This window comes from Pristiophorus japonicus, chromosome 14, assembly GCF_044704955.1.
Source record: "Pristiophorus japonicus isolate sPriJap1 chromosome 14, sPriJap1.hap1, whole genome shotgun sequence".
NCBI lineage: Eukaryota > Metazoa > Chordata > Chondrichthyes > Pristiophoridae > Pristiophorus > Pristiophorus japonicus.
In genome coordinates, this window is record NC_091990.1 from 126,131,836 (window position 1) to 126,203,924 (window position 72,089).

The window sequence follows — 72,089 nt, forward strand, 5'->3', positions numbered from 1 at the left end:
ATACTCCAAAGCCTTGTCTACCTTTTCAGGTGGATGTAAAAGGTCTCTTGGCAATACAGGTGCAGCGTCCAAAACCCGGAGTTCCGGAATATGGAATGTTCCGGAATTCGGAATGTTCCGGAATTGGAACCTGCCGACCCTGAGGTCCCACTGTTGCTTGACCTCAGGCCTCTCCTCACTGCCCCTCACCTCGCCGCCGCTGCCCTTACCTCGGGGCCTTCTTGCTGGCCCGCCCGAACAGCTCCTCGGCGGGACCCCACCCGACGACCTCATCAACGGGGCCGGTGGCCCAAACAACTCCTCGGCGAGCAGACCCCCTCCGCGCAACCCCCCCCCACTTTGTGACGTTCTGAAATCCAGAAATACCCGAAACTAGGTTCAGGTGTTTCTGGATTCGTGACATCAGAAAGATGTTCCAAAGTCCGTAAAAATGCGAAATCCGAATGGCCTCGGTCCCGAGGGTTCCGGATTCTGGTGCTGCACCTGTATTTGAAAAAGATCTTTGGCTTGTCCCGGCCAATATTTCTCCTTCGACCAAAAACAGATGATCTGGTCATTCATTCATATGCTGTCAGTAGGATCTTATTGTGTGAAAATTGACTGATGAATTTGTTTGCACAACAACCGTGACTGCACTTCAAAAGGTGACCTAACTGAAGTTTTCAATATTGTGAACGGAAAGGTCAATTTGTCAAAGCAAATTGTTACCAGTGAAGGCTTTAAATATCAGGGGACACGAGTTAAAGAAAAAAAACGAAAGACTTGCATTTATATCATCATCATCATAGGCGGTCCCTCGAACGAGGATGACTTGCTTCCACAAGATTTCACAGATGTTTCAATGAAGGACCTGATGTTCCAGATCCTGAACTCCAATTGAGGGGGTGGAAGATGCCTGTGTGTGGATTTTTTTAATGTGTGGTGACTGTTGCACATCAGCCACTACATGGGCTCGACAGAGCTCGGCCTTTATCCAGTGGCAAGGGTTGAACCAGGACAACTGGAGACCTGCTCTGCTGCACGGATCTAGTGCACAACATATATCGCAGTGTGGGCTGGCCCGTACTGCCCCTGGGCCCTCGGCTCTTTTGGGCCCCGTACCCTCATTCGCTGCACCCTCGCTCACGATGTTTCAGGGGCCCGGTACTCCAGCTCTATTTATAGCCCTGACCTGCGGTGGTGTTCTCACACACGATGTGCATTTCTAGCAGATAATACCACAGCAGGAACTGTTGTAATGTAGGAAACGCAGCAGCCAAGCTTAAGGGTAAATAGAAAGAAAGAAGAAAGACTTGCATTTATATAGCGCCTTTCATGTCCACCGGACGTCTCAAAGCACTTTACAGCCAATTAAGTACCTTTGAAGTAGTCACTGTTGTAATGTGGGGAAAGTGGCAGCCAATTTGAGCACAGCAAGCTCCCACAAACAGCAATGTGATAATGACGAGCGGCACCCCCCCGACCTGCGAGAGAACACCATCCGCAGGTTGGGACTATAAGAGTGGGAGCAGCCAACGCAGGGAGCAGCGCGAGCCATTCCAGGAGTGCGACGGCTTTGAGGAGGGTGACTGAATTGACGTTATCAGAATCCAGGTTGACGATTGGAGCATGGGCAGGACCTCCGGCGGGGACGGGGCCCAGGCACAGGAGGAGAGGCGGTGAGCAGCAGAGGAGCAGCGAAGGTTCGGGGCCCAGGAGCGGCGAGAGTTTGGAGCGGTGGGGTCGTGGCCTAGGAGCGGTGGGGTCATGGCCCAAGAGCGGCAGGGTCGTGGCCCAGGAGCAGCGGGTCGTGCCCCAGGAGTGGCGAGGTCGGATTCAAGGAGTGGCGAAGTCGTGGCCCAGGAGTGGCAAGGTCCGAGTCAAGGAGTGATGGGGTCGTGGCCCAGGAGCGGTGGGGTCGTGGCCCTGGAGCGGCAAGGTCGGAGTTGAGGAGCCCAACGGCGAGGCAGAGACTCAGGAGCGGCGCTATGTATAACAGCGGGGTCAGGGCCCAGGGAAGGTGCAGCACGGGCCAGCCCCACAGCAATCTATGGACAGTTGGAGTATGTGTGCGTACTAGGTCCGTGCTGCAGAGCTTGGTCTCCAGTCGACTTGGTTAACCTTTGCCACTGGACCGAGACCTTGCTCCGTCAAGCCCGTGTGGTGCTGGCATGCAACGGCCACTGCACGTTAAAAGAATTCATGCACAGGCATCTTCCAGCCTTCAGGATGTAGTTCGGGAAACACCTGTGAACTCATCCCTTTTTTGGTGTGGAAACGGGTCATCCTCAACACAAGGGACTGCCTAATACTAAAATAACCAGATAATCTGTTTTTGTTATGTTGATTGAGGGATAAATATTGGCCAGGACACTGGGGATAACTCCCCTGCTCTTCTTCAAAATAGTGCCATGGAATCTTTTACGTCCACTTGAGAGAGCAGACGTCACCTCTGACAGTGCAGCACACCCTCAGCATTGCACTGAAGTGTCAGCCTATATTTATGTCTCTGGAGCAGGACTTGAACCCACAACCTTCAAGAATTGTGGAACAAGTTACCGCGAAATATATTTGAAGTCAACAGTATAAATGGGCACATATAACAGATAATTAGATGTGATTCTGGAGAGAGAATGGATTGAGGGACTTGGTGAGAAGGAAGAAGAGGGCTTCATCTGTCAAAAATGGACAGGCTCGTTCACTCTATTGGTCTTAGCCTGGTCCTAAAACAATGTACGTTCTTAACTCCAGCAGCAGGATAAGGATTGGGGAGGGGGACTGCCTGTTTAAATCTTAGATGGGGATAGGGGGTGCCTCTAAGAGAATTCTGCAGCACCGCGTTAAGGCGCATGCTCCGGGATTGGGCCCGAGCCCTCAACGCGCATACTCCGGGTTTGGGCCGGAGACCTTAGCGCGCATGCTCCGGGATTGGACCGGAGATCTCAGCGCGCATGCTCCGGGATTGGACCGGAGACCTCAGCGCGCATGTTCTGGGATTGGACCGGAGACCTCAGCGCGCATGCTCCGGAATTGGGCCGGAGACCTCAGCGCGCATGCTCCGGGATAGGGCCGGAGACCGCAGCACGCATGTTCCGGGATTCTCCATGGCTTCGGATGCTAACGGATCCCGACTCGGCGATGACATTTTTGACTCCATCCTCCTGGCCGATGACAAGTAAACAAATATCTCTGCGGTTTGTTTTCTTTTGGGGGGGAAACTAGTGGCCTGTCCAGCGGCGGTGGGTGTCTGAATGAACTAGTGAGTGAGTCCGGAGTGGGCTCTGCGCGGCGATGGCGGACTGGGCGCTGGGTGAGAGGGCGGCACTGCGCCTGCGCCTCCCCCCCTGACCCCTGGTCCCGGGCAATGTGGCAGCAAATATTGAGGGTTCGATTCCGGGCCGTTGCCACAGATTGCAAACACCTGCTAACTTAAAATAAATGCACTATGCATTGGTGGGTTTCTGCATTGCTGTTTTCGCTAAGCATATACTTAGTATATTCGTATCAACATGTCTCTATACTAGGTATGTACTTTTCTTTTCGTTCATGGGATGTGGGCGTCGCTGGTAATGCCAGCATTTATTGCCCTTTCCCCATTGCCCTTGAGAAGGTGGTTGTGAGCCTAACCCTAGTTGTGTGGTATATTGATATCTATGTCTGTTTTCACTCAGCATATACTTGTGGTACCATTATGTATATTTACACTAGGTATATAAGAAACACTTGCATTTATATAGTGCTTTTCAACACCGTCGGACATTCCAAAGCACTTTACAGCAAATGAAGTACTTTTTGAAATGTAGTCCCTTGTGATATAGGAACTTAGGATATTGCTACTAATATGTTTGTTTACACTAGGTGAATACTTAGCAAAAGCAAAATACTGCAGATGCTGGAATCTGAAATAAAAACAAAATGCTGGAAATCTCAGCAGGTCAGGCAGTATCTGGAGAGAAAAAAAAAGTTACCGTTTCGGGTCAACGACGCTTCGTCAGAACTGTCATATTGGTACCAATATGTATCAGAAAAAATGTACCAATGCCAATGTGCTTACTAGATGTAACAGCTGCCCTTTTACCTCTTCTTCCCACTGTGCAGGGCCCCAAATACTCCTTCCAGGTGAAACAGCGATTTACTTGTACTTCTTTCAATTTAGTAGACAATATACATAGATGACCTGGAAGAGGGGACAGAGTGTAGTGTAACAAAATTTGCAGATGACACAAAGATTAGTGGGAAAGCGGGTTGTGTAGAGGACACAGAGAGGCTGCAAAGAGATTTAGATAGGTTAAGCGAATGGGCTAAGGTTTGGCAGATGGAATACAATGTCAGAAAATGTGAGGTCATCCATCTTGGAAAAAAAACAGTAAAAGGGAATATTATTTGAATGGGGAGAAATTACAACATGCTGTGGTGCAGAGGGACCTGGGGGTCCTTGTGCATGAAACTCTTTTGAGTTTACCTGAAAAAAAAACATAAACATTAAACCGTGCCACCCGCCTGGGTGACACAGCAGACATTTTCAAGGCCCCTTTTTTTTTTTCCTTTTTTTGTGGTTTTTTTTTTTCTTTTTTTTTCGGTTTTTTTTGGGCGCTAAAATCACATTTTTCCAAGTGCCCCCTATAAAAGGGGAGGGGGACACTAAAAGCACCGGCAATTAAAACAAATTAAACTTTAAAACGTAAAATCAAATTAAAATTTGGTTGCCGGGCGTGATGATGCACTCCAGTCCCTCCGGTGCCCACCTCTCGCGGAAGGCCGCGAGCGTACCGGTGGACACCGCGTGCTCCATCTCCAAGGACACCCTGGACCGGATGTAAGAGCGGAAGAGAGGCAGGCAGTCAGGTTGAACGACCCCCTCGACCGCCCGCTGCCTGGACCGGCTGATGGCACCCTTGGCCGTGCCCAGGAGCAGTCCTACGAGGAGGCCTTCGGACCTACCCGCTCCTTGTGCATGAATCCCAAAAAAAAGTTAGTTTGCAGGTGCAGCAGGTAATCAGGAAGGCGAATGGAATGTTGGCCTTCATTGCGAGAGGGATGGAGTACAAAAGCAGGGAGGTCCTTCTGCAACTGTACAGGGTATTGGTGAGGCCGCACCTGGAGTACTGCATGCAGTTTTGGTCACCTTACTTAAGGAAGGATATACTGGCTTTGGAAGGGGCACAGAGACGATTCACGAGGCTGATTCCGGAGATGAGGGGGTTACCTTATGATGATAGATTGAGTAGACTGGGTCTTTACTCATTGGAGTTCAGAAGGATGAGGGGTGATCTTATAGAAACCTTTAAAATAATGAAGGGGATAGATAGGATAGAGGCAGAGAGGTTGTTTCCACTGGTCGGGGAGACTAGAACTAGGGGGCACAGCCTCAAAATACGGGGGAGCCAATTTAAAACCGAGTTGAGAAGGAATTTCTTCTCCCAGAGGGTTGTGAATCTGTGGCATTCTCTACCCAAGGAAGCAGTTGAGGCTAGCTCATTGAATGTATTCAAATCACAGATAGATAGATTTTTAACCAATAAGGGAATTAAGGGTTATGGGGAGTGGGCGGGTAAGTGGACCTGAGTCCACTCCAGATCAGCCGTGATCTTGTTGGGTGGCGGAGCAGGCTCGAGGGGCTAGATGGCCTACTCCTGTTCCTAATTCTTATCTTCTTATGTTCTTATTAATGTTGGGGAAGTCCAGAACCAGGGATCACAGTCTAAGGATAAGGGGTAAGCCATTTAGGAATGAGATGAGGGGAAACTTCTTCACCCAGAGAGTGGTTAACCTGTGGAATTCTCTACCACAGAAAGTTGTTGAGGTCAATTCACTAAATATATTCAAAAAGGAGTTAGATGTAGTCCTTACTACTCGGGGGATCAAGGGGTATGGCGAGAAAGCAGGAATGGGGTACTGAAGTTGCATGTTCAGCCATGAACTCATTGAATGGTGGTGCAGGCTCGAAGGGCCAAATGGCCTACTCCTGCACCTATTTTCTATGTTTCTATGTTTACATTGCTCACAATGTGGTCTCCTCTACATTGGGGAGACCAAACACAGATTGGGTGACTGCTTTGCGGAACACCTCCGTTCAGTCCGTAAGCCTGACCCCAAGCCTCCGGTTGCCTGTCACTTTCATTCTCCACTCCCTCTCCGTCCTTGGCCTCCTATACTATTCCAATGTAGTTCAACGCAAGCTCAAGGAACAGCACCACATCTTTCTTTTAGGCATTTTACATCGAGTTCAACAATTTCAGCCCATCACCTCTGCCCATACCTTGCTCCCTTTCTTCTTTTTAACCTCCCCCCGCCAATCTTATGTATCCAGACTCATCTTTTTCTAACTTCTGCCATTACCATTGCAAGTTGGCTCATCATCCATTTTGTGTCTCAAATCTCTCCTGTCTTGCACCCTATCACACACCTTCCCTTTTCTTTCCTCCCCTCGCCCTTTCAGTGCTCCTTTCGAATCTGTTAATTTTGAACTTTCGCCAGTTCTGATGAAGGGTCATTGACCTGAAACGTTAACTCTGTTTCTCTCCACAGATGCTGCCTGACCTGCTGAGATTTTCTGTTTTTATTTCAGATTCCAGCATCCGCAATATTTTGCTTTTGTGTCAATGTGCTTACTGTTAATTGCGCCACTCCCAAGTGACAGAATTGTAACAACAGGTGCTTCACCCGAGTAATGCATTTAAACTGCAGCTACCAATCTGAGACTGTAGAAGTTTGGAATTTCCTTCTGAGGCTAAGATATCTTATGATCTTAATGTAGTTCTTTGCATATCTATCTGGCTCTTGCTTGATGTAATTCCAACAATACTGTCAAGCCATTCTCGCAGTTGGAGTAAAGGAATGTTGCACAGTTCCTTTGCCTCCATAACCTGGTGGTTTTATTTATGCTTGGAAGCTTTTTTAAATTTGACCATGATTAGGATTATTGCAAGAACTGTTTCAATGGTTCCCTACATACATTGGCCCCAAGTTTCCACACGATAAAAAACGGGCGCCCCTCCGAGCTGGGCGCCCGTTTTTCGCGCCGGAAATGGCGCCGGAAAAAAAACGCGCGATTCTGGAGCGCCCTGCAGCTCCATGTCTGCTTGGCGCGGCGCCCAGGGGGGCGGAGCCTACCACTCGTGCCGATTTTGTAAGTGGGAGGGGGCGGGTACCATTTAAATTAGTTTTTTTCCTGCTGGCAACCCTGCGCGTGCGCGTTGGAGCGTTCGCGCACGCGCAGTGTGAAGGAAACATTGGCACTCGGCCATTTTTGTAGTTCTTTGTAGCTGTTTAATTTTTGAACATTTTTTAATAAAAGCACATTGCCATCAGCACTGAGGCTTCTTGCAGCAGTGAGAAGGCTGCAGGAAGCCTCAGAAAGTTGAGGCAGTCGTTTCCCGACGGCCTCCCCCCACCTCCCCCCCCCGCCGTCGGGAAATGGCTGCTGAACTTGTGAGGCTTCTTGCAGCCTTCTCACTGTCTCCTTTCCCCCCCCCGCCCGCCGTGTGGAACGGCTGCCTCCTTCCCCCCGCGGGAACGAACGGCTGCCTCAACTTGTGAGGCTGACTGCAGCATTCTCCCTGGCTGAAGCACTTTCACACAGGTAGGAAGATGGTTTATTTAATCTTTTCTTTGCTTATAAATGTTTATTCAGGTTGTATTTATTTGTATAATATTTGTATAAGTATAAATAAGGATTTATTATAGAATTTAATGACTTCCCTTCCCCCTCTCCCCCCACCTCGTTCCGGACGCCTAATTTGTAACCTGCGCCTGATTTTTTAATGTGTAGACAAGGTTTTTTCAGTTCTACAAAAATCTTCACTTGCTCCATTCTAAGTTAGTTTGGAATACGTTTTCACTGTGGAAACTTTCAAATCAGGCGTCAGTGGCCGGACATGCCCCCTTTTTGAAGAAAAAATTCTGTTCCAAAGTGAAACTGTTCTAACTGACTAGAACTGCAGAAAAAAAATGTGGAGAATTGCGATTTCTAAGATAGTCCGTTCTCCACCAGTTGCTCCTAAAAATCAGGTGCAAATCATGTGGAAACTTGGGCCCATAGTATTTACAGCACAGAAACAGGGCATTTGGCCCAACAGGTGTGTGCTGGGTTATGCTCCACACGCACCTATTGATTTGGTTAGTCCCATTAGTCTCATCAATGCAAAAATATAAATCAAGAACAAATTTTCTTCAAGCCTCAATCAGACAAACCCAAAATGTGGTTCTCTCAGGTGGGAAAATAGCCACTAGGGACAAGATAGTTACTGATGATTATTTTTGTTGGGGAGGGTGTTGTGGAGACTTGGAGGTTTGTGATGTGGAGTCCTCTTCTGATACCATAACTATTCTCCAGATCCTGATACTGTGGAGTAAGAGCATGGAAATACTGCTTTAAACTTGAGATGATTTTTCATGTCCAGATAAATGTGACTGACTGGTCATCATGACAGTGGGACAGAATTTACTTCTCTAAAGTACACAAAGTTTTGGCAATTCTTTTTGAAGTTCTTCGCATAGAAAGAAGCTATATTAACAACCCATCCAATTTTTTTTCCCCGACGGCAGATTTCGCGGGAAAGGTTATCAGGAAGGGTATACTGAAGGAGGTAATTTGGGAGTAACTGAGGGACGACGCTATGGATTAGCAAATGGTGTCAAGATTGGATCTGAGGTAAATATGGGACTATGTGAACAATTGCAGGTGTAATTATGATTATAGATAACTTTGTTAAAATTAGATATGTACAATTAGACATGATTGACTATGTTCAGGTGGATGTAAAAGATCCCAGGCATTATATCGAAGAAGAGTAGGGAAATTATCTCTCAATCAGCATCATAAAAACATTATCTGGTCATTATCACATTGCTGTTTGTGGGAGCTTGCTGTGTGCAAATTGGCTGCTGCGTTTCCCACATTACAACAGTGACTACACTTCAAAAGTGCTTAATTGACTGTAAAGCGCTTTGGGACATCCTCAAAGGTGCTTGATGAATACAGTTCCTTCATTCTTCCCTCCCTTCCAGAAGAAGCTGACCCATGCTGGGATCAGTGTTCCCTCTAAGCTGCATGCGTGCGCAGCTGCACAGTATTTAACGTCCTGCACAGGGCGCTCACAAGCTTATACATTGGAAATACTGCGCATGTTCAGAAGAACATAAGAACATAAGAATTAGGAACAGAAGTAGACCATCTAGCCCCTCGAGCCTGCTCCGCCATTCAACAAGATCAAGGCTGATCTGGCCGTGGACTCAGCTCCACTTACTGCGCATTGAAAGAATACGCCGCGCAGAACAAAGCGCAGCTTCCAGGGAACATTGGCTGAGATGTTATTCCACGGGCTTTGCGTGGCTGCCAGTACCTCACTCAAATGGACATTCTACACTGGGTGAGCTTGCACACTGAGGGCCCAAGTTTCCAATATCCGCTAGAATGGCGCACCTCCGAGAGGCTCGCCTATTTTGTGGAATGAAAAGCGCGCCAAAAACTTATCTCGCGATTCTCCGAGTGCAGCAGGCCTGTTCAGCAGTCAGCGCGACGGAGCACAACAGCAGAAGGGCGGAGCTACAGCCCTGGGCCAAAATAGGTGCCGGCAGCTGCACCATGCGCAGTAGCTCCTGGCCCCTAGATTCTGTGTGCGCGCGCTGCTGGCTATGTGGGAGGGCCCTGAAGCACGAAGCCCCTAGCCCTGGCCGAATGTGCTCCTACAGAGTGTCGATTTCCAGCCTGAAGCACTAGCCCCTAGCCGTGGCCAGGCTCCTGGTGCTCCCGAACGGGTAGGTGAGGTAGGAACTTTTTATTTTTTATTTATTGATTTATTTATCATTTATTTTATCATTTATTATCAATGATAAAAGTCAAGTGTTTAATGCTTTGGAAAATCCCCTAACTTCCCTCTAACTTCTCTCCTCTCTTTCCCCCCCCCCCCCCCTCAATCTCTGGCTTACCTGCGCCTAATTCTAAAGTGTACGCAAGGTTTTTTCTGAGTGTACAAAAGTCGACACTTAGTCCATTCTAAGTTAGTTTGGAGTAACTTTTCGGTGACTAAACTTGCAAAACAGGCTGGTAATGTCCCTTTTGAAAAAAAAACTGAACTAAAACTAAACTAAACTAACTCACTAGAACTGGAGCAAACTAAATGCCGAGAATTGCAATTTCTAAGATACTTCAAACTAAACGAGTTGCTCCAAAAAAAATAGGATCAACTCCACCTGAAACTTGGGCCCTGAGTGTTAGCAAGTTATTGAGCTGTGAACCACACCCAATCCAGCCCATATCTAATGTTCACACGCAAGCAAAGGTCACCGGATAGCAATCAGGAGTAGACACATGCTGAGATTAGTTAACAAATTAATTCAGTTCAGACCAGATTAAATTTTGAACCTACTGGACTGCTTAGCTCAGCTGCACATAGACCTGGATTTTGTGATCAGTGTCGAAGGACTGGCGCTCACTGTTCGTTACACTCGCAGCTGCCCACAGACTTTTAGTGGACTTTTGAGCAGCAACTTGTAGTAATTAAAGATCCTTTTCAGCGTGGCGCCCTCTGCAAGGGATCTGTAGTGAGAGAGTAGGGAAAGCAACAGCGTGTCTCTTCAGCCAATCAGATTGAAGAATCCTCACTGAGGCATGCCGAGTCTAAACCAGGATGTGCATGTTAGAATGTTTAATTCAATGTAACATCATGTACAGAGTGCAAAATAAAGTGAGGGAAAGAAAGATGGGAGCGAAGAGTTATGGGGAGCAGGCAAGGAAGTGGAGCTGAGCCCAAGATCAGATCAGCCATGATCATATTAAATGGTGGAGCAGGCTCGAGGGACCAAACGGCCTACTCCTGCTCCTATTTCTTATTTTCTTAGTAAGAGAGATAAGAGACAGAAATAGAAAGTTTAAAAAAAAATGTAATAAAAAAAAATCTCCCAACAATGTTGAAAATCTGAAGGAATGAGACTCCACACTTGTCAAAGTAAATTTTCTGTGCCAGCGAGGTAGTTTGGCAGTAATTAAGATTTATCATGGCATTAAAAATTCAGTTACATCTGAATGCACCAGCCCTAACTTTTTCTGGCGTGTTTAGTGGCTAAGAACAGCAACTTCACACCTTCATGTGTTTTAATACCGAGTCTCTTGGTGAGGCACCAGTGTAGCGAAGCTTGTGGAGGAGCAGGGAAAATTGAACTGCAACTTCCTGATTTTCGCGTTTAACTGCGCATGTGCGGACAGTTGTCTGATTTACTCCATAATAACGGTGATTATTCTCAATGCAAAATCTGGGCCATTGCCTTTACCAACCATCAGGATAGCCTGCAGGATCATTCATAACACAGTGGACATTCTTGCTTTGACAACAGGTCACAATTGCTAGCGATCATCAGTTTGCATTGGTGTTCTTTTTCTTTCTTTGTTTTACATAGAATGACATTCAGATTCAAACAAAATCTCTTGTTTAATGGTTTCAATCCAAAATAACTGGGAAAGTGAAAGGTCATTTGCTGTTATAGTCCTTTCTAGTGCATATCTCAGTGAACAATATGGCAGTTTTTGGAAACTTCATGCATGGTGTTCTGTTGGAGAATGCAGAGTTGTGAAGCAGTGACAACTGCGGTCGGGAAGGTTCCGTTCAATGCATTTTGTGTAGTTGATCAATATTTTATCAGTTCTTTGCTTTAAACATTTCTTTAATATATATAAAACTTGGCCTTGTTTATTCCCACTGTAGAATGTTTTTGGAGAGGGAGCTTTAGACCACTGCTAACTCATTCTTTTCCTAAAAGGCCTTATTACCACCTGTGCTGTTTTTTTGTTCTCGGCAGTGTTGAGAATCTCACTCATCCATAAGATTTTAATAATTAATTCTGAAGTGAAACAAAAAATGTAGCCTCGTTTTTAGAAGGTAATTTGTTTTGGTGTTCTAACTTGCAATATATAAATTTCACATTTTGATCAGCAGGAATGCTGCTAGGCAGAGTTTCTGAAATATAAATTGCTGGTTAAAGTTGGAAGATCTGCTGTCAACAACAACAACTTACATTTATATAACACCTTTAACGAAGTTAAATGTATGGAGTTATTAAGGCAGATGTCCAAAAAACTTGGCCAAAGAGGTAGGTTTTAAGAAGCATCTTAAAGAGGGAAAGAGAGGTAGAGAGCAATGTTCGCCCTAATTGTTTTTGGTGTACGGCCCCTTTAAGGGGCTATGCGGCCTATTCAGTTTCGTGCGTGAGCGAAATTTAGCATTGAAAAGACCGATCCTGGGCTGCACAGGGCCGGCAGAGAGCTGCGCTGCTTAGAGGAAACATTGGTAGAGAGACGGAGAGGTTTGGGAAGGAATTCGAAGGCTTTGGGCCTTGGCAGCTGAAGCCAATGGCACCAATGGCAGAGCGATTAAAATTGAGGATGCTCAGGAAGCCAGAATTGGAAAAGCGCAGACATCTCGGAGGGTTGTAGGGCTGAAGGAGATTAGAGATAGGGAGGGGCGAGGCCATGGAGGGAGTAGAAAGCAAGAATGAGAATTTTAAAATTCAGGCATTACTTAAACGGGAGCCAATGTAAATCACAGCACAGGGGTGATGGGTGAACAGGACTTGGTATGAGTTGGAACGCGGGCAGCAGAGTTTTGGATGACCTCAAATTTACGGAGGGTAGAAGACGGCAGGCCAGCCAGGAGTGCATTAGAATAGTCAAGTCTGGAGGTAAAGACAAGGATGAGGGTTTCAGGAGATGATGAGCTGAGGCAGGGGCAGAGTCGAGCAATGTTCTTGAGGTGGAACTCGGCAGTCTTGGTGCGGATATGTGGGTGGAAGCTCATCTTGGGGTCAAATATGACACCAAGGTTGCAAAGAGTCTGGTTCAGCCTCAGACAGTTACCGGAGAGAGGGATGGTCGGTGGCTAGGGATTGATTCATGCTGATTATTTCGAACAGAATTGTTACGGTATCATAACCTAAGAACTAAATTAAAATTCTAAAGTTACCTATCAGTGAAGACTTATTCCGAATAACTTTAAAAATATTTCAGTCCAGTGAACGCCTATAATAGTTTTAGTGCAGTAAGCAATTATGTATTCAGAATAGTGTGTATTCCCTGTTATGTGATACAGCATTCTTCAAGGAATGTCATACCTTTTATTACTTATAATTTGCTTCTGCAGGTTTCTTTTTACAAGGGCTTTGCATTTACCTGGAAGTGTCTCCTTCAGAATAACCAAGATGCCAAAACCAGGTATGCAGCTGAATGTTGAGTGTTGCTGAGCTTCTGGGTTGCTTGTGGTGATATTTAATACAGTCCTGAGAGAGGAAGAATTCCAATTGCCTGCTTAGAAAGCGAAGCTGTAGGTTGTTTGCACAAATTCAGTGTTGGTAGAGTGATTTTGGCTTTGCATCAATGTTAAACTTGTGTGGAGTGAAAGCCTCTCCTCCAGTCGGGCCCTATCTCCAGACTCTGACTGCATTTGCACTATAACTGCAGCGTCCCTGTGAAACAAACCAGCAGGTGTAGCATAAATGCACCCTAAACTAAATTCTTTGGATATCCCTATAGTGTTAGAATTGGATTTCACTGTCCGTTTCAAAAGACCATGCTTCACATTGTTTGTATTATTGCAGTAAAAGGCTGAAAGCCCTAAATTCATTGCTGGAAATGGTTAATAGCTTCCCATATGAAGATCCTACTTATGACCAGCTACAGGAGGACCTGGAGAAGATGCGAGCCAAGTTTAAACAGGTTTGTACGGTTACTAGATTACATATAATATGGTCATTTTCAGAAATGAGATTTGGACATGTAAACTTTTGAAAGAAAGAAAGACGTGCAATTATATAGTGCCTTTCACGATCATTGAATGTCCCAAAGCGCTTTACAGCCAATGAATTACTTTTTGAAGTGTAGTTACTGTTGTAACGTAGGAAACGTGGCAGCGAATTTGCGCACAAGCAACTTCCACAAACAGCAAAGTGATAATGACCAGATAATCTGTTTTTTTTATTATGTTGATTGAGGGATAAATATTGGCCAAGACACCGGGGATAACTCCCCTGCTCGTCTTCGAAATAGTACCACAGGATCCTTTTAAGTCCACCTGAGAGCGCAGACGGGGCCTCGGGTTAATGTCTCATCAGAAAGACAGCACCTCCTATAGTGCTGCACTGCCTCAGTACTGCACTGCCTCAGTACTGCACTGCCTCAGTAGTGCACTGGAGTGTCAGCCTAGATTGTTGAGCTCAAGTCTCGAGTGGAACTTGAACCCACAACCTTCTGACTCTGAGGCAAGGGTGCTACCCACTGAGCCACAGTTGATACTTGTGTGACCATGGGAGTATGATGCTTTTTGCTGCATAACGTACATTGTTGTACGGAAAGAACTGTAGGTGGACTGGTTCATTGGGCAGTGAGGTATCGCAACTGAGCTCAATCCTGCTGCTCCCCAGCTTGGTTCAATTGGAATAGCCGCAACTAGGTATTGAAGCTGATACTTGCCCTAATTGCATGGCTCACAAGACTGCAATTTATTTCCTCATCAAACCTTTGGGGAAAATTCGTGTTGGTATCATAAATTAATACAGGATCAACCTCCGAAATCCAGAAACCTCGGGACCGAGGCTGTTCTCGATTTTGGAACATATTTGTGACGTCCCGAATCCGGAAACACCTGGGCTAAGGTTCGGTATTTCCGAAATCCGACATCCTGAATCCGGAAACCTATTTGGCTCAACGGTGACCCGTAGTTCATAAGAAAAAAAACACCCAGGAAAAATCTGTGTTGCAGCCCTTAGGACAGCAGTAGGATCGACCTTTTGGCTAAGATCATGCGTAACTGACCTGACAGGGGAGTAACCCTGACCCCAAAGTGGTTCTCCCTGGATCAGGAAGGTGGTTCTCCTATGCTTTTTGGAAATAGGAGGTGGGTGGGGTGGATTGACCCATCCACCTCCACGGAGGTGTGTGGGGTTGTTGACCCATCCACCTCCATGGCACGAACCTGGTATTGCAGTACTTCCAGGAACAGTGCAGTGGCTCTCGGCCTTTTGGCTAAGAGCATTGGCGCAGAGTGATCCTTGATGTGTGCAAGGTGACCTCTGGCGTTTGTGATTTGACAAAGAATTGGAAAGATTGGCTACGAATAAATTAAAGACCTGTAAAAAAGGTAAGTTAAAGTTTTTCTCTTTTTTAAATTCTTTTGCAGCGATTCTATAGTTAAGTTACTGTGAATGTTTTGTGATTTTTAAAACATTTTTTTGCAATTTTTCTTTGATGTTTGTCTGTGCATGTGGGAGGCGGGGGGTTGCGCGGTGGGGGGGATTATTTACTGTTGTGAAAAAAATGTCCGGATGCCGGAACATTTTTACAGATTTCAGAAGACCCCTCCACCGATCTACGTGATGTCCGGATTTCAGAACATTCTGGATTTTGGAACTCGGGCCTGTGCTACCATTTCGTATGGCTGATGTAGACATATAGCAACAATGATCATTTTATATTTATAAGAACATAAGAAATAGGAGCAGGAGTAGGCCATATGGCCCCTGGAACCTGCTCCACCATTTAATACAATCATGGCTGATCCGATCATTGACTCGGGTCCATTTCCCTGCCTGCTCCCCATAACCCATTATTCCCTTATTGGTTAAGAAACTGTCTTAATGTATTAAATTTATTCAATTTCCCAGCATCCACAGCACTCTGAGACTGCGAATTCCACAGATTTACAACCCTCTGAGAGAAGAAATTCCTCCTCATCTCAGTTTTAAATGGGCGGCCCCTCATTCTAAGATTATGCCCCCTAGTTCTATTCTCCCCTATCAGTGAAAACATCCTCTCTGCATCCACCTTGTCAAGCCTCCTCATAATCTTATACGTTTCGATAAGATCACCTCATTCTTCTGAATTCCAATGAGTAGAGGCCCAGCCTACTCAACCTTTCCTCATAAGTCAACCCCCTCATCTCCGGAATCAACCTAGTGAACCTTCTTTGAACTGCCTCCAAAGCAAGTATATCCTTTTATAAATATGGAAACCAAAACTGTATGCAGTATTCCAGGTGTGGCCTCACCAATACCCTGTATAACTAGCAAGATTTCCCTGCTTTTAAACTCCATCCCCTTTGCAATAAAGGCCAAGATTCCATTGGCCTTCCTGATCACTTGATGTACCTGCATACTAACCTTTTGTTTCATGCACAAGTACCTCCTGGTCTCGCTGTTCTGCAGCACTTTGCAATTTTTCTCCATTTAAATATTAACTTGCTCTTTGATTTTTTTTCTGCCAAAGTGCATGACCTCACACTTTCCAACATTATAATCCATCTGCCAAATTTTTGCCCACTCAGTTAGCCTGTCTATGTCCTTTTGCAGATTTGTGTGTCCTCCTCACACGTTGCTTTTCCTCCCATCTTTGTATTGTCAGCAAACTTGGCTACATTGCACTCGGTCCTTTCTTCCAAGTCGTTAATATAGATTGTAAATAATTGGGGTCCCAGCACTGATCCCTGCGGCACCCCACTAGTTACTGATTGCCAACCTGAGAATGACCATTTATCCCGACTCTCTGTTTTCTGTTAATTCGCCAATCCTCTATCCATGCTAATATATTACCCCCAACCCGTGAACTTTTATCCTGTGCAGTAACCTTTTATGCTGCACCTTGTCAAATTCCTTCTGGAAGTCCAAATACACCACATCCACTGCTTCCCCTTTATCCACTCTGTTTTTGGGTGGTTAAGTCAGATAATTGCTTCAGTAGTAGCGGAGTGTATTGTTATGATGCCTCCATCGTATACTTCAATAAAGTCATTATTTTATGAGCAATGTTCCCCGTGGCTGCGCATTAACTGAGAGGTCCCGCACAAGCCGCTCACAAGCTACTGCTGCTGGAGGTTACTGCACATGCAGTCAATTTAAAGGGACTGTGTATGAAAAAAAAATTAGAGGGAACATTGTTTATGGCGATATAAACTTTTAAGAAATGTAACAATTTACATAATGTAACTGCGTAAAATAGAACCATAGAATGGTGACAGCACGGAAGAAGGTCAAATGTCTTAAATACTCTGAGAAAAAGTGGACCGTGTCATTTATTGCTCTATAATCCCTTGAATCTGGAACATATTCAATATTCTTGGAAATAGCGGATGCATTGACAGTCATTTTCCAACATTCCATTGACTCTGGATCAGTTCCTATCGAGTGGAGGGTAGCCAATGTAACCCCACTTTTTAAAAAAGGAGGGAGAGAAAGCAGGGAATTATAGACCGGTCAGCCTGACCTCAGTAGTGGGTAAAATGATGGAATCAATTATTAAGGATGTCATAGCAGCGCATTTGGAAAATGGTGACATGATAGGTCCAAGTCAGCATGGATTTGTGAAAGGGAGATCATGCTTGACAAATCTTCTGGAATTTTTTGAGGATGTTTCCAATAAAGTGGACAAAGGAGTACCAGTTGATGTGGTATATTTGGACTTTCAGAAGGCTTTCGACAAGGTCCCACACAGGAGATTAATGTGCAAAGTTAAAGCACATGGGATTGGGGGTAGTGTGCTGACGTGGATTGAGAACTGGTTGTCAGACAGGAAGCAAAGAGTAGGAGTAAATGGGTACTTTTCGGAATGGCAGGCAGTGACTAGTGGGGTACCGCAGGGTTCTGTGCTGGGGCCCCAGTTGTTTACATTGTACATTAATGATTTAGACGAGGGGATTAAATGTAGTATCTTCAAATTTGCGGATGACACTAAGTTGGGTGGCAGTGTGAGCTGCGAGGAGGATGCTATGAGGCTGCAGAGTGACTTGGATAGGTTAGGTGAGTGGGCAAATGCGTGGCAGATGAAGTATAATGTGGATAAATGTGAGGTTATCCACTTTGGTGGTAAAAACAGAGAGACAGACTATTATCTGAATGGTGACAGATTAGGAAAAGGGAAGGTGCAACGAGACCTGGGTGTCATGGTACATCAGTCATTGAAGGTTGGCATGCAGGTACAGCAGGCGGTTAAGAAAGCAAATGGCATGTTGGCCTTCATAGCGAGGGGATTTGAGTACAGGGGCAGGGAGGTGTTGCTACAGTTGTACAGGGCCTTGGTGAGGCCACACCTGGAGTATTGTGTACAGTTTTGGTCTCCTAACTTGAGGAAGGACATTCTTGCTATTGAGGAAGTGCAGCGAAGATTCACCAGACTGATTCCCGGGATGGTGGGACTGACCTATCAAGAAAGACTGGATCAACTGGGCTTGTATTCACTGGAGTTCAGAAGAGTGAGAGGGGACCTCATAGAAACGTTTAAAATTCTGACGGGTTTGGAGAGGTTGGATGCAGGAAGAATGTTCCCAATGTTGGGGAAGTCCAGAACCAGGGGTCACAGTCTAAGGATAAGGGGTAAGCCATTTAGGACCGAGGTAAGGAGAAACTTCTTCACCCAGAGAGTGGTGAACCTGTGGAATTCTCTACCACAGAAAGTAGTTGAGGCCAATTCACTAAATATATTCAAAAGGGAGTTAGATGAAGTCCTTACTACTCGGGGGATCAAGGGGTATGGCGTGAAAGCAGGAAGGGGGTACTGAAGTTTCATGTTCAGCCATGAACTCATTGAATGGCGGTGCAGGCTAGAAGGGCTGAATGGCCTGCTCCTGCACCTATTTTCTATGTTTCAATGTTTCTATTCTGTAGTTTAGTGACTTCTTGTATTTCGAAGTGAAGAATATTTCAAGCTTCCTTTGGCACAGTGGATAAATATACAGTGTGTTGTGGTATCGCCGCATGCAAAGAATGAAGCCCCTAGATTCAAGTTAGACGAGCTTAGCCAGGAGTGCTGAAATAGGCCATTCTCTCTAGACAAGGGGAACTAATCAGCCAGGAATCCTCCTTCTGGTTACTGTTAGCGACTTGTGTTGAAAGTGTGTATGGATAGGTAGTTAGAACAGGATAGTTTGGCAGTGATATCCCCCAAAATTGATTAACCCACCAAGATTCACTGTCTATGTACAGTGCCCACTTGGGTGAAGAACAGGAAGTATCTAGCACCATGGAACTATAGTCTAGTCATAGTGATACACTACAGGAGGCCATTCGGCCCATTATCCCTGTGCCAAGTCACTATCTTGATGCCTTGGGGGGACTTGGGATAAGAAAAAAGTAAGACTTGCATTTATATAGCGCTTTTCACGACTGTCCAACGTCTCAAAGCGCTTTACAGCAATGAAGTACTTTTCGAGTGCAGTCACTGTTGTACAATGATTTCCTAAAATGAATATTACAATGTTTTTTGATCCTATGCAGTATTAACCATTCTCTGTCCGTTTGTGAACTGAATCTTTTCAGAGTTGAATCTACAAACCACAAATTACACAGATTTTATGTTGCTGCTTATTGGTCAGAATTTCCACCTGAATAAATATATCCGAGATTTTGGTATTTAAACTGTCCATATCATACACTTAGATGACTGACTTTTTTTAAAGGGGGGTAATAGACTGCATAACTTTACAAACCACATCCTCTATATAGTCAGTGTGAATGATACAGCAAGGATCTGAACTAAAGAGAACTCAATTTGTAATAAAAACAGAAAATTTGAAAATACTCAGCAGGTCAGGAAGCATCTGTGGAAAGAGAAACAGAGTTAACGTTTCAGGTCGATGACTTTTCGTCAGAACTGCAAAACTTTGTCTTTTATTCTTTTTTAAAAAATGATTTGTTTCAGATTTGCTCCTTGCTGAATGTCCAACCAGCTTTTCAAAATGCGAAAATGGCTGGGATGTCCTTCTGAAGTAGACTATGATGGACTGGCCTTCGTAACACTGTATATGGGATGGCATTTGACTGAAACAGGCCAAGCTCTCCTTGCCCGAGGTCATCTCTGCAAGTAAATGTGGAGAAAGGAATTGGACAAAGTGGGATTGTCTCGGGAAAGAGCAGGTGCTTCGTAGCTACCAAATTAAATGTGATGTTGGAAAGTGATGCTTTTGCTGTTGAAAACTAAAGTTCAATCTGAATTCCCTCCATTGTCCTTTAGCAAGAGAAGTGTGATTTTTCAAAAAATACTGATTTTTATGTGACCTGAAGAAACTACTGTAAAACAGCAGTAGGTTTAGAAATATAATCAACTTCCAGCTTGATTTTCCTTGGGAACACTTGTAATGAACTTGTTCTCCTTAAGATGCTCGTGTATTTTTAATTATTTCAGTGAATTACAGCACAGCAAAATCCCGATAACAGCAATGAGATAATTACCAAATAATTTTTAGTGATGTTGGTTGAGGGATAAATATTTGTCAGGACACTGGGGAGAACTCCCCTGTTCTTCTTTGACATAGTGCAATGGGATATTTTACATCCACCTGAGGGGGAAGATGGGGCCTCGGTTTAATGTTTCATCCGAAAGACGGCACCTCCGACAGTGTAGCGCTCCCTTAGTACTGCACTGGACCGTCAGCCTGGATTGTGTGCTCAAGTCCCTGGAGTGGAACTTGAACCAAGACTGGCACCATATAGGTGTGGGTTTTTTTAGGTATATGGTGGAGGTTTGCTGAACATGTATGATGGATAAACAGCACTTTAACTGGGTCAATAACTAAACTTGATTATTGTTTTTTATTGTAGTTGTACAAACATGGTCAAAAATGGCTGTGACAGTTTTTAAATTGTAATAGTATTTATTAAATTGAAATCTTATTTTGAAATTTGTGGATTTAATAAATCAAAATCTGTATTAAAAATTAATGCTAATACTTCTTGATATTACCTACAGCATCAAATTCTCTCATTAGCTTTTCCTTTGACCTTTCTGGGTTGTAGTTTTTTTGCCCTTAAGCCTCTTTCACGTTCTCTTGACTCCTTTCTTTCCGCCTATCCTGCATTTTGACTTGCATTTGCCACTGCAGGCTATTTCCCCACCTTGTCGGGGTTACGGTGCCCTGTTTAGCTGCATCTTGAATATGTTTGTCAATTATTCTATCCTGGATGTGTCGATAAGTATATTCATTCATTCACGTCTGCCTGGGGGAGACATGGGCCTCATTATATTTCGCCTCCGCATCATTTTGTGGTGCACGAAAAGGAGTCATCAGCCATGGTAATAGTGAGTACGCATTATTACCTGTCCCGAAAACGTGAGGCATGTCCGAGTTTCTCAATATAAAGGCGTCGTGTGTTGCTGCAGTGTGCTTGGCGGAATCGCAGACCTGGGTCACACACTACCTGAACATTAAGAGTGTGAAATCCCTTTCTGTTCAGGTAGCTCTGTGACTTTCAGTGACGCCTGAGGGTCATCATGGGCTCCAAGCACCTTGCGGAAGCCAGTTATCCTAAAGAACTCCAGCTCCGCAAGCGTTGCATCAAATTTGATCATTTACCGTTGACACCTGGAATGAGCCACTCCCATAAACATTTACGGCTGTTGTCACCTTCATTTCCACAGCGATGGCCGTGCTGGTCGGCGATTCCCCCTCAGTAAATTGCACAGCTTGCTGATTGCCGCCTTGGTGAAGCGCAGACGGCGCGCGACCAGCTCCTCAGAGACATCTCGTAGCTCAAGCGAGGCCTGTAGATAAGTTCAGAATAACTATGGGTGGGGTGAACTCATCGCTGGTGCAACCGCACTCGTTGTGCCTCGAGTCTACAGACTTTGGGCCTGCACAGCTCTGTCCCTTTTCTTCTCCAGCATTATAAAGGCAAGTGGGATTATAAACTTACGATTATCGTTCCAAAGTTAAACAGAAGTGGAAACTACTAGGAATAGAATAAGATCATGTAAATATGACAATTTAAAACTTTCTTTAATGGCTCAATTTAAATAAACTATCACCTGCAGGCCTGTACCTTACTAAAACGGTTGCTAGTCACTGCAGGAAGGCTAAAACCACGTGAATATGGAGATGCCTGCACACCAAAAAAAAGGCGCAATTTGATGAGCCACAACTAACGGGTGCAATTAGCGGAAATTCGCAGTGATGAATAATTCAAATTGAGGGCATGGCCAGTATTGTGGCTGGGGACCAGCGAAAGATCGCAGAAACTCGAGTTGCGCTTGCAGTTCCAGGATCTTTAGCGCTGGTTATGCAGATTTTGGATGAATTGCACCATATTTACTCTCAGCACGGTCGTGTGGGTCCGCGCTGGTGCCAGGCTGGGGAGAGTCAGTTGACTGTCTCTCCTTGGAGGGTGGCCTTAGGGTGAGGTTTAGGGTTCACTCCTAGCAAGGCTCTTGGGTGAGGAGTCCTGGCTTCCTATCAGCCCCTCATCATAGGGCGCGAGCTGCCTTCTGAAGCCAGGCCCCCCCCTCCCTCCATCTCATGCTGGGCCTGCTCCGCCTCACTCTCCTACACAATCTTCCTCCTCTGAGTTGTCCCCCTCAGCCTTCAGTCTTCTCTTAGCTGCAGGGTGAACACCAGATGATTAGAATGTTTATTACCGGAGAGAAAGGGAAGCAGAGTGGTGTGGGTGGCAATCCTCTGCCACTGTCCTGTAAGAAAGTGCTGAATAGTCAAAGAGTAGGTACTCACCGGTTGTTGTACTCTCCCACTCTCGGTCTCCACCACGACAGGACGCCTCCCGAGCATCTCCACCTTCTTTTCATGGGGGGAAGTCAAGACCTTGAGGCTTGGGATGCCCCTACTGGCCTTTGCCCTTTCCTGGGCATTGTACACCGTCTTCGCCGGCAAAGAGAAACGGAAAAGATCAAGACATGTTGCAAGCAATTCCAGCGAGATGCCGCTGAACATAAACAAGGGAAAGGAGTGTTCAGTCCTCTCCGACTGTTTGCTGGTCCTGTTACTTGCCTGAGTCTGACAGATTTCTCACCTTCGCTGACCTCATCAGTCATTAAAAAAAATGTTTCCGCTGTCCGGTGGAATACTCTCGATGCACTGTCCACCTCGGCTGCACCCTGGATAATGGGAGCAGACTCCCTCGATGGACCTGAGTTTCGGCCAGGAGTGCCTGAAGGTTGCCATGCACCCTTTTGCGAGAATCACCTACATTCTTTGATTCAGTTGTCTGTAGGTAGGGAAAAAAAATTACACAATACTTTCACACTACTTGGCACACTGCTCAGAATTCAAAATGAATCTACATCAATCAATTGGATGAATGCAGTCTTTTAACATTAATCAACTTAGCATTATTCAGATTTCAATCATCAAAATTCTAATTAATTAAAATGATGAATATTAAACCAATCAATTCGATTAATGCAATTCCAAAAGTCATGTTGCAAAATTCTCTGATTGAAATCACCCACCACTGCTATGCATTGAAACAATCAAAAGTCAGGCCACATGGCATTTGTTCCAGAGAGATGAGTGCCCCCTCACCTTTTACTCTTGAGCCTCTAAATTCAAAATTTTCAGACTGTCTTTTACAGGTTGATTGGCTCTGTTCCCGGTCACCTGTTGATCATGCCCGTTCATGTTGCTCCATTAGTCTGATTTGTAGGAAATCTTGCATTTGGCAATATGCAAATGAGTTTGAGTGGAAACGAGAGAGAAAAAAAATAATTTCTCAACTGGCATAATTTCGGTCGGAGTTTGTATTTTCTGATTGCGCCCACTGTGGAAACTCTACCCCGATGACTATCATCTTTCCCAAACCCGTGTAGACTTCTCCAGTTTCTGCAAAAGTCAGGTATCTGTAGTATATGACTGGCAGACAATTGTATCTCGAGCTTTTGTCTGCTCCTAGACCCGACTGATCGGAATCTAATAGGTGTCGGGTACACTTTGTGCAACAACCTGATCTGCATGAATTTTGCTCTTAACATTAACCGGCATGTTTGTATCTATGCTTGCCTTATTCTGATTCTGGATCTGTTCACTTAACCCTGTTCCCTGTGCTGCCTTTTATAGCGTTTCTTTTCACCTGATTAACAAAGTATAAGTATCTAAAATAGGTATTAAGGGGGAGAGATTTGGGTGTTAGCGCCCTTGGGGACGGTGCTAACGGGGCGCAAACGACTTCGCCTGGGCACGGCGCCACTAATGACTCCTGCGAAATTCCGCGGGAGTTTAGCAGCGGTAATCGTTAGCGTCTGCTCTGCTGCGCCAGTGATGATACGTGCGCAGCGACCCATTTTCGCCCTGGAAGTGAAAATTCGGTATTTCCCCGGAAACTGCTGGGCGATGCCAGTGACAACTTCAGGGGGCGCTCGCGATTTGAAATGTTTTTTAAATGCTGAACTTACCGGTCACAGCCTTATTCCTTTTGGATCGCGGGGCCTGTGCCGTGATATTGCAGCCCGGCACTCCGCTTGTGTGCCGGGCTGATGCCACGGCACCCCGCTCCTTGGTGATCCAGGTAGAGACACGTTTCTCCCCTGCAGAGTCGGCAACTTGGCCCTCCCTTTTTAATGAATTGGAGGGCCTCGTCTACGTGGCAGCGCTACACATCCCACTACGTAGCGCTGTGTCGCGCACTGATCCCTTCCGACCCGCTCACGCCCCAGAGAAAGTGGAGCATGTTATTTTGCACCTCACTTGCTCTTGGGGGCGATAACCTGAATGTAGGTTGCAGGGCGGGACTTCCACGCCTCACTGCTGTTACTGCCCCCAAACTGGGTGCTGGTCAATTTTGCTCCCTAAGTTTCATGGAAAATCTTGCATCAGGCTTACCCATTTGAAATCCAAAGATTTTGTAGGTTTGAACATCCTAGGCAAAGCTTAATCATTTTGGTCAGGTCCAATACAAAATTTTGACTGAAACTGTCCAAAGAAAGACCACTCTGACTGTTTTGCGATCTCTAGTTTGCGTAAGATTGCTCCACCCATAACATATTCCTTAAAGGAGGTCACTCGAGAGCATTCTTTTCCCTGATATTGGCTTTATTTCTGATTGCATAATTTATGCCCCATTCAAATTTATGCTATTTTCTCTGAACCCATTTCTAATGCCTTTTAAAAGGGGACAAACAGCTGGGAATTTATCACATCTGTTAATCCTGATCATTGTTTTATGACTTATGAACTTCCCAGATAAATTGTACCAGCAGCCACACTCATGGATTTTGTAGGTAAATGCATTGTATGAGCTGAGCTACATGCACATGAAAGATGGCATTTGGTTGAGGAGTTGCCTGTAGTACCATTCTCTCGTATGGTTTGCAAGAGGTGAGGATAAGGAAGAAAAGCATCTGCTTTTTGAAAGGCTAATTTCTGGCAGGCAAAGTGAATCATATTGAACTTGTACTTTCCTTTTGGCATGATGGCCATCTTTCCTGGTGCTCCTTGGATTTCCCCTCACCTCACCCTATCCACAGTTTGGGACTACCAATCTAATTTAGGTCTTGACAATATACTTAATATTTTTTGAATTCTAAGATTATGGGCCCAAGTTTCCACATGATTTGCGCCTGATTTTTAGGAGCAACTGGTGGAGAACGGACTATCTTAGAAATCGCAATTCTCCACATTTTTTTTTCTGCAGTTCTAGTCAGGTAGAACAGTTCTACTTTGGAACAGAATTTTTTCTTCAAAAGGGGGCGTGTCCGGCCACTGACGCCTGATTTGAAAGTTTCCACAGTGAAAACGTACTCCAAACTAAAGTAGAATGGAGCAAGTGAAGATTTTTGTAGAACTGAAAAAACCTGTTCTACACATTAAAAAAATCAGGCGCAGGTTACAAATTAGGCATCCAGAACGAGGTGGGGGGGATGGGGGGGGAAGGGAAGTCATTAAATTCTATAATAAATCCTTATTTATACTTATACAAATAAATCCAACCTGAATAAACATTTATAAGCAAAGAAAAGATTAAATAAACCATCTTCCTACCTGTGAAAGTGCTTCAGGCAGGCCTTTCGGGACCGAAGGCTGAACGGGCCGGCCCGAGACTTCAGGCAGGGCCCGTCCCCAGCACCAGATTTACAGGTAGGTGGCGTTGGGTTGGGTCGGGTCGGGGAGGTTCGGTTCGGGTCGGGGGGGGGGGGGGGGGAAGAGGGAGGGGGAGGGAGAGAGAGAGAGAGAGAGAGAGAGAGAGGGGGGGAGGTCAGGTCGGATCCAGTCCGGGAGCGGGAGTCGGGTCGGGTCCAGTGGGGGGGGGGGTCGGGGCGGGAGCGCGGGTCCAGTCGGGGGGGCGGGAACAGGAGCGCGGGTCGGTCGGGGGGGGTGGTGGGGGGGGCGCGGGTGTCGGGTCTGGTCCGGAGGCAGGGGGAGCGGGTGTCGGGTCTGGTCTGGAGGCGGGGGGGGGGGGGGGGGTGCGGGGAGCAAGTGTCGGGTCTGGTCGGGAGGCGGGGGGACGGGGAGCGAGTGTCGGGTCTGGTCGGCGGGGAGCGAGTGTCGGGTCTGGTCGGGGGGGGGGAGCAGGAGCTGGCTGTGGGAGGAGCCTTATTCACGCAGCCCCAGTGAGGTCATTCAGCCAGGGCTAGGGGCTGCGTACTTCGGGCCCCTGCCATACAGTTCGGCGCCTGGAGCTACTGCACTTGCGTGCCCACTGTAGCGCGCATGTGCAGAGGTCCCGGCACTGTTTTCAGCACAGGGACCTGGCTCCGCCCCCCCACAGCTCGTGCTGGCTGCGCCGAGGGCCAGAGGACCTGCAAGTAGGTGGAGAATACTGAGGATTTTTTTAGGCGCACTTTGTGGCGCGAAAAACGGGCGTCCAGGTCGGAGGGGCGCCTGTTTTTTTTTCTTGTGGAAACTTGGGCCCTATGATAGTCTTTTCACAATTCCCCTATTGTGCGTCCCATTGAGAAAGAGGACATCAGTCTTATCCCAGCAAGATTTATAATCTAGGGGTCACAGCCTCAGAATAAGGGGTCGGCCATTTGGGACTGAGATGAGGAAAAATGTCTTCACTCACAGGATGGTGAGTCTTTGGAATTCTCTACCCCAGAGAGCTGTGGGTAGTTAATTATTCATTCTGTGCAATTGTATTTTAAAGTTTTGCAGAGACATCCAGTGGACAAGTTTAAAATTACAGCCAGACGAATGATTTTATAACCAATTGATCTCTCAGGCATATGTGGGCATGTCTCTATAACTTGAAAATAAATTAGCTCCATTTTCTCTTTGGAGGTGGAATGTTCAAAATTTAAGCATAAAACTTGGATTTTCATAAAATTCTAGTTAATGAACAATGTGTGAAGACGAATAAATATAGCCCTTATACATCCACGCACTCTGGTATTTAATAAACACCATTTACCTTTTTTAAAACATTCTATACATTTTTACCATCTTTAAATGATATGGGTGTTGGCATAAAATAAACTCGTCAGCTTCAAAAATGGAATTTTGATATTTATCATCAAACCAAAGTTCAAATCCTCATTGCTTTTTCAAATGTAATATTTATATATTTTTTTCTTAATTATTTGCTTATCAAAAGGAAGTGGTGGGGAACAGACGACTTTCCTGTTTTGTGCAGATTGGTCAGTTTGAAGAATCCCTCTCAGATTTAGAGTAATGCTGCACAACAGTGTTCCCTCCACTCTGTTTCCAAATGGCCCTCAGTTCCAAACTCGGAGGAATATTCCACACTCCACCAGCGTGACCTTTTTTCTTTTCATATCGCACCCCAGCCACCTGGAGGGCTCGGTGAATGAGAGCAGACTCACTCAGCGCAGACCTCCAGGTAGCTGTTGCAGGAAATTTCTGTTCCCATCCAAATTGAGTTGATGCGGGACCCTTACAGACGGTGGTGAGAAAGGAAGAAAGAGCATTCATTTAGATAGCGCCTTTCATGAACTCTGGGTGTCCCAAAGCGCTTTACAGCCAATGAAGTACTTTTGCAGTGTAGTCACTGTTGTAATGTAAAAGACTTTTGTCCCGCCAGCCTTGGTTCTATTCAAACGCAGATCCCAGAGGTGAAAGGTACAGATGATAACTCATTGCACCACTCTGTTGTCCATTTGTTTAAATCATTTGTAAAAGTCAAGCACACATTTGTTTGCTGAGTTCATATATTGAGACAGATTATAGTAGCTACAGTCCTACATCAAATTTATTTTAAAACTGAAGGCACAGTTATATCGCAAGTATTCTGTGGGAGTTGTAAAATAATTATTTTAGAATGAATTAAATGAACATTAATGTTTTGAATAAATGGAAATTACCATACTTATTCTGCTCATTGTTGACAATCTTGTTACTCACTGTATCACAATTTCACTAATAGTCTGTTACTACTTATACTAGAAAACAAAAGTTTTCAAATGATCCTTCCCATCTCATTCTCCCCTCCACATGCAATCCAATGTTCCAATCTCCTTCACTTTCCCTTTTTTCTCTCCACACACACCTTTTTTTCATTCTTTTCGTCCTCACACACTCTCTGCACTTTTTCTACAATATGCATTTTAGTTGTGTTAAGTGCATTGAGATACAGCAGATTGTTACATACTCCCTATGTTAGCACCACTTTACAGTGTTATGCTGTGTGTTGAGAACAGACTCACTGCCATGTTCCCATTTGTTTGTTGGCAAATGGAGGACAGCGAGGGTCAGTATAATGAGATCAAATCAGTGGAAGCAAATCTGTTCTGCCGATTTCTTTTGGGTAATTTGTGAGGGTTGGCGGTATAAAGGAAGCAATTATAATGAGGTCTGACTGTATATCAAAGAGCCTTATATCAAAAGTTTCACATCAATATGGAGGGTGTGTGGAGCAGCTGCTGTTTTCTTCGCATATCTTCTGTTAGAAGTACAGCATTCATCACAAAGAAAACTAGGACCAAAACATCTCAGAAAACTGATCTGTTTTCAAAGAAACTAACCTTTGGTTTAATAGTTTTAACTTGTGCCTGTTTTTAACTTGGCATCGAGGAAAAAGCACAATATATTTTAACCCAATATATATGTATAATTTATTTTTGAATTGGTTTCAACACAAGAGACTTAACAATAGATGCAGAAATACATAGATTTTGTGAGATCTTTATACAGTTTTATCGCACATTATTTTAAACCATTTTTAATGTTTATACTTTACTTTTTTTGGTGTTAAACAAGTAAATATCATTAGCCGGTTTCAGTGTAAAAATTATGAAACAATGTGTTCAATTTTTCTGTGGGTCAGTTATGGTACTATTTTCCAATGCTACTGAAAAACTGTGATTGAACCATACTTTGAGATTTTTACAAAATTCCTTTTAATACTTTGCTTTGGCAATGAACAATGCCAACCAGTGTTTGTGAAGTCAATCAATACAACAATTAAGGGCCATGTCTTTAAGAGCACGGTGCAAGGTATTTTCCCATCAACTATTCAGCATTGCAGCCTGGCATTAATTAAACAAATTGTCGGCTGGCCTCATTAAGAACACCAGAGCCAGATAAAAGAGCACAAGTTCCTTTCAGCAAAGGGACACATCCTGACAATGGAGCGGGTACATTCTGATGCATGTGCCTGCTGTGGCTGCGGAAAACTCCTGAAATAGGGAAATTAGGGTCATTCAGCTATTTGGTGAAATAGCCTTCTCCCTCAGTTCATTTAATCCTCTTGTAATTTACGTCCGTGCTTATCCCGAGAATGGCACTGATAAATAACAAAAGAAAAAGGGGGGCCCAGATGAAAGAAATGCTAAATCTGAATTCTTAGCAGGCTATTTTTATTTTGGAAGCTTCAAGGAAGAAAACCATTCAAAGGTGGTGCATTTCATAGAATCATTGAAACTTACAGCACAGAAGGAAGCCAATCGGCCCGTTGTGTCTGTGCCTAAGCAGTCATGCTTAGTCGCACACCCCCGTTTTTTGTCTGTAACCCTGCAAGTTCCTCACCCTCAAGTACCTGTCCAACTCCCTTTTAAAATTAGTTATGGAATCAGTTTCCACCACCTTTCCAGAACCCGACAACTTTGAGTGAAAAGATTTGTTTGTTGAATGCAACAAAATGGCTATAAAATGTTTTTCCGAAGAGTTGTTCATGTGATTGCTGCAGTGGATCATAGAAATGCTCTCTCCCTGACCAGAGAAGGTGCAATAGAACATATACTGCTGCTGGTGCTTCCATTTTGGCTGAAAAGCTAGCAGACACACAGCGGATGAAAAATTCAAGCCCCCTGCAGATAGCTTGCAATGAATGAAGGCAAACAATGATCAGATGTGTCTATGTGATTATTACTGTCAGTCCTACGGGTATGAATCTCTACCAGAACAGTAACCAACGTGTGACATTTTCACCGAGTCCGCCCACATTACTTGCTGTTTGGTTTCACGTTCTTCTGCCCTCTGTTCAAAATCTCAGTAAACAGGAGTTCAACTGCTTCATCAATGACCTTCCCTCCATCATAAGGTCAAGTGGAGATGTTCGCTGATGATTGAACAATGTTCAGTTCCATTCGCAACTCCTCAGATAATGAAGCAGTCCGTGCCTGCATGCAGCAAGACCTGGATGACATTCAGGCCTCAGCTGATAAGTGCAAGTAACATTCGTGCCACACAAGTGCCAGGCAATGATTCTCCAACAAGAGAATATCTAACCACCTCCCCTTGGTATTCAACAGCATAACCATTGCCGAATTCCCCACCATCAACATTCTGGGGGTCACCATTGACCAGCCACATAAGTACTGTGGCTACAAGAGCAGGTCAGAGGCTGGGTATTCTGGGATGGGTGTCTCACCTCCTGACTCTCCAATGACTTTATACCATCTACAAGGCACAAGTCAGGAGTATGATGAAAAGCTCTCCACGTGCCAGGATGAGTGCAGCTCCAACAGCACTCAAGAAACTTGACAATATCCAGCACAAAGCAGCCCGCTTGATTGTTACCCCATTCACCACCTTCAACATTAATTCCTCTCACCATCGGTGCACCATGGCTGCAGTGTGTACCATCTACAAGATGCACTGTAGCAACTTGCCAAGGCTTCTTTGGCAGCACTCAATAATAAAAATAAAACCAGATGGATGGCAGCGATTCAAGAAGGTGGTTCACCACCACCTTCTCAAGGGCAATTAGGAATGGGCAATAAATGCTGGCTTTGCCAGCAACGTCCACCCAGGAACGAATTTTTAAAAATCTCTCAAATCTATGACCTCTACCACCTAGAAGGACAAGGGCAGCAGGCACATGTGAACACCATTACCTCCAAGTACCCCTCCAAGTCACACACCATTCTGACTTGGATATATATCGCCATTCCTTCATCATCACTGGGTCAAAGTCCTGGAACTCCCTCCCTAACAGCACTGTGGGAGCACCTTCACCACACGGACTGCAGTGGTTCAAGAAGGCGGCTCACCACCACCTTCTCAAGGGCAATTATGGATGGGCAATAAATGTTGGCCTTGCCAGCAATGCCCATATCCCAGGCATGAATATAAAAACAAGTAGCCCCAGAACTGAACCCTCAGGGACACCACTCTGCACAACTGCTCTTTTTTGACGACTAACCAATTTTTAATCCAGTTTACTATCCTTCCCCTAATTCCACACTGCTTGATCTTCTCCAGCATCGACCTGTGTAGTATCATGTCAAAGGTTTTATTAAACTACACATACTACCACCATCGGAATTTCCCCCATCTGCTCCTCAAAGAATTCTATGAGGTTTGTCCAGCATGATTGTCTGTTTAAAAGCTGTGCTGGCTGTTTCTAACATTGTCTTTTTATCTAGATATGTGGTAATGTTATCCTTAATAAAGACTCTACCAAGCATAGCTGTTAAACTAACTGGCCTGTGATGACCAGATTAGCTCTGTCTCCCTTTTTAAAAATGGTACTACATTGGCTACTCTTCAGTCCTCCAGCACAGATTGACATGCAATAGAGCCTTGAAGTCTAATGTCTAGGGTATCGGCAGTTTCCTCTTTCATTTCTCTCAGGATCCAAGGATGGATTCCGTCGGGGCCCTGGTACTTTGTCGACCTTTAGCTTTAACTACTCATCTAAAATGTTCCTTTTATTCATCATAATATCGCTCATCTCACTCAACCACTTCAGGACTCACCTCCTTTCCGATAACCTACTCTTCAGCAATGACTGATGCAAAGTACTTATATGAACATACGAAATTGGCAGGTAGGAAAGGACGAGTTGGTCCATCAAGCCTGCCGCACATACCATGATGGCCTGAGCATCATGACTAGGCACTTACCACACTCCCTCCCACTTCCACAGTCGTGTACTCTCCTGGGACAGGCAAAAATACAGAGAAAAAAACCCAAAGCCCATCTGGAAAATTCCTCTCCGACCCCCTCAGGTGATAGAAACCAGTCCAGGAGATCACATGGGACAAATCTTATTTATAAAGACCTATATAATGCAATTTCTGCCCCAGTCATTAAATACCTCCACTGTTTTTTGATCACAAGTCTTTTCCCCTTAGGAGTCCCATTTCTCTTTATATTGGTATACTTATAAAATACTTCATTGTACCTTTTGACGTTTTTTTGAACTTTTCTCCTCACCCTCCCTCTTGCTTTCTTTCAACCTCTTATTTTCTCCTTTAGTTTTTTCATTATTATTCTATTAGCCCTCATTGACCCTCTTCTTCAACTTTATTTATCATATGGCATCCTAGAACTACTAGTGGGTTCCTTTATATCACAAGATTTACATTAACGTTTTCATTAACCGCAAGAAAAGGCTTGGGTGATAGACAGGTTCAATCATTGTGTTTTGTTACTTTTAGCTGAGGAAGCGATCAGGATGCTCTAATCTGGCTCAGCACCCTTGGGTTATATAGGGAAAAATATACCAGTGCTACCTTTCGTAACTGCTACTCAGTGACTTCTGTTGGAGGTACACAAATGTGGACCTCAGCTGAGGGCAGAAGCGAGCATGGCTATGATGTTACCTGTGTTTGAATAGCCCACTGAGACCTCAGTGTTAAGGCTACCCTCGTGAATAATGGAACTTGGGGAGAAACCGGTTGGCAACAGTCACTCAATGAACTGTCCCTCAGTTAGGGCAGAGACTCATTGAACTGTCCCTCAGCAAGGTCAGAGACTCATTGATCTGTCCCTCAGCTAGGACAGGCACTCATTGAACTGTCCTTCAACAAGGACAGAGACTATTTGATCTCTCCCTCAACAAGGACAGGCACTCATTGAACATTTCCTCAGCAAGTACGGAGGCTCATTGAACTGTTGCTCAGCAAAGAGTCGATGGCTACATGACAGGAAGGAAAAATAAGTTACAATTGGGAAGAAAAGTGAGAATCACATTTAACTTTTATGCATACATCTCTATTATATTGCAGGTGTGCTGTGGTTCCTCTGACATTATGCTTCTGGCTGGGAACCTCGTTCACCAGAAGCATTTATTGTAAAGTTGTGTGCATAATGTACTTGAATTTCTGACATAGGCTTCTGGGGGGTGGAGATCCCCTCCCAGAGCAGCAAGTTAGAACATTTACCGCTCGTCTACCTTTTTGAGAAATTGATATGATGTTAAAATCTCACAAGCCAGATATTGCCTTTTTATGCATAAATGGAAACAATACCATCTGCTTAATATGGATTATAGTCTAGACTTGGTGATGCAGGTATATCCATTAGCAATCCATTCTTCAATAAGTACAAGTATGGATTCAGATCTGTTTGTTTTAAAACCTCTGCCATATTTGGCAATGAAATTTGTTAGAGTGAGACGCCTAGTGTGTAAAGATTGAATTACATTATTTTATTGAGTTCTTCATTACAATACAACATGTTTAAATATGCATCCGTGTATGTATATATCAGGACTGTCAAAACATAAAAAAAAATAATCGCAATGAATCTCACAATTAAATATTTTAATCTGTTAATTTTGGTTTCAATCACATTTAATTGATACAACTAAAGCATCAAGTTTGTTTTATTACTTGATGCTGTTATCATCCAAAGACCAACCCAGCATAAACACTGCTTTGTCTGTTTTCAATATGACACAAACAAATCATTTTTTTTAATTACTTGTTCATCAGGAATACATTATTACTATACCATAAACCTAGAGCTACTAAAGTAAAATCATTTTGTAAGAAAATAAAAAGTATTTTTTTAATAAGTGGGTGATTATTGGCTAAAAAACAAATTTCTGCCTCTCAAAAGCCCAGATTCTTAATCTCAACAACTCTGCACAATCAGTATAACCAGGTCAAATTTTGACACCACAAAGTAACCTCAACTGCCATAGTCTTCGGTCCCCGCCACAAACTCCCTTCCCTTGCTACCTCCTCCATCACTCTCCCAGACCACTGTCTGAGGCTCAACTGGACTTTTGCAATCTCAACGTCCTGTTGTGGCTCAGTGGGTAGTACACTTGCCTCTGAGTCAGAAGGTTATGTGTTCAATTCCCACTCCAGGAACGTGACCACATAAATCTAAGCTGACACTCCAGTACAGTGCTGAGGGAGTGCTGCACTGTTGAAGGTGCCATCTTTCAGATGAGATGTTAAACTGAGGCCTGGTCTGCTTTCTCAGGTAGACATAAAAGATCCCACGGAACTATTTCGAAGAAGAGCAGGGGAATTAGCCCTGGTGTCCTGGCCAATATTTAACCCTCAATCAATATAACAAAAAACATTATCTGGTCATTATCACGTTGCTGTTTGTGGGATCTTGCTGTGTGCAACTTGGCTGCCACGTTTCTTACATTATAACAGTGACTACACTCCAAAAGTACTTAACTGGCTGTAAAGTGCTTTGAGGTGGTCGTGAAAGGCGCTGTATAAATGCAAGTCTTTCTTTCTATTTGACCCTGAGCTGAGCTTCCGACCAAATTTTCTCTCCAGCCCCAAGTTTGCCTACTTCCATCTCCATAAAATCGCCCATCTCTACCTAGTGTTCCCTGTGAGTTACGCTTTGTTCTGCGAGGCCTGTTTCTTTATGTGGGGTCCCTTTAAATTTACGCGCATGTGCGGTATTTACAGTGGAGAAGTTAATGAGCGGCCTGTGCGGGACTTTTCCCGTTACTGCGCAGCTGCACAGCTTGGAAGGAATATTGGGCTATAAATTCGGTGCATTTACACAAATGCCTTACCACCCAGGTGCGGCGCTGGCAATGACTCCCGCCATATTGGACAGGAGTTTAGCGGCAGCGCTACGGCTTTGTGTCTAGATCTCCTGCGCCTGGAGATCGTGGCGTCATCGCTGCACCTATCACCCCATTAGTGCCCTGGCCCCTCGAAATTCACTTTCGCCCCCTGCAACAGTGCCAGCCGAAAACGCTGACAGCTGCAGGGGACCTGGATCGGGTTGCAGGCCGCTATCGGGACAAAAATTATATACGAGGTGGCCGATGGAAGTTTGAAAAGAAACTTACCTTGGTTTTCCCACTGCTACTTCGCTATCTCCATGGGGTCCTGGCTACGATCGCTCAGCCCGCCACTCGACTTGAGTGCTGGTCGCGCGATACCCCTGCTCCCTGGTGATCCAGGTAAGACCCTTTTTCATTTGCAGAGTTGGCAGCGTGGGCCCTTCCCTTTAAGTGAGGGAAGGGCTCATCAGACACGCCGCACGGCCCAGTGAGCAGCGCTGTTGAGGCGTTCGCCCCGATAGCGCCCCAGGAAGGAAGTGGAGCACTAGCGCTCCACTTCCTTCTGGGGGCAGCAACCCGAATGTCTGCAGTGGGGCGAGATTTCAGTGCCTGACGCTAAGTCTCGTGCCTCCTAATGGTTACCGCCCCCAAACGGGGCGATACCGAATTTCACCCCCGCCTCAGCTCATATGCTGCTAATATCCTCATTCATGCTGTTGTTGCCGCCAGACTCGATTATTCCAATAATCTCCTAACCGACGTCCCACCTTCCACCCTCTGAAAACTTGACAGCCCTAAAATATTATATTAAAAATGAGTGCGCGTCAATCTCCCATGTTATTGCACACAGGGTGTCAACACCAATTGGACCAAATAACGCAAGTAATTCAGTTGCCACTTTAAGTCATACATTTTTTCCTCATTTTTATTTTTGGTTAAATAGCAAAATGTTCAGCATTTTGGGAAGCTGAAATGTTTCTCTGCAGTGCAAGGCGAGGAGCTGGGAGATGCAAAATTGAGGCACCACAGTGCCAGTACTGCTGGGAGGATGTAATTACAACATGAAACAAATTACATGGGCAATTCCCATTCTAAGTGTGGACATGATTTAGAATGGAAAATGTTGACAGGAAGTGTGTCCATACGTAATTTTTTAATATCTATTCGATATTAAAATTGCTGACTGGGTAGCAACATTCTATCTTAAAATACATTGAAAACCCCAACATTCGGCTTTGCCAATGGGAAAACCCATTTTAAGCACATCAACATTTACCTTCAGTACCCGTTACATTATCGGTGGTTTGTCCAATGTTAAAAGATCTAACATGTAACATTAGTTCCAAATCCACTGCCGGATTTGTACATTTGGCTTTAAACTCAGCATGCGTATAAATATGCAGCTCCATTAGATATCCACTGGGTGGCATTGCAGAATAAGTCTCGGTGCTGCGATGTATCTCCCGATGGCATCAGGACTGGAGTCACATGAAGCCTCCTGGCGCCCTGAAACAGAGGAAGGAATCAGCCACCCAATTGCAAACCTTTCCTTGGGCTCCCGATCTATCCTTGTGCCTGGGGTCACATCTCCTCCCTGCAGAAATAGCAGCTCTCCACACCTTACTTCCGCCTGCACCACCCCTCTCCCCCAGACATCTGGTAAATCTTTCCATCGCATGCTTCTGAAACTGGAATGTACCCCGGAGATCAACCACCCTGTGGGCTGGAAGTGCAACTCACAGAAATATTTGCAGCTTGAACCCCTCCCCTCCCTATACCACCTCCAAGCTCTTGAGCATTGTCCCGATGCCCTGATACTAGTTTTCCCTGCTGCACTTCAGCTTCATGGCCCCAATGCAGATTGGCATACCCCACCACTCTCCCACTCTGCTCACCACTAGGATTGTAGCCAATCCCCACCTGAAACAGTGGACCTAGTCTACCCTGCTGCAGGATAATGCTCTGCCTCATGGTCCTGCAGCTGCCACACAACGATCGTGGACGTGCAGCTTAAACGCCACCATGCTGACAATATCAAGTCCACTCCAACTGAGTGGCTCCTGGTGCTGTCCCACATTGCCCTGCATGCCAGTCGCCGCGATACCACCGTGCTCCCTGAGATGAAATAAATCATGAGCAACATCGGCTGTCCCATTCACAAGGACATGAAAAACCCACCACATAAGCGCTTAAAATCACGCCAGCCATTCTCGGTAACAGCAGCCAATATTCATGCAGCTGGTATCGACCCAGTATCCAGATGGATGGAATCATGTAACTTTAAGAACAAACACTATTATTAAGGACATGGTAACAGTGCACTTAGAAAATAATAATAGGATTGGGCAGAGTCAGCACGGATTTATGAAAGGAAAATCATGTTTGACAAATCTATTAGAGTTTTTTGAGGTGATAACTAGTAGAATAAATAAGGGGAGACCCAGTGGATGTGGTATATTTGGATTTTCACAAGGCATTCGATAAGGTGCCTTGATGACCCCAAGACACAGAATGCCCACAGTGCTTGGTCTGCCCTCCAGGCCTCCATAACCAGTGTCTGCAAAGAGACGCTCGGTCACTCAACCAGAAAACACCAGGACTGGTTGATGAGAATGATCAGGAGATTCAAGAGCTAATAGATTGCAAGCACAGGGGATTTCTGAGCCTTAAACAGCAATCCAACTTGGGAGCAGCAAAGCAGCATTACAAACGGCTAAAGGCTAAGGTCCAACAAAAAACCCGGGACGTAAAGAACAGGTGGTGGATGGAGAAAGCACAGGAGATACAGCAGCTGGCCGACAGCCATGATGTGCAAGGATTCTTCATCGCAGTCAAAGCCACCTATGGCCAAACTCCCAAGGCCCCACCCCGCCTCTGGCCAAGAACGTGGAAACACTCATCAAGGACACAGAGGCAGTCAGGGCCCGCTGGAAGGAGCATTTTGAAGATCTCCTCAATCGAGACTCTGTCTTTGACGCGAGTGTTCTCGACTCCATTCCGCACCACCTCGGTGAGACCCTGACACTGCACGAGGTAGAAAAAGCCATAAGACAGCTAAAAACCAACAAGGCTATGGGAGCGGATGGAATCCCTGCTGAGGCACTGAAGTATGGTGAAGAGGCACTGCTGGCGTGAATACACGACCTCATCTCTCTCATCTGGAGGGAGGAGAGCATGCCGGGAAATCTTAGAGATGCAGTGATTGTGACCATCTTTAAAAAAGGGGACGTCCGACTGCGGCAACTACAGAGGAATCTCCCTGCTATCACCACTGGGAAAGTCGCCGCTAGAGTCCTCCTCGACAGTCTTCTCCCTGTGGCCGAGGAGCTCCTCCCGGAGTCGCAGTGTGGATTTTGACCCCTCCAGGGCACAACGGGCATGATTTTTTTCAGCGCGACAGCTCAGGAAAGTTGCAGGGAACAGCGCCAGCCCTTATACATGACCTTCTTCGACCTTACACAGGCCTTTGACACTGTCAACCGCGAGGGTCTATGGAGCGTCCTCCTCCGTTTCGGATGCCCCCAAAGGTACATCACCATCCTCTGCCTGCTCCAAGACGACATGCAGGCCGTGATCCTTACCAACAGATCCATCACAGACCTAATCCACATCCGGACCGGGGTCAAGCAGGGCTGCGTCATCGCTCCAACTCTCTTCTCAATCTTCCTCGCTGCTATGCTCCACCTCACAGTTGACAAGCTCCCCGCTGGAGTGGAACTAAACTACAGAACCAGTGGGAAGCTGTTCAACCTTTGTCGTCTTCAGGCCAGGTCCAAGACAACCCCAACCTCTGTTGTCGAGCTACAGTACGCGGACGACACCTGCGTCTGTGCACACTCAGAGGCTGAACTCCAGGACATAGTCAATGTATTTACCGAGGCGTATGAGAGCATGGGCCTTACGCTAAACATCAGTAAGACAAAGGTCCTCCACCAGCCTGTCCTCACCGCACAGCATTGCCCCCCAGTCATCAAGATCCACGGCACGGCCCTGGACAACGTGGACCACTTCCCTTATCTCGGGAGCCGCCTATCAACAAGAGCAGGCATTGACGACGAGATCCAACACCGCCTCCAGTGCGCCAGTGCAGCCTTCAGCCACTTGAGGAAAAGTGTGTTTGAAGACCAGGCCCTCAAAACTGCCACCAAGCTCATGGTCTACAAGGCTGTTGTAATACCCACCCTCCTGTATGGCTCAGAGACATGGACCATGTGCAGTACACACTTCAAGTCGCTGGAGAAATATCACCAACGATGTCTCTGCAAGATCCTCCAAATCCCCTGGGAGGACAGATGCACCAACATTAGCATCCTCATCCAGGCCAGCATCCCCAGCATTGAAGCACTGACCACAGTTGATCAGCTCTGCTGGGCAGGCCACACAGTTCGTATGCCAGACACGAGACTCTCAAAGCCAGCGCTCTTCTCGGAACTCGTCCACGGCAAACAAACCAAAGGTGGACAGAGGAAATGTTACAAGGACACCCTCAAAGCTTTCCAGATAAAGAGCGACATCCCCACTGACACCTGGGAGCCCCTGGCCAAAGACCACCCTAAGTGGAGGAAGTGCATCCAGGAGGGCGCTGAGCTCCTCGAGTATCGTCGCCGAGAGCAGGCAGAAATCAAGCGCAGGCAGCGGAAGGAGCGTGCGGCAAACCAGGCTCCCCGCCTACCCTTCCCTTCAACCACTGTCTGTCCCACCTGTGACAGAGACTGTGGTTCTCGTATTGGACTGTACAGCCACCTAAGAACTCATGCTAAGAGTGGAAGCAAGTCTTCCTCAATTCCGAGGGACTGCCTATGATGATGACACAAGAGGTTATAAAACAAAATTAAGGCTCATGGAATTGGGGGTAATATACTAGCATGGATTGAGGATTGATTCACGGACAGAAAATAGACAGTAGGAATAAACAGGCCATTTTCAGGTTGGCAGCCTGTAACCAGTGGGGTGCCGCAAGGATCGGTGCTTGTGCCCCAGTTATTCACAATCTATATCAATGATTTGGATGAGGCGACCAAATGTAATATATCCAAGTTTGCTGATGATGCAAAGCTAGGTGGGAATGTAAGTTGTGAGGAGAATGCAAAATGGCTTCAAGAGGAAATAGACAGGCTAAATGAGTGGCTAAGAACATGGCAAATGGAATATAATGTCAAAAAATGTGAAGTTATCCACTTTGGTAGGAATAATAGAAAAGCAGAGTATTTTTTAAATGATGAGAGATTGGGAAATGTTGGTGTTCAGAGGGACCTGGGTGTCCTTGTACACGAATCACTGAAAGTTAATAAACAGATACAGCAAGCAATTAAAGCAAATGGTATTACAAAAGCAAAATACTGCGGCTGCTGGAATCTGAAATAAAAACAGAGAATGCTGGAAATCTCAACAGGTCAGGCAGCATCTGTGGAGGGAAAAACAGAGTTAATGTTTCGGGTCGATGACCCTTCGTCAGACCTGCCGAATGTTCGAAAAGAGCATGTTCTTAATTACTAAAAGGGGCAGGGGAAGAAAGAACAAAAGGGAAGGTCTATGATGGGGTGGAAAACGGGAGAGATTAGAGAGGCAAAAGGGATGATGGGCTGAATTGAAATGGAAATGACAGAACTTAGAAAAAGGTTAATCTGGATAAGGTATGAATGGCATAGTAATGCCCAGCTGCCATTATAGACAATGTAAAATCATGTATAGAAAGTGAAATAAAGCAAGGGAAAGGTGAGATTAAGAGAGCGCGATAAAAGAGACAGAAAGAAAAAGTTTAAAAATATTTTTATTTATTTAAATCTCCAACAATAATTTAAATCTGAAGGAATGAGACTCCACACATGTAAAAGTACGTTTCCAGTGCCAAAAAAGTTGTTTAGCAATAATTAAGACATATCATGCCATTAAAAATTTACTTACACTTGAATGGACAAGCCAAACTTTTTCTGACGTACTTACAACAACAACGTATATTTATATAGCACCTATAGCGTAGAAAAACGTCCCAAGGCACTTCACAGGAGTATTATTAGACAAAACAATTTGACACTGAGTCATACAAGGCAAAATTAAGGCAGATGGCTGAAAGCCTGCTCAAAGAGGTAAGTTTTAAAGAGTGTCTTAAAGGAGGATAGAGAGGCAGAGAGGTTTAAGGAGGGAATTCCAAAGCTTAGGGATAGGCCACTGCCACCAATGGTTGAGCGATTATAATCAGGGATGCTCAAAAGGGCATAATTAGAGGAGCGCAGATATATCGGGGGGTTGTGGGGCTGGAGGAGATTACAAAGATAGGGAGAGGCGAGGCCATGGAGGGTTTGAAAACAAGGATGAGAACTTTGAAATTGAGGCTTTGCTTAACCGTCGCACACAAGAGTATGGCGAGGCAGGTAGTGCAGGAGTCCCCTGAGGCTATCCCGCTCTCCAACCGGTACTCTATTCTGACTACTGGCGAAGGCGGTGATGCCTCTAGGCAGTGTAGCCAGGGCCAAGTCCACAGCACCATGGGTGGCTCAGCTGCACAGGGGGGGAGGAAGAAGACGGGAAGGGCTATAGTGATTGGAGATTCAATAGTTAGGGGAGCAGATAGGTGCTTCTGCGGCAGCAAAAGTGACATCAGGATGGTGTGCTGCCTCCCTGGTGCAAGGGTCAATGAGGTCATTGAGCGACTGCAGGGCATGCTGGGGAGGGAAGGGGAACAGCCAGTGGTTGTGGTCCACATTGGTACCAATGACATAGGTAGAAAGAGGGGTGAGGTCCTGAAAACTGAGTTTAGGGAGCTAGGAGTAAGATTGAAAGCTAGGACCTCAAAGGTGGTAATCTCGGGATTACTGCCAGTGCCACGTACTAGTGAGGGGAGAAATAGGAAGACTAGTCAGATAAATACGTGGCTGAGGCATTGGTGTAGGAGGGAGGGCTTTAGTTTCCTGAACAATTGGGACCGCTTCTGGGGTAGGTGGGACCTGTCCAAGTCAGACAGGTTACACCTCAACAGAGACGGGATTAATGTTCTCGCGGGTGGTTTTGATAGTGCGGTTGGGAGGGCTTTAAACTAGCTTGGCAGGGGGATGGGAACCCAGGAGAGGGCTCTGAGCTAGTTAGAGTGGGTGAGAGCTCAGATGCACAGGACCCCAAGAAAGAATGCAAAAGGCAGGAGGCAACAGAGCAGAGTAGCACTGGGGTAAGTGTAAACCACAAGGTGATAGGAAGGGACAATATGTATGAATATAAAGGGGCTGCAGGAGGGGTCAAAACTAAAAATCATGGTTTAAAAACTAGTATTAAAACACTTTACCTAAACGCACGCAGCATTCGAAACAAAGTAAATGAGTTGATGGCACAAATCATTACAATTGGGTATGATTTGGTGGCCATTACAGAAACATGGTTGCAGGGTGGCCAAGACTGGCAATTAAACATACAGGGGTATCTGACAATTCGGAAAGATAGACAAGAAGGGAAAGGAGGTGGAGTAGCTCTGTTAATAAAGGATGATATCAGGGCAGTTGTGAGAGACGATATTGACTCTAATGAACAAAATGTTGAATCACTGTGGGTGGAGATTAGAGATAGTAAGGGGAAAAGGTCACTGGTGGGCGTAGTTTATAGGCCCCCAAATAATAACTTCACAGTGGGGCGGGCAATAATCAAGGGAATAATGGAGGCATGTGAAAAAGAAACGGCAGTAATCATGGGGGATTTTAACCTACATATCGATTGGTCAAATCAAATCGCACGGGGTAGCCTGGAGGAGGAATTCATAGAATGCATACGGGATTGTTTCTTAGAACAGTATATTACAGAACCTACAAGGGAGCAAGCTATCTTAGATCTGGTCCTGTGTAATGAGACACGAATAATAAACGATTTCCTAGTAAAAGATCCTCTCGGAATGAGTGATCACAGTATGGTCGAATTTGTAATACAGATTGAGGGTGAGGAAGTAGTGTCTCAAACAAGCATACTATGCTTAAACAAAGGGATGAGGGCAGAGTTGGCTAAAGTTGACTGGGAACACAGACTAAACGGTGGCACAATTGAGGAACAGTGAGGAGGACTTTTAAGGAGCTCTTTCATAGTGCTCAACAAAAATATATTCCAGTGAAAAAGAAGGGCAGTAAGAGAAGGGATAACTAGCCGTGGATAACCAAGGAAATAAAGGAGAGTATCAAATTAAAAACCAATGCGTATAAGGTGGCCAAGGTTAGTGGGAAACTAGAAGATTGGGAAAATTTTAAACGACAGCAAAGAACGACTAAGAAAGCAATAAAGAAAGGAAAGATAAATTACGTAAGTAAACTTGCGCAAAACATAAAAACAGATAGTAAAAACTTTTACCGCTATATAAAACGGAAAAGAGTGACTAAAGTAAATGTTTGTCCCTTAGAAGATGAGAAGGGGGATTTAATAATGGGAAATGTGGAAATGGCTGAGACCTTAAACAATTATTTTGCTTCGGTCTTCACAGTGGAAGACACAAAAACCATGCCAAAAATTGCTGGTCACGGGAATGTGGGAAGGGAGGACCTAGAGACAATCACTATCACTAGGGGGGTAGTGCTGGACAGGCTAATGGATCTCAAGGTAGACAAGTCCCCTGGTCCTGATGAAATGCATCCCAGGGTATTAAAAGAGATGGTGGAAGTTATAGCAGATGCATTCGTTATAATCTACCAAAATTCTCTGGACTCTGGGGAGGTACCATCGGATTGAAAAGCAGCTAATGTAACGCCTCTGTTTAAAAAAGGGGGCAGACAAAAGGCAGGTAACTATAGGCCGGTTAGTTTAACATCTGTAGTGGGGAAAATGCTTGAAGCTATAATTAAGAAAGAAATAGCGGGACATATAGATAGGAATAGTGCAATCAAGCAGACGCAACATGGATTCATGAAGGGGAAATCATGTTTAACTAATTTACTGGAATTCTTTGAGGATATAACGAGCATGGTGGATAGAGGTGTACCGATGGATGTGGTGTATTTAGATTTCCAAAAGGCATTCGATAAGGTGCCACACAAAAGGTTACTGCAGAAGATAAAGGTACGCGGAGTCAGAGGAAATGTATTAGCATGGATAGAGAATTGGCTAACTAACAGAAAGCAGAGAGTCGGGATAAATGGGTCCTTTTCGGGTTGGAAATCGGTGGTTAGTGGTGTGCCACAGGGACCACAACTGTTTACAATATACATAGATAACCTGGAAGAGGAGACAGAGTGTAGTGTAACAAAATTTGCAGATGACACAAAGATTAGTGGGAAAGCGGGTTGTGTAGAGGACACAGAGAGGCTGCAAAGAGATTTAGATAGGTTAAGCGAATGGGCTAAGGTTTGGCAGATGGAATACAATGTCAGAAAATGTGAGATCATCCACCTTGGAAAAAAAAACTGTAAAAGGGAATATTATTTGAATGGGGAGAAATTACAACATGCTGCGGTGCAGAGGGACCTGGGGGTCCTTGTGCATGAAACTCTTTTGAGTTTACCTGCAAAAACATAAACATTAAAACCATGCCACCCGACCTGGGTGACACAGCAGACATTTTCAAGGCCCCTTTTTTTTTTTTGTTTTGTTTTTTTGTTTTTTTTGGGGCGCTTAAATCAAATTTTTCCAGTGCCCCCTATAAAAGGGGAGGGGTCCTTGTGCATGAATCCCAAAAAAAAGTTAGTTTGCAGGTGCAGCAGGTAATCAGGAAGGCGAATGGAATGTTGGCCTTCATTGCGAGAGGGATGGAGTACAAAAGCAGGGAGGTCCTTCTGCAACTGTACAGTGTATTGGTGAGGCCGCACCTGGAGATATATTAGCTTTGGAGAGGGTACAGAGACGATTCACCAGGCTGATTCCGGAGATGAGGGGGTTACCTTATGATGATAGATTGAGTAGACTGGGTCTTTACTCGTTGGAGTTCAGAAGGATGAGGGGTGATCTTATAGAAACATTTAAAATAATGAAAGGGATGGACAAGTTAGAGGCAGAGAGGTTGTTCCCACTGGTCGGGGAGACTAGAACTAGGGGGCACAGCCTCAAAATATGGGGGAGCCAATTTAAAACCGAGTTGAGAAGGAATTTCTTCTCCCAGAGGGTTGTGAATCTGTGAAATTCTCTGCCCAGGGAAGTTGAGGCTAGCTCATTGAATGTATTCAAATCACAGATCGATAGATTTTTAACCAATAAGGGAATTAAGGGTTATGGGGAGCGGGCGGGTAAGTGGAGCTGAGTCCACGGCCAGATCAGCCATGATCTTGTTGAGTGGCGGAGCAGGCTCGAGGGGCTAGATGGCCTACTCCTGTTCCTAATTTTTATGTTTATGAAAGCCACTGTAGGTCACCGAGCACAGGGGTGATGGGTGAGTGGGATTTGATGTGCGTTAGGACACGGGCAGCCGAGTTTTGGATGACCTCAGGTTTACGTAGGGTAGAACTTGGGAGGCCAGCCAGAAGTGCGTTGGAAGACTCTATTCTATTGGTACCAAAGCCATGAATGAGGGTTTCAGCAGCAGATGAGTTGAGGCAAGGGTGGAGACGAGCAATGTTACTGAGGTGGAAATAGGCGGTCTTAGTTATGACATGGATATGTGGTTGGAAGCTCATTTCAGGGTCAAATATGATACCAAGGTTGCGAACAGTGTGGTTCAGCCTCAGACAGATGCTAGGGAGAAGGATGAAGTCGGTAGCGAGGAAACATAATTTGTGGCGGGGACTGATAACAATGGCTTCGGTCTACACAATTTTTAATCGGAGAAAATTTCTCCTGATCCAGAACTGGTGACAGACAAACAGTCTGACAACTTAGAGACCCTGGAGGGGTCAAGAGAAGTAGTATTGAGGTAGAGCTGGGTGTCATCAGTGTACATGTCTAAACTGATGCTCTGTTTTCGGATGATGTCGCCAAGGGGCAGCATGTAGATCAGAAATAGGAGGAGGCCAAGGCTAGATCCTTGGCGGACACCAGAGGTAATGATGCGGGAGCAGGAAGAGAAACCATTGCTGGTGATTCTCTGGCTATGATTAGATTCATAAGAATGGAACCAGGTGAGCGCTGGCCCACCCAGCTGGATGACGGTGGAGAGGCGTTGGCAGACGATGGAGTGGTCATCCGTGTCAAAGGCTGCAGGCACGTCAAGAAGGATGAGGAGGGATAGTTCAGCTTTGTCACAGTCACAAAGGATGGCGTTTTGGTACTGTGGCAAGGGTGGAAACCTGATTGGAGGGATTTGTTGGAGCGGATTTTTGGACATATATTGGACTAGTATACGGGACCAAACATTTGTTTTATTTTCCCCTTTAATGAATTTTGTAAGGGACAATACTGATGCATTATGCTTTATATAAAAAAAACAGTTAGACTTTAAGGTATGCTGGCCTTGAGTTATGGAGATAGGAAAGTGAGATAATGAACACTGGAGAGTTAAGTGCTGGGTATGTTTGTTTATGCCGGTGCCAAAAGCCTGCACTTGTTTATACTGCCCTGTCACAATGCAGGATAGTTAATATCAAAAGCTTAGCCTTCGATAGTAAAAGCTTCGTAGTGCTAAAGCATGTGTTGTAAAGTGACATAATTTGTAAGATAAAAGAACTTCACTGCAGATACCAATTTGAGAAGATGGTTCAAAGACAGGGGTCTTTAACACTTCTCCCAAAGCTTTGTCTCTGATTTAATAAACCTCTCTTTATATATTATGTAGTCTCGGAAATATTTTTCCACAACAAAATGGCGTCACGGGAACAGGATACTGTCCGATCAGACGTGATCACTTAAGACAGTATCTGGAATCTGGTGTTAGAGACTGAAAAGAGAGGTGTACGGGCACGACAGGATAGTGTATAAGATACGAGTAAACAGATAGTGGGAAGAGGCTGACTAACCAGTTTGAGTTGTCCCTTTAGTAAATAAGGTCGGTGCGGAAGGGAACTGATTGATCCAACCTAGAGCCGAAAACTCCGGTGGTAAGGAAACACGCTAGCTTTGTTGCGAAGACACAGGGTCTCCACAGAGTAGTCGTGGCCGTGAGTATTACAGAAACAAAGGGAAACGTCCGAGACTGGCGAACATGGAAGGTAAGGAAGGGAATGTAAAACGCAGGCTGCCCGGGTCATTAATTAATTCCTATCATTAATTGTAACTTGCGTAATTACGTAATGCCATAAAAAAGCTGATAGTGACTATCTTAAGTGACATATGGATCCAGACATAAGCTTTGTTGAATGAAGAGAGTACTCGAGTAATTTTGACTGTGGAATGAATGAAAGCCTGTTTTAAGAAGGTGTGGAGTTGCCTGCCTGTTTTAGCTCCACCCACTCTTTCCAAACAGAGAGAAATGTTTTTTTTTAACCCTTCGTAGTGTTGTCCTGTATGTGAGAAGTTTAAGAAACTGTGAACCTTATGGTATTACATTTTAAGTTAGAAATGAAGGTGTGGATATATTCGGATGATAAGCTATGGAGCTAGGAAATGCACAAAGGATAGATTTGTTGAGTAAAAGATAAAAATACATGGTCCCGGTAGAAAAAAAAAAGAATTTGACACGCTCACTTACTTGTCGAAAGAAAACATGCAATTGTGTTGAAAAACATCAATTTAGTCCAGGAATGAGATAAAGAATGCCTTTTAAAACGCTCCCATTTTCCTTTGTGTAAAACCTTGACACGAAAGCTTCTAGCTCAGTAAAAAAAAAGAGTTTTAAATTTAGAAATACCTTCAGGGATCAGGTCAAACTCCTGGGCGAGTGGTGAGCTATCTGTGAAGGTGTAAAAGGGACTTTTGAAAAAGGCTAAAACAGTAAGCTTTAGCAGTTTAGAAAAGAAAAAGATAAAGCAGGAAAAGGTCTCTGCCACGGGAACAGGAGGAGGGCAGAAAAGGGGGACTTGCCATAATTGTGGAAAACCGGGCCATTTTGCCAGGGAATGCAAAGGGAAAGGCAGTGAAAAGCAATGTATATATTGTGGTAAGAAAGGGCACCTGGAAGCGACATGCTATGGTAAAAATGGCTATCCTAATAAGGCAAGGACCCTGTCAGAACAGGAATACCAGCAGTGGCAGGCGTACAAAGCCACCCTGTGATGTCCGGCGGCCCCTGTACAAAGTAAAAAGGAGGGAAAGATATATGTGTCTGCACTAGTAGGGGGCCGACAGTGTGAGATGCTAGTGGACACGGGAGCCTCAATATCCATTACCAATATGCCCCTTCCCGTCACCGACAAGAAGGCTCTGATAAATGGAATAGATGGACGACCCACACTGGCCTACCTGAGTACCACCCAATTGGTGGAAATTGATAACTTATATATACCCATGAGATTTTACCTATGCAAGAATCGTGAGGGGAATGATGTAATGAGGGAATTTAAGGCCCTGATTGATTGCGGCAAGGGGAAACTGACATGGCCAAAGGCGGATGGCAGTAAGGGAGATTTAGGACAGATAGCCCACCATGTGGAAAGTATAGGTGTAGCTACAGCCACAAAAACTGACTGGCTTATCGGGACTGAAGGGTATGGAGGCATATGTGCCTCTGTGCCCGGGGTCTGGGCACAGACAAAATACTGGAAAGGCGAAGATGGATCCTATTAAAGTCCCTGGACCACCTCATAAGTCACACAGACAATACCCTATAAGACCTGAAGCTAGAACAGCAGTTGTAGAAATAGTAAAAGGGCTAGTGGAAAAGGGTATCTTAAAAGAAACAGTTAGCACCACTAACTCCCCAACATGGCCGGTAGGGAAACCAGATGGGAGTTATAGACTCACTATCGACTACACTGCCCTTAACAAGGTCACCCCCAAATTACACCCGATAGTGGCCAGCCCCTCCACAATCCTGAATGGATTATCCCCTGAACATAAGATCTTTACAGTCCTAGACATAGCCAATGGTTTTTGGGCCCTTCCCCTCAAACCAGAATCACAAGAAAAATTTGCCTTCACGGTGGAGGATAAACAATATACTTGGACCCGATTACCACAAGGATTCCATAATAGTCCTGCCATATTCCATCGAGTCATGAGGGATATACTAAAACAAATAGAGGTACCGGCAGGAAATAGTATTTTACAATATGTCGACGACATATTAATAGCCTCAGAAACCAAGGAAGGACATCAGGCACCCTTATACTTAGTATTAAGGGCTCTGGAAACGGCGGGCCTTAAGGTTAACCCCAAAAAGGCCCAGGTAGGAAAATCCTAGGTCCTGTACCCAGGGTACTGCCTCTCAAAGGGGCTGAAAGAAATGCCCTCGGATAGGAAAAAGGCTGTCAAGGACATGCCTAGACCAGTAACGGTAAGGGGGGTGAGGAAGGTACTGGGCCTCTTTAATTACAGCCGGAACTTTATCCCTGATTTTGCAAAAAAATTGCTGAGCCAATACAAAGATTAGTGAAAGGGGGGAAACCTGCCCTAGACCTCATAGAGTGGGGCCCTGAACAAGAACAGGCGTATAGTAAACTCAAGTCAGAACTAGTCTCCGCACCTGGATTGGGACTGCCTGACATGAGTAAGGATTTCCACATCCACTGTAACAATGAAGGTGGGTTTTATATGGCCGTGGTCACCCAAGATCACGGGGATAAAAGGAGACCTATAGCCTATTACTCTACCACCGAAAGCTCGGTGGTGACTGGGTTATCCAGATGTATAGCCGTGCTAGATTGCGCAGCTTGGGCGGTAAAAATTAAGCGAGCCTGTGGTGATGACTGGAAACATCATTCTCCACACTAAACACACATTGGTAGAAATGTTAAACACAGGAAAACTGAGAACCGTATCTAATATGAGACGGACAAAGTGGGAAGCAGTCCTCTTAACACCCAACAAAGCGGTAACCATAATTAGGGATGTAGGAAACAACCCCGCAGAAGGTATGATGGGTGAAGGGGAACCCCACTTTTGCGAAGAGGTATGTGAGGATATAGAAGAGGATAGAATAAAAGACGCCCCCCTTCAAACCGCAGAACAAACCTTGTTTGTGGACGGCTCACGAAAATACGTAGAGGGACAACCTCGTACCGGATGGGCCGTAGTTAACCAGGATCTAGAGACAGTTGAATCAGGGCGAATTAATGGGGGGTCGTCAGCTCAAGTGACAGAACTGGTAGCCCTCACCCGGGCACTGGAATTATTGGAAAATATGATTGTTAATATCTATACGGACAGTAGATATGCATTCGGGGTAGTACACAATTATATGACAGCATGGGGGAGAAGGGGTGTTTGCGATGGATAAAGACATAACTTACTAAATACCAGTTGATATCAGCTGTGAAAAAGATATTGGTTTAATTGGAAAAAAAAAAGAATTTGAAGAGGTAAAAAAAACACTCTCCATTGATAATGATTTTAAATTATTAAAATTAAGTCAGTGCCGCTGGGGCCCGAGACGAACAGATAAGTATTGAGAAACTACACCAGGACACTTCTGAGGAAGAAATAGGTATGTGAACAAAGCAGGGCACAACGCAAGGGAAGGATAACGTTTGGAGACGAAGCGACAAGGTAATGGCGCCTGAACGCATACAGAATACCTTATTGGAGTTGCATCATGGCCTGTCTCATTCAGGATGAGAGGCTATGACCGGGAGTCTTGGGAGAGATTGGTGGTGGAAAGGGATGGGGAGAGATATTGCCAAATATTGCCATCGATGCGTTACGTGCGCACAATATAATCCAGGCAGGCCCATTAAAATTAAAATGGGACACCAGCCCCGTCCACGGGGGCCATGGGAACACGTACAAATTGATTTCACAGGTCCTTTGCCCCCATCCCATGGAAAAAGATATTGCCTAGTGATTATAGATCAATTTACCCGGTGGGTGGAAGCTTTCCCCACACGTGATTGCACTGCCTCAACAGTGGCAAGGATATTGTCCGAGCAGGTGATTCCCCGATGGGGAGTGCCTCTTCAAATAGATTCCGACCAAGGCACCCACTTCACCGGAAAAATTGTAAAAACAATATGCCAGCTGATGGGCATAAAACAAAAATTCCACATCCCCTACCACCCACAGAGTTCTGGGATGGTAGAGCGCATGAACCGTACCCTTAAGAACGCCCTGGCAAAGGCCATGCAAATGTCAGGAAAAACGTGGACAGAAGTATTACCCATTATATTGATGAAGTTAAGAGCCACGACAAACCGACAACCGGATTAACTCCTTATGAACTAATGACAGGAAGGGTGATGCAATTACCAGAGAACATCATAACAGGGGGGGCCGATGTAGGCCCATTAAAAGACAAAATAAAACGGTATGTTTTGGAACTAAGTACTCAATTAAAAGGGATGCGTAAATTAGTTAGGGACAATCAGGAAGAAAGAGACGCGGAAGCAGAGCTTACAAAGCTCCCTGAAGTCCCGTTGGCGGGAAGTCACGTTATGGTAAGGGTCCTCCTGGGAAAACCGGGGTTTGCCCCAAAAATGGATAGGACCGTATGAGGTTATAATCAGCAGGGACATTTATGCCTGCATCGATGTTAAAGGGAACGGACAATGGAAGCATCGGACCCAGCTTAAGGTTTTTGAACCAGCCGTTTAGCACACGTATTAGTTGTTGTTGTTTGTCTATTTACAGATTGACAGCGAGAGATTCTTCAAGCAAGCCATACGGCCATTTTGCCTTTGACTATTTGTTAATTATAGAGTAATAAGATGAAACTATATATTGCGATCGGTGCGATTATCATAGTTCGTGTTCGGTCCGGCCTGCTAGCTAGACCGAAACGAGAGTTACATGTGAATACCTTTTTGTACATGTCTTATGTTTATGCGCAAAATGAGAACTTTTCCAGTTGCTGGGTATGTTCGCACATCCCCATACATAGCAAAGGAGGCATCCCTTGAGGTCAATCTCCTTTAACATTTCGGAAGTAGCGGAGTGGATAATGCAACAAAACGGTACAGGAGAAGTAAATGATACTTGGAATCAGAGTGGGGATAAAGAAACGTGGAGATCGGGGAATTACCTTTTGGATGCATTTGACGGATGGTACCAGCCGGAATACAATAGGTCGGTACGACCCCCGTTCCTGGTTTTGACCAACACCTCAGGAGTTGGAAGGCCCACCGCTGACATTTGTTTCACTAGAGACCTGACTGGTGAGGAAACAGGTTTTGTAGCAGGATATAGCAATTGTACGCAATACTTTAACCTCACCAGGTGGAACATAATAGCCAGCGAAACAACAAACCAGGGGTTCTTTGAAATAGAGGGTTTGAAGAATCAGACAAGTAGCCAGGACTGGGACTCTAAGATTAGGTGGCGACGGGGGCTGAGAGAGAGATTGGGATCAGATCTAACAGCATACAATGGCACTTATTTTGTGTGCGGGCATAAGGCCTACCCCTGGTTGCCTCAGAACTGGAGGGGGTCCTGTTATTTGGGATATGTGGTCCCTTTTGTCAGACGGGTACGTACTTTAGCAGCAGTACAGACATCAGGTCGACTAAGACGAGATCTTACCCCGGTAGAGAGGCTATTTGGGGTCATGATGCTCCCATTCGGGATAGGATGCACCATGGATGAATTACGTAACCTAGAGAGGGTACTGGAACAGATAGTTAACGACACTGCTGAAGCAATAGAGGGCATAACGGTTGAAATGGTAGCCATACGCACAATGGTACTCCAGAACCGAATGGCCCTAGATTATATACTAGCACAAAGTGGGGGCACATGTGCCTTAATTGGAGCTGAATGTTGCACTTACATTCCCGATAATTCAGAAAACATAACCAACCTCGCTGATCACATAAGAAGGGAGGTAAAGAAGTTATCCATAACAGCAGGAGGACCTGGCTGGTTTGACTGGCTGTTAGGGGGATCCTGGGGGTCCTATCTTATGCATGGAGTAATTATTCTGGTTGTAATAATAATTACTTCCTGTCTGATTATCGGGTGTTTTAATATCTGCTGTAAAGTTATGATGGCCTGACTGATGCCAGTAGCCAGTGTAATCGCCGAAGAAGAAGCACACCTGATGGAAATACCTGAAGACACCATGGATGAAGAAACAGACGACGATGACACCGACCACTATCTTTGAAGGGTAGCCTAGAGCTACAGGCAAGGTGGACATACGGAACACCAGGGAAGTAACATACCCCAAAGGACGAATATATGACAATATGATACTATCATTGTGGTCATCTGGATTTCGTGAACATCATCCAGGACCAAAAGGGGGAATATTGTTGGAGCGGATTTTTGGACATATACTGGACTAGTATACGGGACCAAACATTTGTTTTATTTTCCCCTTTAATGAATTTTGTAAGGGACAATACTGATGCATTATGCTTTATATAAAAAAACCAGTTAGACTTTAAGGTATGCTGGCCTTGAGTTATGGAGATAGGAAAGTGAGATAATGAACACTGGAGAGTTAAGTGCCGGGTATGTTTGTTTATACCGGTGCCAAAAGCCTGCACTTGTTTATACTGCCCTGTCACAATGCAGGATGGTTAATATCAAAAGCTTAGCCTTCGATAGTAAAAGCTTCGTAGTGCTAAAGCATGTGTTGTAAAGTGACGTAATTTGTAAGATAAAATAACTTCACTGCAGATACCAATTTGAGAAGATGGTTCAAAGACAGGGGTCTTTAACACTTCTCCCAAAGCTTTGTCTCCGATTTAATAAACCTCTCTTTATATATTATACAGCCTCGGAAATATTTTTCCACAACAGATTCAAACATAGAGTTGCAGGAAAGATGGTCATGGATTTTGGAGGCGACAACACATTCAAGGATTTTGGTGAGTTAGTACTGCAACTTCACATCTTTCACGTCCTTCAATGCCGAGTCTCTTGGCGAGGTACCGGTGTAGCAAAACCTGTGGAGGAGCAGGGCAATTTGGACAGCAGCTTCCTGATTTCCACATTGAACTGCGCATGTGTGGACTCTGGAAGTTGCTGTCCGATTTTCTCCTTAATAGCTTCACCACAAAATCTGGGCCACTAAGTTTTAATTCACTGCATACAGTTGAATACAGTTATCAGGCTGAATTAAATTTTATTAACCCCCCCGCCCCCCCTCCCCCCGGTCACAACCGTATGTTCCCATAATTAAGAATGTCAAGTAAATTCTACATTTAATAGGATTTGTCACTATTTCCTCTTTTTTAAATTTCTGTCCAACATTCCTTCCTTCCCTTCTGTCTTCAGTGTCAGCTGTGGCTCAGTGGGTAGCATTCTCACCTCTAAGTCAGAAGGCTGTGGGTTCAAGTCCCATTCCAGGAACTAAAGCACACAAAAAAAATCTATGCTGACACTCCGGTGCTGTCTTTTGGATGAGACGTTAAATCGAGGCCCCGTCTGCTCTCTCAAGTGAATATAAAAATCCCATGGCACTATTTCGAAGAAAAGCAGGGTAGTTATCCCTAGTGTCCTGGCCAAAATTTATCCCTCAATGAACATAACAAAAAAAGCCCATCGTTATCATATTGCTGTTGATGTTTATGGGAGCTTGCTTGTGCGCAAATTGGCTGCTGCATTTCCTACATTACAACAATGACTGCACTCCAAAAGTACTTCATTGGCTGTAAGGGGTTTTGAGACATCTGGTGGTCATGAAAGGCACTATATAAATCCAAGTCTTTCTTTCTCAAGGCACTGACTCCTTCACTGGATGTGTTCCAAAGGTGTGGTCACAATCCATTCAAATGTCACCAGCTGCAGAGGACATCACAACTAATTTAATCCTCGCCCAGCATGCAGGTACATGGGCATTTCCAGCTGGGATCGCACAATAGCAAATCAATGGAAACCGCAGCTAAATTTTTCCCTCTCTAACCTAGCTTAGCGCCCCCTGCTGCTGCCCTCACCAAGTTCTGCTTACTCAGATCAAACCTGGGATCAACTTGATTAAGTTGAGTGGACAAAACTGTGGCAGATGGAGTTCAATGTGGGAACATATGGGGTCATCCACTTTGGACTGAAGAAGGATCGATCAGAGTATTTTTTAAATGGTGAGAAGCGAGGAACTGTGGAGGAGCAGAGAGATTTAGGGATCCAAATACAGAAATGACTAAAATCCAGTGAACAATAACAAAAAATAATTAAAGGCTAATGAAATATTGGCCTTTATCTCAAGGGGCTGGAATACAAAGGGTGGAAGTTAAATTACAGCTGTACAGAGCTCTGGAGACACCCCATCTGGAGTATTGTATCAGTCCCTGGCACCCTACCTCAGGAGGATATATTGGCCTTGGAGGGGGTGCAGTGCAGATTTACCAGAATGATACTGGGGCTATATGGTTATATTATGAGGACAGGTTGCATAGATGAAGCGGGTATACCCTTGAATATAGAAGATTAAGGGTTGATCTAATTGAGGGGTTTAAGGTGAATAAAGGATTTGATAGGGTAGATATAGAGAAACTATTTCCTCTGGTGGGAGGGTTCAGAACAAAGGGCATAACCTTAAAATTAGAGTATGCCCATTCAGGGGTGATGTCAGGATGCATTTCTTCACACAAAGGGAACAACTCTCTCCACCAAAAAGCTGTTGAGGCTGGGTCAATTGAAAATTTCAAAACTGAGAGTGATAAATTTTTGTTAGGCAAGGGTATTAAAGACGTTAAGATACAGGTTAACCATAATCTAATTGAATGGTGGATTAGGCTCGAGGAGCTGAATGGCCTCCTCCTGTTCCTATGGATCAACAACCAAGGGGCATCAATTTAAAGTAATTTGTAGAAGGTTTAGAGGGGATTTGAGGGAGAATTTCTTCACCCAGAGGGTTGTGGGGGTTTGGAACTCACTGCCTGAAAGGGTGGTAGAGGCAGAAACCCTCACCACATTTAAAAAGTATTTGGATGTGCACTTGAAGTGCTGTGGCTTGCAGGGCTACGGATTAGTGGGAAGTGGGATTAGGCTGAATAGTGTCTTGTTCGCTGGCACGGACACGATGGGCCAAAATGGCCTCCTTCCATGCTGTAAATTTCTATGATTCTATGTTCCTTCTAGGTCTGTGTTGTACAGCGCCAAAGGCCGGAATTTTCCAGAGTGGTAGCGGATGATATCCATGGCGGGTCGGGTGGGAAAGTTGTTATTTTTGACAGCAGGCCATTGTCATCTCGCTCACATGAACCTTTCCCCCAGGCGCATCTGTCATCACAGAGCCAACTCGACCGGCAGCGGCGGGTGGCCCAATTGAAATCAATATCAGGTTATTTACAGGCACTAAAGAGCCTTTTTCCACTTAACTTTTAAACTTGCCTACATGGCCACGGGATTGACGCAGCTCGGGAACCACGTCTGAGGCAGGAGTTCAGTGACCATTGCTCCAGCTGATTACTTGACAGCATCAAATGTACATTGAAAGCTCCCACCTGACAGATGATTGTTTTCTTCAGGCAGAAGCTGTTGCTCAGTCAAATTGCAGCACAGATTCTGCAGGCTGCAAGGCTTTCCAGCAAAGTCTCCATCCAGTGTCACCTGATTGGAAGAACTCTCTCACCATTGACAGAATGCTTCTGTCATCTGTACTTCACCTGCCATCTATTCCATCAACGTGGGTGTCGTTCATACTGTCTCACCTTGGTCCTCGGAATCCCACTGTGATCAGCCCCAACACCAGCAGCATCAGGCACACCAGCAGCAACAACACCAACCTTCTCTGTAATCACCTGATGCTACACAGGACACAGGGCATCAGCACGCGATCACATTACTACCCGGGAGGCCAGGGATGGCCTCATCATGGCCAGATTTACTTCACGTGATGCTGTACACCCATATGGCTGCCACATGATGCGCCAGGTTGGCACCACTCCACACCAACACCATAAAGCATCCCTACAATGTCCAAGTCGTTCCTTTCACATTCATCACCATTGCTGAGGTACCGTTAAGACTCATCATTCACTGTAACATATTAAGCCACTTCCAAAAGTACACAGGAATCTGTCCAAGAACGCAAAATGTTGAAAATAAAGATTTCAATGTTTGACACCACATCAACAGAAACATTACATGAACATTGGATAAAACACCCCCAAGTGGCTACTCTTGTGTGTTATTAGTTGGTACGATTGCACTAGGATGAGGGTGAGTGTGAGGGGTGGCTTCTGAGATGCATATGTGAGAATGTAGATTTGAGAGAACGGGATGGGTGGAGGTGCAAGGTAAGTTGGTCTGAGTAAGGATGTGCAGGAGTAGGGTAGGGATGGCAGAGTGATGGGGATGTGATGAGATGCGCAGCAGTATAAGGTTGAGCCAAAAGAAAAATACTGCGGATGCTGGAATTTGAAATAAAAACCAAATGCTGGAAATACTCAGCAGGTCAGGCAGCATCTGTGGAGTGAGAAATAGAGATGACAGAGTAGAAATTCTGATGTCCCAGGCCCGTATGAAGTTTCTACAGACCCGGGAAGGCATCGTAAAATGCGTATGCGCTGAAAACTGGCTTTTACGATGTGTCAAGCTAGAGCTTGACAGATTGTAGACATCTCGAGAGCGAGGACATTTCTTGGACAAGATTGCGGTATTTACCCATATCTTACCCTGCAAATATCCTCAAAAATCTTGTGCCTGATAAAAGCAGGTGCATAGCCTTCTTTTACAGGCACAAGTGTTTTAAAACATACAAAAACACAATAAAATTAAATTATAAACACATATTTTATTGTTAAAAACCCTCCCAACTACGGTAAGTTTATTTTTAACCATGATTAAAAAAACTTTTTTAAAAATCAGGAAACTATTTTATTTTTATAAGATGTAATAACTTTAATTTCAATTAATTTTAAATATGTGTGGTCTGTTTTTTATTTTTTATTATTTTGTGTGTTTGGTTTTGTTCCCATTAATAGCACTGAGAACTCGTAGATACGCAAGACTCAGTGCTATTAATGGGAATCTGTGAAATACTAACCTGATTGGCTGAGCAGTCACACGTGACTGCATCTTCTGCGCGGGAACCCTCTGGACGAGAGCGCGCTTTGCAGTGTGGGAGGAGAAGGCCTCCCCCACCGGAATCCAAGGCGCCTGCTAGACCACCAGGTAAATTCGTAAAAATTCTCCGGCGAGGAGGCAATTGCGAGAGGGATTTCTGGGCCAACGTTTCAGGTCGATGAGCCTTTGTCAGAGGTTGAGTGCGGCTTTGTACTAATGTTTGCTGATCTAATTAAATCATTGACACATTTGCAGCACTACACCCAGATCCTCCTGACCACATTCCTGCTTGTGACTTCCTCTGCAATCTACAACTAGGCTGATTTAATCTCCTGGGAGGTCTTTTCCACCCATTGGAAAGGAAGAGGACAAAAGCAAAATACTGCGGATGCTAGAATCTGAAATAAAAACAGAAAATGCTGGAAATCTCAACGGGTCAGGCAGCATCTGTGGAAACAAACAGAGTTAACGTTTCAGGTCGATGACCCTTCGTCAGAACTGGCAAAAGTTCGAAAGAACAGATTCTTAAGGAGCACTGAAAGGGGGAGGGGAAGAAAGAACAAAAGGGAAGGTTTGTGATAGGACGGAAGACAGGAGAGATTTGAGAGACAAAAGGGATAATGGGATGACTTGAGATGGTAATGGCAGAAGTTAGAAAAAGATTAGTTTAGATAGGGCGTGAATGGTGGAATAATTACTAGCTGCCACGGGAAACACAGAGAGAGAAAAAATACATCAGAGCAAAATATGGGCAGAGGTTAAGGTCTGAAATTGTTGAACTCGATGTTGAGTCCAGAAGGCTATAAAGTGCCAAAACGAAAGATGAGATGCTTTTCCTCGAGCTTGCATTGAGCTTCATTGGAATAGTGCAGGAGTCCGAAGACGGAGAGGTCATAGTGGGAGTGGAGCGGAGAATTAAAGTGACAGGTGACCGGAAGCTCGGGGTCACGCTTAAAGACTGAATGGAGGTGTTCCGCAAAGCGGTCACCCAACCTGCATTCGGTCTCCCCAATGTAGAGGAGACCACATCGTGAGCAGCGAATACAGCATACTAAATTGAAAGAATAACAAGTAAATCGCTGTTTTACTTGGAAGGAGTATTTTGGGCCCTGGATAGTGGGAAGGGAGGAGATAATAGGGTAGGTGTTGCATATCCTGGGCTTGCACGGGAAGGTGCCATAGGAAGGGGAGGGAGTGTTGGGGGTGACTGCGGAATGGACCAGGGTGTCGCGGAGGGAGCGGTCCCTTCGGAATGCTGAGGGGGTGGGCAGGGGGCGAGATGTGATTGGTGGTGGGATCGCGCTGGAGGTGGTGGAAATGGCAGAAGATGATTTGTTGAATGTGGAGGCTGGTGGGGTGAAAGGTGAGGACAAGGGGAACAGAGTCATGGTTCTGAGAGGGAGGGGAAGGGGTGGGAGCAGTAGTGTGGGAAATAGAACGGACATGGTCGAGGGCCATGTTAACCACGGCAGAGGGGAATCCTCGGTTGAGGAAAAAGGAAGTCATATCAGAGGCGCTAGTGTGGAAGGTGACGTCGTCAGAGCAGATGCGACGGAGATGGAGAAACTGGGAGAATGGAATGGGGGGTGGAAGGAAGTGTAGCCCAAGTAGCTGTGGGAGTCAGTAGGCTTATAGTGAATGTTTGTCAATAGTCCGTCCCCAGAATTGGAGACAGAGAAGTCAAGGAAGGGAAGGAAAGAGTTGGAGATGAACCATGTGAAGGTGAGGGAAGGGTGAAAATTGGATACAAAGTGAATAAAATTTTCAAGTTCAGGGCGAGAGCAGGAAATGGCACCGATACAGTCATCAATGTATCAGAAAAAGAGTTGAGAGAGGGGACCCGAGTAGGATTGGAACAAAAAATGTTCCACATATCTCACAAAAAGGCAGGCTTAGCTAGGACTCATGCGGGTTCCCATAACAACACCTTTAATTTTTAATTTGAAGGAAATGAATGGAGTTAAAGGAGAAGTTGTTCAATGTGAGAGCAAGTTCAGCCAGGTGGAGGAAGGTGGTGGTGGATGATGGATGGGACTGGTTGGGCCTCTGCTCGAGGAAGAAGCGGAGCGCCCTCAGGCCATCCTGGTGGGGGATGGGTGTAGAGGGATTGGACGTCCATGGTGAAAAGGAGACGGTTGGGGCCAGGAAACTGGAAACTGTTAAAGAGTTGGAGGGCGTCTGAAGAGTCGCAGATGTAGGTGCGGAGAGAGTGGACAAGGGGGGAAAAAATAGTTGAGATAGAAATAAATCAGTTCCTTGGGACAAAAACAGGCTGAAACAATGGGTCTATCGGGACAGTCCTGTTTGTGGATCTTGGGAAGGAGGTAGAAGCGGGCTGTGCAGGATTGGGGAACTATGAGGTTGGTGGCTGTGGAGGGAAGATCTCCAGAGGAGATGAGGTCAGTGACGGTCTGGGAAATGATGGCTTGATGTTTGGTAGTGGGGTCATGATCCAGGGGGAGTTAGGAGGAGGTGTCAGAGAGTTGGCGATCAGCCTCTGCAAGGGAAGAGGAAGGGAAGAGGACCTCCTTGCGTACTGTGACTTCCTCCATAAGCATCAGAGAACCTGGCTGCAGCCCTCTGCCTCTGTGCAGTCATTGTCAGTGTTTGCAGCACTCCAATGCTGGAGTGCACTGATAGCACTATGTTAGATGAAACTTCAAATCTAATGTGGTCATGGTCTCTTTAAAGATCCCGGCTGAAAACACATCATTAATGACATCACCAGACCTGCTTCATCTCATTGGGCCGGGTAACGCGTTGGGTGGGCTTAATAGGCCCCATTAAAGTAAGTTCATTTTCTACAGCGGGATGGAGCCAGCAGCAGGGTCGAGACCCCCCATGGATACCACCCGCACCGGAACTGCCCAAGTGGGCAAAATTCCGGCCATAGCCTTTATCTCTCGGCCATTAGGGAGAAGAAGATTTTTCACATTTTGCAAAGAAATCTAGTTCGGCACTTATATGTAAATTTACACTATGAAAGGATTGTTTTTTTAATGCAGTTATGTAGAATGGATAAACAGAAGTAGCACTTCCTTCTTTGGAACTTAAATGTGATTACAGGCTGTGGGAAAGTTTTGACTAGCTTCTCATGCTTTACTAGACTGAACCCAGTGACAAGGGCAAAGTAATGCTCATGTCTGTTTGTTGGCTGTAGATTATTGTAAAAAAATATTAACTTGTCCAACCAGACAATAAGTAAACGCCAGGCTCCCGTTTGTCCTCCTCAAAGCTTATGTTCAGCAATAGCTATTAACAACAACTTACACTACGTTCTCATTAACATAACATTAACATTCCCAAAATCCCTAGAAGTGCAGGACCTACCGTAACAAGGAATGAGCATATGGATTGAAGCCAGTTACTGGGCCACAGTATTCAATCTTGATGGTAATATAATTTCTTTAATTAAAAACAGCATAGATTTATTTTGTACAATTACAATAATGGACATTTCAATTCTTCAACCAATGCTTATGTAGCCCCTCAAAAAAACCTTGAAAATACCATAAGCAATGTTATCACACAAAGGCTTAACTCATTCATATCATATTCCTCTCTCACAATTTTGACAGAGGGAGGTGCTAACCAGCTAACCTAAACGGGATAATGCATGCGTCAAAGTAGCGGTGAGAAGCACTTGATAAAGGCAAGTTTAGCGTCTATATGATGGCATCGCTGTCAGTCATTCCACTTTGATAAGATCTGAACCCATTCTCAGCTCATTCAGTGAAGTTAAAATGACTTCGAGCATGACCACAATAGCCCAAAGCAGTCTTCAAAACCTTTTGAGTATCTACATTGCTTTGGCAATAAATTACACCTGACTAACAGGGCATAGTAAACTAAAGCGTCATAGAATTGCGGACTGTTCCCAGGGACGCACACCGAGACAGACATTATCTGCTGCTGGAGAGCCATCAACTCGGTGAAAGACGCACTTTGGTCTTCCAGAAACTTGCTGGTCTTCCAGAGCAAGGAGATATCCATGGCTGAGTGTTGCAGACTGGCGCAATCCAAGGTCCAGGAGTACGTGCTGAGGGATGCACTAAAGATTGGTGCAGTCGCCGCAAAAGCACGATGGGGAAGAGCCACAGTTTAAGGCCCTTCCGCCACGGTAAACCCAAGGGATGAATCAGACCCCTCTTGGGCTGTACTTGTTAATCTGCTTGTATATATAGAGCACCATGTACTGAAAAACACCTGTGCTGTTCTATGTATAATGAAAGTCTCTGCACTGTTTAGTAATTTGTAAAGAAATGTAAATGTATCCCCATCTGGTCCGTGTGCTACATTCATCTGCATAGTGCTACATGTAACGTGATTCGTGATTGGTATTGAAATGTATCCTGGAATCTAATGTAAACCTGTTCTCATCTACTCCATGTAATGCCTTCATTTGCACAGTATTACATGTAATATGATTTATGGATTGTACTAAACTGTACCTTGAAATGAAATGCACGCTAGTGCATTGTATGGAACTGCTGTCAGCATCCAAAAGAATTGTATGGAATTACTGACCGCAAGGTACTGAGCTATTTTCCAATGTATTGTGAAAACTTTAGATGAATAAAGTATATTTTGGGGAAAAAAAAGTCATTGAATAGCATCGAAGAAAGTTGCAGAACAGAAAATTCAACCCATCAGGTGTGTGCCAGTATTTTCTCCACATGAGTCACCCACTTGCATGTGTCAGCTGTGACTCAGTGGGTAGCACTCTTGCCTCTGAATCAGAAGGTTGTGGGTTCAGGTCCCACTCCAAGGACTTGAACATAAAAAAAATCTCAGCTGACATTCCAGTGCAATGTTGAGGGTGTGCTGTGCTGTGCTGTCGGAGGTGCCGTCTTTTGGATGAGTTATTAAACCGAGGCCCTGTCTGCTCTCTCAAGTGGACATAAAAGATCCCACGGCAATATTTCGAAGAAGAGCCAGAAGAGTTATCACCGGTGTCCTGGCCAATATTTATCCCTCAGTCAACATTTAAAAAAAACAGATTATCTGGTCATTATCACATTGCTGTTTGTGGGAGCTTGCTTGTGCGTAAATTGGCTGCCACGTTTCCTACATTTCAACATTGACTACATTCCAAAAGTACTTCATTGGCTGTAAAGCATGTTAGAGACGTCCGGTGGTAGTGAAAGGTGCTATATAAATCCAAGTCTTTCTTGCTTTCTTTCTTTCAGTCTAATCCCAAGCCCCTGCTTGTGCCCAAGCCCTTTACTATTCCGTTTTTTCAAACAACAATCTCATTTCCTTGATGGAAGGTTTGTGGGAGGCGATTTAGCTGCTGATTCCCCACCCCCCTCTGCATGATGCCGCTCATCCCTGGATAAGCGCAGCATACCCAAATTGCACTGCGCTTGCCCAAGCTGAGCTGCTGCTGAATTGGGTGTAACGGGCAATCATGCCTGTGGTTCAGGCCCACCCATTGGCAGAGCCTTGCCCTGGCAAATGTCAGAGGAAAGCCGAGCGCGGATTGAGGTTTGAGAGATGCACAACTGCAAGCTGACTACTTGCATTAGTCTCTTTTGGGCAGGGCAGCACCTTGAAGGTCCCAACGCCCGAGGTCCTCTTTGGCATGCTGACGGGCCCTGGTCTTAGGTCTGGAATCTTTTGGGCCACATTGCCAAGGAAGGTGAGATAGGAGGCCGGGAACATTCTATCCCTCCTCATTTACATGTGTACCTATTGCAGGCGTAGTCCCTTCTCCATCCTCTCAGGTGAAATCCTAGTGAGGGACTGTGTGAAGGGCAGGCCCAGAGAAATGGGTCTCTGTCCTCTTCTGACCTGCGTAGCTGTGGAATGGTTACTCCCGGGAACAAAGGTCAAGGAAATTGGTCCCATATACTCTGATTCAACAATGTTTTTGTGGCAGAAAAGTCAACATTATAATCTGTATAATTAAAGAAGATCCCGCCCGCTGGCTTTGGACAGGTGGCCCAGCTGCCCGGATCCAGGCAGGTAAGTAACCTGGGCGATTGTAACTGCCCACTTGTCTGGTTTCGGCCCGGGCAGGTAGGGTTAAACTCTTTTCCCACTCTCTATCTCCGCAAATGACTGATAATCACAGGAGTACCTTTAGTAACGGACGCAGGGACTTGGGGACTTGGCCTTGAGCAGCAGGTTTGTGTACACTTTGTTCGGGCTGCTCTTTCATGTGATCTGTTGAGATTACACAATGTAAACAAGACAGAGGCCTGGCTACCATTGCTTCGGACAGCCTTGACAGAAAGCATCAGGGTTTAAAGTGGGCAATTAAAGTATCCGGGCACCTGAGCTCCCATCAGATCCCAGCAACCATTAAATCACAATGGGCAATGTGCACAGGCTCATCCTCAGATATAACTTAAAAAGAAATGGGGCCAGCAAATGGATCACATAGTTTCCACAGATCAATCAGATTGCCAGAGAACAACATAGCTTCTTGGCTTCATTGTAAGCAGCTAATTAGAGCAATGGGTTTTCTGATATACCAGGGGCATGGTGTCATCATGTGATGCACAAGGGCCAATCGGAATCAGTGGAAGATGACAGTTTCAAAAGTTCAACATTTTTAATAATGTGCTAGTTGATCTCCTTTAGTGTTGGACCCAGTAAGTCAAAGAACATGTTCACTCTCTTACCTATCTCTTATGTCTTTGTGTTGCTAATTCACTCTGTCTCTCCTTCTGCCTCTCTCATCTCAACTGCTTCCCTTTCCTTAACTGCTTCACTCTGTTCCTCTGACTTCTCTTTGTTCCTCTTCTGCTTCTCTCTCAGCCCTTTTCTTTTTTTCCTCCTTCTTCTTTCAGTTGGGATGCGACAGGTGGTAATGGTGTGATACGATGGGAAAGGAAGTCATCAGCTGCTGCAGGCTGCTTTTGGGGTGGGGTGGGGGGGTGGGGGGTTGTAGGGATAACGTGGCCTTCTGCGGCTTCCTTTCCTTCCTCTCCTCTAATCACTCAGGATTCCCCCACCACCCGTCAAACTCCAACTCCTCACTCCTATCGTACCCCCTGGCCTTTCACCTTCCCATTCCTATTAGCTGACTGAATGGCACTGATACATTCTAAGAATTAGGCACAGGGCCCACGCCTAGACTGCAGAATCTAAATACAGTTCACAGAGTCATGAATATATTCAAGGCTGAGATAGATAGATTTTTGGGGTCTAGGGGAATCAAGGGATATGGAGATCGGGCGGGAAAGTGGAGTTGAGGTCAATGATCAGCCATGATCTTATTGAATGGTGGAGGAGGCTCGAGGGGGTGCTATGGCCCACTCCTGCTCCTATTTTTTATGTTTTTATTTTATGTTCCAAATATGGCATTTGCTATTTTGGTTTGCCCTGAGGTTGTCAGGGCAATTGGCGCATCTCAGGTATATACTGCAAGTTATTGTTACAATCATTCAGCTAAGGGGAGGACTGGGTCACATGATTCTGACAGACCAGTAGGTTCAGTCAATACTTCATCATGTGGCGAACTTGGACCAATCAGATCACCATCAGGGGGCATTTGCAAAAGGTCATTGGCGGAATAGTTGTATTGAAGAAATTCTTATCATATTTAACTTTTACAGTTTCCAAAATGAATAATCGGTCAAAACTAACCTATGGCCTAGACCATAGAATGGTATCTTCTAGGCCCATGCTTCTCATTTTAAAATTTCTGTTTAGATTCTGACATGTTAAGTTTTGTTTGGAAAATGCACATTAACAGAGGTTGTGCCATGTGCCTCTATTATGAAAACATTAATAAATAGTAATTAAAAATTAGTGCTGCAATGTGGGTGGTCTTACTAGACTCAGACAGGCCTATGAAATATATACTAGGAATTGGCAGAGTATTGAATTAGCTATCCTAACAAGCAAAATTTTGCTTGTTAGGATAGATTCAATCAAATCTATAATGTTTCTTGTGTGGTCTAAACATTTTTTTAAAAATCATTCTTAAAGCAAGTAACAATGGCCTGTGGGTATTGTATTTGTGTGCTGTTTATAAATGCCATGTAAAATCAAAGAACATTTTAGACTCCTGATCCCACTTTCTGTTAAAAGCATGAACTAGATGCGGACCATGTCAAAAGCACATTGTAAAGTGGGGAAGATAGGGTTTCAGAACCTGCAGTCAACATTTAGGAACCTTGGAATACGATAGAGTTCTCTTAGCACCTTGCACACATGGTATTTGGCGCTGTTGATCTAAGGCATTATCTGAAATAAATAAGCATGACAAATCAGCGATAGATCTCAGTAATAGTCGATGTCATTAGGTAAGGTATAGGAAACCTGTTGACATATAACATGTGTGGGATGTCGTCTCAGTTTTAAGGCATAAAAAGAAAAGACAAATAGGGGCTTCACGGACTTTTTAAAAAGGTGCTGCATTCCAGAAACCAGCGAGCATGAAAGATGTGTATAGTTTATATAGATTCAGTTCAAGTTGGCTGTGCCTTATTCTTTAAAAATAATGAGGGAGCTGAATACTTCTGATCTGACACATCAGGGTACTGTAAACATGCAGAGCTCTATTCTCACTTTTATTATTCATGTACCCTCTGCTTCTTGGTGATTTATTTATATATATATATATTTTTTTTTCATTTTCATCTCCTTTCTGTCCTAAAAATGCTGGGGATGTGATTCCCTCATGATTTTGAATACCTCTATCAAATCTCCTCTCAACCTTCTCTGCTCCAAGGAGAACAACGCCAGCTTCTTTAGTCTATCAACATAACTGAAGTCCCTCGTTCCTGGGATCATTCTCGTAAACCTTTCCTGTACTCTAAGACCTTCACAGCTTTCCTAAAGTGCGTGCTCAGAATTGGACACAATTCTCCAGTTGAGGCCGAACCAGTGTTTTATAATGGTTCATCATAGCTTCCTTGCTTTTGTTCTTATGGGTTCAATTTTCCCCCGTTATCTGCGCCGTTTTTTTGGTGTGCGCCGCTGTTTTGGGCGTAATTTAAAATATCCAAGTTCCCCAAAGTTTCTGCGCCAGCGTAATTCAGTTAGGTACAATTTTTTTAGGTTAGTATTTTTTTGCGTCATGGGGGCGTAACCTGATGTCGGCGCCAGTTTCACATTTAAGCAAATTTGGCCAACTTGCATTTTTCCTAGGCTGGCGTATGTGACTACTCCCAAAACACCTTCTGGGCACTTAAGAAAATCGGCGCAGAAAGACGCCATTGTTTTTATGCAAAGTTTTGGAGAGAGTCAAGAAAACGGAGAATATGCATCATGAAGCTTCATTTTTTCAAAGTCAAGAGGGAGAAAATGGCAGACTAATGCAATTCTTTACATTTTGATGTTTTTCAAAGTACCACGCCACCACCGAACGTCTCCTCACCGGATTCGAGGGTTGGGGCGTCGGCCCGCAGAATCGCTCCCTCGCCTGGACACAGGGGCTCGGCTTTAAAATAAACCCGGTGGGTGGGCGGAGGGCGGGGGGGCTGGAAGCTGAACTGAAGGGATGAGAACCTTTAGACATACAGCAGCTTCAAAAGAAGCACTGGGGGGTGGTGTTGCGGGGGGAGGTGGTGGATGCCCAGCCTCTGTGTCCGGGCGAGGGAGCGATTCTGCCAGCCGACCCATTCGGCCGGTGGTGGAGTGGTACTTTGAAAAAAATTTAAAATGAAAGAATTGCATTAGACTTCGTTGCCCTAAATGTCTTCATTGAATGCCTAGCTTCCTGTTCTAAGCAAGCCTATTGCGCATGCGCAGACCAGGGTGTGGTCCATACTAGGGTGTCGACCTTGGGGAGAGAAAGAGGAAAGAAGGTTTGAGTGCTTTGTCCTGCTGTTTTGAGCTTCTTGCAAAGCTACAATTTCATTATTGGGACAATACTGACAATGCCATACCTTGTGCATGGTGGTGCTGTGGAGGAGAAGGTTGATTAGACATCTACGCATGAGAAATCTCAGAGCACGTAGGATGATGGGCAGGAGGCCTCAACAGATATATCGAGACAGGCATTCATACCTGCATCTGAGTGATACAGACTGTGTGAGAAGGCTGTGTTTCCGCAAAGAAGTTGTAACCGAGATCTGAGAGTTAGTAAAAGCAGACCTGCACCCTAGAAGCGTCAGGAGGACTGCTTTGTCAATTGAAGTAAAGGTTACAGCTGCACTTTCATTTTGTGCATCTGGATCATTCCAGGCCACAACTGGGGATGTGTGCGCCATTTCTCAACATGCAACACATATCTGCATTTGGCAGGTGACTGCTGCACTATATGCCCGGAGGAATGACTGCATAAAGTTCCCCTTGACCACCCAGGCTATGCGTGACAGGGCTGTGAGCTTCTCCAGGATTGCTGGCTTCCCAAAGGTAGAGGGCTGCATTGATTGTACCCACATCGCCTTGCGAGCGCCTTTGGAAGATTCCAAGATGTACAGGAACAGAAAAGGCTTCCACTCCATTAATGTGCAGCTCGTCTGTGACGACATGCACCGCATTATGTCAGTTGATGCGAAATATCCTCGGAGCACCCATGATGCGTTCATCCTACGTGAAAGCACTATATCTGCCATGTTTCAGCAGCAGCCAGAAGGACAGAGCTGGCTGCTGGGAGACAAAGGGTACGGCCTTGCTACCTGGCTCATGTAAGGGGTTCTCGGGGAGTGTTGTTGTGCCTTGGGTGTCTCTCTCTGGGCTTCTGCCCTCCACAGCTTATGCCTGGCCTGTGAGGTACCCTGAGTGCTGCAAGAGCACCCCTGGAGAGACTGTGTCCACAGCTTATGAAGGGGGTCTTGAGACTCGTGCATCCCCACAGCTTATGCCTAGCCTGTGAGGCACCTGTGAGTGTCAAACACTCCTAACCCCTTCTTCCCTAGCCTGTGACACACAGTTGAGCGTTTTCGAGGCGCTCCTAGCTTCCATTACACTGTTCTGACATAAGACTCACGATCAGGAAATGTAATACAATAGAACTGAGACAAGGTGATTCCAAGAGGAACTTAGGCTTCCAATTTATTTGACAAGGTGTATCTCAACAAACAGCAATACACCAACAAAACAATCCCCCTAAATCCCACTAAACGGACACAATGAAAATCTTTACACAAGTTTAGCAGTACAATGCCCAACCTCCCACCTTTCCTGGCCTAACTGAGTTGGGAGTTCTGGGGACCAGAGGTTATACTCACTACTGTGCCTTCTGCAGTCTGGTGGTTTGTTTCTTCTATCTTCGGTGTCTTTGGACACTGGTTTTCCTTCAGTGTCGAGAGGCTTGCTAGTTGTTGAATCACGAGAGCAGGGAACCACACACACTGCGTCAGAAACCCCTTTTTATAGCCAGATTATCCAGTCAGCTTCTCCTGCTGAAATCAATCCTTCCCATTGGTGGGCTTTGTGATTTTGAAAAATGCAGCAGTTTTAGATTATTGCGGGTATTTTCCACTGATGTTAACCTACTCAAGGTTTAAGTAGGTGTTGATTGCGTTGGCCTCCTGTAGCCATCTTGTAGGCCCTTGGGTTGTTTTGGGTTCCCTAGTTTTCTGAAGGTCTGCATAATTTCCTTCCATAGTGTAAACATGGGAAAGACAATAGCCCAATAATGGCGATGAGTCAGTCCCACAGTTTTCGAGCAAGTGCTCTCCCATTGGCTTGAAAGCCCCATGCTTCTGGCTGACTCTGTCCCACCATTGGCCCTCCGGTGTCCTCCCCCGTCCAATCACTGCTCTGCCAAGGTCAAACCGTCTCGGTTTCAATTTCACATTGCAGCATAGACAGGTCCCACAGCCCTTTTCCTTCTGGGTAAAATGAGGGAGTTTTCGTCCTCCCCTACACTCATGATGACCCTATGCGTAACCCGGATGGAAGCTGACTGGGAACAACATGTCGCACATTGCGATGCACAGCATAATAGAAAGAAGAATTGGCATCTTGAAATAGCGTTTCCGATGCCTGAATCATTCCGAAAGCTATTTGCAATACTCCCCTGAGATTGCCAATCAGTTTACTGTTGTGTGCGGCCTGCTGCATAACTTACCCATCATGAGGCAAAAGCAGTTGGTTGTAGAAGACCCACCTGAGGTGAGAGAGGCTGATGATGATGAGGAAGATGCAGATGAGGAAGAGGAAGAGGAAGAGGAAGAAGAGGAAGAGGAAGAGGAAGATGAGGAATAGGAAGAGGAAGAAGAGGAAGATGAGGAAGAGGAAGATGAGGAAGAGGGAGAGGAAGATGAGGAAGAAGAAGAGGAGGAGGAAGAGGAAGAGGAAGAGGACGACGACGACGACGACGATATGCAACTACGGCAGAGCAGAGCGGGCCATCGTGCCACTTTAACGATTGCTCGAGTCTTGTGCCAGCAGTGGCAACTATTCCAAATGGATGTTGTTTACTGTTTGGACCTGTTCCGTAATGTTGTGTTGTGTTAATGGAACAAATAATGGAAATTATTTTTCTTTAGTTCAAAAAGTTGTGTTAATAATGGAACAAATAATGGAAATGATTCAGTTATAATTTAAAATATGTTTTATTCAAAAGTTTAACACTTGTTTGTACTTACCTTAACTTTAATAACAATATTCTTGTATCAAACTTTAAAGTTTTCAGTTAAGATCACTTTACAAACTTTAAGATCACTTACAAACTTTAAGATCATTACAATTTTTAAACTTGTAAATTTACATCACTTACAAAAAACTTTTAATTTGAGAACAGTTACAACAGTAACAACAATAATAATGACAACTATTTCTGCAGCCACTTCTCTTAAGACTCTAGGATGTAAGGCATCAGGTCCAGGGGACTAAAGGCGGACAAGTCCCATTATTTTACCTAGTACTACTTCATTAGTGATAGTGATTGTATTAAGTTCCTCCCTACCTATAGCCCCTTGATTATCCACTATTGGGATGTTTTTAGTGTCTTCTACCGTGAAGACCCATACAAAATATTTGTTCAACGTCTCTGCCATTTCCCTGTTCTCCATTATTAATTCCTCAGTCTCAACCTCCAGGCGACTTTAGCCACACTTTTCCTTTTTATGTACATGTAGAAAATCTTACTATTTGTTTTTATATTTCATGCTAGTTTACTTTCATAATCTATCTTCCCTCTCAATCATGTTTTTAGACGTACTCCGTTGGCTTTTAAAAATTTCCCAAACCTCTGGCATCCCACTAGTTTTGGCCAAATTATATACCTTTGTTTTCAATTTGATACCCTCCCTTATTTCCTTAGTTAGCCACAGATGATTATCCCTTCTCTTACAGTCTTTCCTTCTCATTGGATTATTGTTGTGAGTTATGAAATATCTCCTTAAATGTCTGCTACTGCTCATCAACCGTCCTATTCTTTAGTCTATTTTCCCAGTCCACTTTAGCCAACTCTGCCATCATACCTTTGTAGTCTCCTTTATTTAAGCTTAGGACCCTGGTTTGAAAACCAACTTTCTCACCTTCCAACTGAATTTGAAATTCAACCATATTATGGTCACTCATTCCAAGTGGATCTTTTAATATGAGATAATTTATTATTCCTGTCTCATTACACAGTACTAGATCTAAGATAGCCTGCTCCCTGGTTGATTCCGCAATGTACTGTTCAAGGAAACTATCCCGGATACACTCTCTGAACTCCTCCTCAAGGCTACCCTGGCCAATTTTCTTTGTCCAATCAATATGAAGGTTAAAATCGCCCATGATTATTGCCATTCCTTTATTACAAGCCTCCATTATTTCTTGATTTATATTCCATCCAACAGTGTAGCTACTCTTAGGGGGCCTATAGACTATGCCCACCAGTGACTTTTCTCTTTATTATTCCTTATCTCTACCCAAACTGATTCAACATCTTGATCCTCTGAGCCAATATCATTTCTCACTGTCGCACTAATCCCATCCTTTATTAACAGTGCTACCCGACCTCCTTTTCCTTTTTGTCTGTCCTTCCAAATTGTCAAATACTCCTGAATATTTAGTTCCCAGTCCTGGTCACCTTGCAACCACGTCTCTGTAATGGTTTTCAGATCATACCTATTTGTACCGTTAACTCATCTATTTTGGTACGAATGCTATGTGCATTCAGATAAAGAGCTTTCAAATTTGTTTTTTTACCCTTTTGTTGTTTTTTTCTCCTGACAGTCCTGATACTTCATCACCATCCCACTGATGGTATCCAGGAGTGATTGCGTAAGGTCAATGCTCTCCGCACTGATTGCCATCATCTGAACCACATCTATTAGATCCTGCACCTCAGGAAAGCACTGTCAAGCTCTCCTTCCCCTCCTCAACCTGGGTGTGGCTCGCTGCACGCACTGGGACCCGCAACCTCGGACGGTGCGGCCCTGGGTGTGGTTCGCTGCATCCCACTGGGACCCACAGCCTCGGATCATGGGGCCCTGGGTGTGGCTTGCTGCACCACATTGGGACCCGCAGCTTCGGAC

The 72,089-nt window shown here is 45.0% G+C and overlaps 1 protein-coding gene across 2 annotated transcripts; it reads left to right on the plus strand.

Moving 5' to 3' along the window:
• The first annotated feature begins 3,049 nt into the window (after window positions 1-3,049).
• On the plus strand, window positions 3,050-58,303 carry lto1 (LTO1 maturation factor of ABCE1). Of its 2 annotated transcripts, XR_011596617.1 has the most exons (6): window positions 3,050-3,154; window positions 8,527-8,632; window positions 13,113-13,183; window positions 13,567-13,684; window positions 51,391-53,570; window positions 57,967-58,303. XR_011596617.1 is itself a non-coding variant. In XM_070899594.1 (5 exons), exons 1-5 carry the CDS (start codon window positions 3,084-3,086, stop codon window positions 19,715-19,717), a joined length of 432 nt encoding a protein of 143 aa, XP_070755695.1. In that variant the 5' UTR covers window positions 3,050-3,083; the 3' UTR covers window positions 19,718-20,576. The 2 variants fall into 2 exon arrangements, 1 of the variants encoding a protein (XP_070755695.1); XM_070899594.1 differs by lacking the exons at window positions 51,391-53,570; window positions 57,967-58,303 and adding an exon at window positions 19,652-20,576.
• The last annotated feature ends 13,786 nt before the right edge of the window (window positions 58,304-72,089 follow it).

What these genes read in the sequence shown, in the direction of transcription:
- lto1 (XM_070899594.1), top strand. Translation starts at nt 3,084, where the DNA reads ATGGCTTCGGATGCTAACGGATCCCGACTCGGCGATGACATTTTTGAC. An exon ending in GTGTCAAGATTGGATCTGAG is followed by an intron (nt 8,633 to 13,112) that starts GTAAATATGGGA and finishes TTGCTTCTGCAG; the next exon opens with GTTTCTTTTTACAAGGGCTT. An exon ending in TGCGAGCCAAGTTTAAACAG is followed by an intron (nt 13,685 to 19,651) that starts GTTTGTACGGTT and finishes GATTTGTTTCAG; the next exon opens with ATTTGCTCCTTGCTGAATGT.